Here is a 71261-nt window from a genome sequence, read left to right on the forward strand (position 1 = left end):
GAACCCCCAACTGGAATGGCACTGGGTGGCCGGTCCAGGACCGGGCTCCCTGCCCCTCGACGGCTCATGCCCGCTGGTCAAGCCGTGGATGTTCCACTACGGCTTAAAACTGCACGACGCCCATTAAAAGGTGAGGTCTTCCCCTGCCTTGGTGCGGCTCAGGAACCGCTTCCCCAGCGGTTCGGGAGGCCCCCGGGACCGCCCGCCGGCGCTGCGGATCACCCGGGCTGGAGCCGAACCTCCCCCGGCCGCCCCCGCGCCCGTCGGCTGGGACCTGGGTCACCCCATCTGCCTCTGGAAGGTCTGCTCCACCTGCCACACGCCTGGTAAATTGTTCAAAGAGTCGAGGAGATATTCATAGGGTTACAGAAATTAGGGCTTTTAATCCCGTATTTGCACGACTCAGCTCATTTGGTGGGAAAAGCAACGCACAAACTCTCCCACGGATCGGAGTTGGAAGTGCTGGGTTTTTAAAAGCCAGGAGTTTGAACGTGGAAAGGTTAGTGGGAGTGAATAGGATGCAGGCAACTGAAGAGCTCTCTCGAAAAGAGTACACTGGGTGAAGAATCTCCAACTCCACATATAGCCTCAACTAAAATTAATCTGAAACCTTTAATAGTTTCTTTTTAAAATTTAAGTTGAGCTGTGCCATTACCTGATTTTAGCAAAAACTCTTTCAGAGAGACCGTAGGAATGGAGAGTTCTCTCTCTTTTCTCCCTGAGCTTTGGTTCAGGGCTGCAGGGACTCACGCCATTCTGGGGTCCCCTCTCCGGATTTTCGGCGGCGAGTTTAGTTTGTAAGACCTTCTTAAAGAGTAAATTATTTCTGTGAGTCGAAGACTCAAACGTCGAGGCACTTCAGACGCACTAGAAGGAGGACTTCTCCTTTTTCTTCACCCAAGAGTACGACGCTGGCACTTGAGCAGATATTTGTAACTGTAAACGTGTAAGTGGTACAGATTTGGCTAATGGAGACTGGTGCATCACCATTACCCTAGGAAAGGCTGAATAAAAATTTTAAGGGATAAATAAACCGGAAAAAGGCAAAACACGTCAGGTTGACTTGCAGGATGAGACCAGGAAATATTAGCTGGTAGAGCTGAGCCCTTTTTACCACGTGCATATGGTTACACCTCTGGTTTCCTGCGGAACCATCAGCGCCTGTGCAGTGCCATTAAAAAAAAAAATATATATTTTTGGGACGTTCCAAAACTGAAAGCCGGAGCTTAATTTATTCTGGGGACATGAAAGGAACGAGGTCTTCCTTTGTGTCTGATGCTCCGGGGGAGGGTGAGTGTTGGCTTGGCGCTGAACGCTGCCCGCATCTACATATGTAAACCCAGCAGCGCTTCCCCCCCCCCCCCGCGCCGGTCGAATTGCAGCTCTCAACAATGCTACCACACAATGCGAAATGCGCGGAGCCTGCGCGGCTGCGGCTGAAAGCCAGTATTTAGCTCTTGATGTGGAAGGACCAAATTTGCGCGGAGCCCAGCGGAGCCCGCAGCTCGCCCCGAGGCCGTCCCGTCCTCCTGCACCGTTATTGTCCTTGGCTGCTGCGGTTAGAGGGGTGGGGACAGGCAGCAGCCAGACGACTCTAGCCCGCTTTGCAGAAGAAGGTGTAACGAGAGGCGCTGGCAGCAGCAAAGGCTGCAAATCGCTGTCGTGTGGTTGCTATTAGCAACAAATCAGCTGAACAGCCTGCAAACCCCGAGCACCTAGGGCGGAGGTGGCAGGGAAAGCGCCGGGGCTGGGAAGGCTGGGGTTGATGGGCGCTTTCCCGAGGGGACCTCCCGTGCGCCCCGAGCTGCCTCCCTGCGGGACGGCCGAGGAGGGCAGGGCGAGGGGAGATGCTGCCACCGCCGCACACTGCGCTCCAAGACAGGGGAAAGCCAACCCTCTTAAAAGAGACAAAATGGCAGCTCATGGCTTGTAGGCATCCTTGCCGGCGCTGAGCCCCTGTCTCCCTTCCGCCTGTCCCCCCTGCTGCCATCTCCTCCGTGCCTGGGGGCTCTCCCCGCCTGCTCGGCAGCGCAGCCCCGGCCCGGGGAGCAGCAGCGCCGTGTCCCCCGGGGCTCCAGCCGCAGCCCTTCGCCCTTCGCAGCCAGCCTAGAAACCGAAGTGCCATCCCTTCGGATGGGACATGTCCCGACCGGCTACATCCAAGCACCCGTCGGCCGGGCAGAACTGCGGCTCCGCGCACCGCGCACCCCAGCTCCGCTCCGCGCTGCCGGTGTCGCGAACCTACGGAGGGCGTGCGCAGATTCTGCAGCCCCCGCAGTGAGAGCTGCCTCGCAGGGGCATCCCTCGCTCAGTACCCCCGCATCTTGGCCATGCCAACACCTTACTTTCATCACCCTGTTAGCATAGGTTTTTGGGTATATTGGTTTCAGGTTTTTGGGCTTTCTTCTGGTTTTTATTTTGTTGTTTGTTTTGTTGGAAATGTTTTCCTCATTTCCCTCTCAAAGTTTTGGGACTGTGTATGTGGAGTTTTTTGGGGATTCTTTGGTGGAGTGTGGAGGTTTTTGTTACTTTGTTAGGGTTTTTTTCTGATTTTTGTGTTTGAGTTTTGGGGGAAATTTTTTTTGTTTGGTTTGCTTAGTTTGTTTTTGTTTTGGGGTTGTTTTTTTATTAATTTTTTGTAGACTCAGTTCACCTCGGAGGCCTCCATCAGCTGCACGATATTATGTCACAAATCAGAAAGTGCCTCGTTGGGAAGGCGATTCTCGAGCATCCCCAGCACATGGAGAAGGAGGAGTAAGAAATGCCACCGCTGGCAGCAGTGCCTGGAAGCTCTGCGTTCAGCGGGGGCCCCAGCATGCGAGGCGGCTCCTCCCGGCCTCGGCCTCCTCCACCGGGGATGTGGTGGCCGAGAGGCAGCGGGGACGCGGAGCCCGGTGGCGGGTGCTGAGGGGGAAGGGCTGCTGGCTGCTCTGCTATTAAAAAGTGCCTCCCTGCCACTGGGGAGTTCTCACCCGGCCGCTCCCGGGAAATGTACCCCCTCCATACCGGCGTTCGGAACGGGGAAGGGATCTGCCTGTCCCCGCGATAGGAACATGCAGCCCTTTGTCTCTCTAGACAAGGTGCGATATTCAGCTGCGGGCCATGAAAATAGATACGCCAAATGGCTACCGCGACCCCCTCCTATCCCTCGGGGAGGTGGGCTCGCCCCGAGGCCCCACCGTGCCCGGGAAGGGCTGGTGCCGACCGAGCTCAGCGGGAGGCCGTGTGCTTGCGGCGGGACGGACGGGGATACAGGACCGCGGCGCCCCGCGGCTGGAAAACCCGGAATGCTCCCGTCCCGCTGCGCACATCCCCAAATGTCCGGGCTGGCCGGAGCACCCTAAAGGCCAGGAGTCGGGGGAAGGCAGAGCGGACGCAGGACGGTGCGGAGTCTGCGGCGGCACCGCTACCCCCTCAGCGAAGGGCGGCTGCGGCCGGGGGTGCTGCCTGCCAGGCGTGCCCGCCGACCCCCGGCCGGACCCGGCACGGCCCGAGAGCTGCCAAAGGCGTTACGGTGCAGCCGCCGCGGCCGCCGGCGGAGGCCGCTGGGGCGGCGCTGGCGGGGCCCGGGCGCGGAGCGGAGCTGCCGGCGGTGCCCCCGCGGGTCCCGCTCCGCGCAGCCCCGTTCGAATCTAGCGGCGCGGGGGAAATTCCGCGGGCGCGAGAGGTGCGCAGGCGCAAGATGGCCTCTGCCCGGGCGCGGGGGGCGCGGAGCGGGGCGGCCCGCCCGTGGAGGGGCAGCCGGCGGGGGCCCGGCCGCGCCCGCGGCACCGGCAGCGCCGAGCGCCACGTTTCCACCCCGGCCCGAGAAGCCGAGTTCCCGCCGGCGGAGGCGACGCTGAGAGACATGCGGCAGAACGGCAGCTCCCGGCTGGGCTCCCGGGGCGGGCAGCGGCCGCCCGGCCGGCGGCGGGGAGGCCCACGGGCTCCTCGTACCCCTGGGCCAGCGCCCGCCTCCGGCACCGCCACTCGCGGCCTTTCCGTGACTGCCGCTGTCTTGCCCGACGCGGCCGCGGCTTCGCCGCAGCGAGCGGGGATGGAAGTCCCTCTCCCTGCCCAACCCCGGCAGGAAAATCTCCTTTGCCGTGGGTGTTACGTGTCCTTCATGCTCTACCCGTTACTGACATTGATGGTGCTCTTTTTTTTTTTTTTTTTTCCTTTAACCCACATCATCACTGTTAAATAAATACAAATATCCCGTCCCCAAAGACGGCGAGACCGAGAATTGCCTGGTCCACACCGTGCTTTACAAGTTTTTCTGTTCTCCTGGCCGGACTCCTCTGCTGGTCGCGGGGAAAGCGAGTGAAGGAGCGAGCTGGAAAAAATCCTCGCTGCCAGAATCCTTGCCATCCCTGAGTTAATAAAACACGAACCAGCCGTGGGTCGGAGTTCCCGGAACGGGGCAACGACACTGAGCTGCGGAAAGCGGAGATCCGCAGCCCTTGGGAAGTGAGGGCAGGTTCTTCTCCAGGCGTCCTCCGGGTAGGAGCCGGGCAGAAAAGATGAAAAATAAACTGTTTATAGTAAAATAAAGGAAATCCGTTTCAAGTACCCAGAGTAGGAGCAAGAACGTTAAAAATTAACAGCGGAAACAGGAAACACTTATCTGAGTAAACATTGTCTCAGAATTTCACCGTTTTAAAATTGGGAGGGTGCGAGGTGCTCGGCGGGGCCGCCGCAAGCCTCCTCCCGCTGCGGTGCCTGCGGCGGGGGCCGCCGCCGACCGCCCCGTTCCGGAGCCAGAAATCGGAGCCCGGCCCGACGAGACAACCCGATCGTCGTCAGCCAGTTTGGTGGCAAAGATCGGAACTGCAGGAGTTCCTGCGTGGTGAGAGATGAACAGTCCAGAAGTGATGTTTGGAAGGCAGGAGCACTCTGCCGCCGGGGCTAAGGAACCGGCGGTTCGGGGCCGCCGCGAAGAAGAAAAGAGGCGCAGGGTTGGCGGAGGCGGAAGGAAAGAGAGCTCGCCCCTGTACCGGCCATGGCAAGACTTGCTTTGGCCGCGCTTTGAAAATCCCCAGCGAAATGAGCGACTCCTGGGGCAGCGGTGCGGCGGCGGAGGTGACGGCGGTGGCCCGGCGGCCGCGGCCAGAGGACCAAAGGCATCGCCTCTTCGGGAAGGGCGCCCGCCGCTGCCGCTGCCTCCGCCGTCGGGTTTCTGTGCGCCGCATCATTCAAAAATCGAGGAGCTTCGTTTTCTCACGGCTGGAGCTTTCCTGGAGCTCCCCCGGTGCCGCCCGGGTCCCCGGCGCCGCGGTGGTGCCGCCCGCCGCTTCCCTCTCCTGCTCACGGGACGCTGCCGGTGTCGGAAATTTGCCGGCGGTACCCGCCCGCCGCAGTCGGTTTTCTGGAAGTCAGGGGCGCAGGTTGTTGAGAGAAGTGGTCAGTGCTGGGGGACAGCCATCTCGGTTCAGCAAGCTCGTCATGCTCCTTTTTCTCTCCCTTCCTATTTCTGCATTACGTCTCTCTGTTTCTGTCCGTCTTCTCCAGAAGCGTGTGGAGCTTTTCTTGCTCCCTCTCTCTTGCTTTCCCCGGGGCTGGGTCCCCATTCTTGCCGGACACAAAAGCGCTGCTTGGAGCCGCAGGGAGCTGAACCAGGGCAGAAAATTTGGTCAGACGAAGGCAGAAAAACATCCTTTTCCAGCCCGCACAGACCACTCCTGCCACTGTCCTTGACCAGACTGCTTGTTGAAGAAGCTCAGGAAAACGCAGCGGACTTCGCCTTTATCCCTCCATCTATATAAACGCAACGTCAGATAATGAAAAGGTTCCCCTTACTTGCACCGAGCGGAGATTTCTTTCCTATCAGGGAGAATTTAGGTACATGTGAAAGGAAAACCTGTCACTATGTATATGCAAAGGAAAATATTGTGAAACCGGGAAGGCTGACATAGCAGCTTCACAAGTAGAACACCAAGATGCTATCTTTGATCGTCCTCCCAGTTGTGCTTAGCAGTATATACGCATCGCAGTGCCATCTGCACAGGGCCAGCAACAAACCAAAAGTTTCACATGGCAGCACAAACATCCTCGGCGGCTTTTGCAGCTCGGCAAGAGAGCTACTAGAGCGTTTGTTCTTGTTCACACAGGAGATGTCAAATTGGGAGATGTCGAAAATACTTTAAGAGCTCAGTAAATCTCGAAGGGATATAACCAACTCATGTTTCACTGCAGAGTGCTTCACGGGCACTCCACAAAGACCGAGAATAGCTCCGTATTGATGCTAGCAGCAGTGATTAACTGCTATTTCGAGTAAAATTAAGCACATTTTGATCAGTGTGCTAACGTACAAGCCTCTGCTGCAGGTTCAGCGCTGGTTTTGGGGCTAAATAATTCAACCACTACAGTGTGATTCACTCATGTAGCTGAGGCTATCGTGTCAAGATAGACATTCGGTCACATTGAGAGATATCTTTATATTAAAACGTATTTAGTTCTACTGAGGCTTTAAAAAGTAATCCAGGGCAGCACAGGTAGAACACGGCACTCGCCATCACCAAAAAAAAAAAAAAAAAAAAAAAAAAAAAAAAAAGTTCTTCCCTTCCCAGACAGTGCAGTTTAACAGGGGCTAAGTTTGAGCAGATAGGAGGTAAAACCTGTGGCTGACTGGGATGTGACGATGCACCATTTGCTTATTTTCAAGAATAAATCGGGGTCAAATAAAGAACAGCAAATGTTTTCAAGACAGGCTACCAAAGCATTTTCTAGAGGGTTTTTTTTCCCCCTTTGTTATTTTAGTATGCTATACTGTCCTGTTCACAAAAATCTTTGGTACACCCAGAAATACTTCCCATGAGAACAATATGTTTGTCCTTTAACACCACATTATCAACAGAGGTAATTTGCTACTTTTCAATGAATTATCCCTTTTATTTATTTCTTTGATCAGCTATAAATGAACGTTATTTGTGTATATAAAACTGAAGCTTTTACTGTTGAAATTGAACTGTACATGTTTACTACAGGAAAAAATATCAACTCTTGTTTAACAAGACATTTACATCAATAAGCAATAACCTTGTGGAGGATTTGCAATCACCTGGTCTATAAAAACAAGCAGGACAAGTAACAGCAATTTATATGCAAAAGTAATGATTTAATGACTATAAGCAAGACAAAGCAATAAGAATTGTGCTTCTTTTGCAGACTGGAGACAATGAAATGTTTAACTACAATTTTTCCGTACAAACATGAAACAATATCCATATAGAATAAACACCCTCACAAATGTATAACTGATGGGTGATGAACACACACAAAGTTCGACCAAAGCAAAGCACAAACTGAAAAGTGTTCTGGGCTGTTCATATTTTATGGTGGAAAAGTTCCTCCTACTGAAAAAACCCCACCCTTAGAAGCCTCTAATGAAATGCACCTACTTGCAGGCCATTAAAGAGAAGGCATTCTCCACAATTTATTGGAAATATTAAAGTACCAGTTAAATTTTAATGAAGTTAGTACTGTACCACATACATATATATTAAAACAAATTTAGATAAAATGCCTTCATCCAGCCACTTGCTGGTTCCTTAAAATTTATATCAAATAGTTTATGGCTTCTATAATGATTCCATGTGCTTTTAAAAACACAGTCCCACCACACCAAATAATAAAAAGGTAATCAAACAGGTCAAAAACTTCCACCTCCCTTGATTTCTTTTTTTTCACTGTATCACTTCAACATTTGGTAAAGTAAAAATATTCCACTTGGAAGAAAAAAGAAAAAAAAAAAAGACAAAGCAAGTAAAATCCTTTTAAGATTGCCAATTGCCTCCAGGTTATCAGAGACTTGAATGTGCTTTCCCAATACTGTAGCTCTCACACGCAACGTGTTTCTTGCAGTATGAGCAAAGCTCAAACAGGCGGCATCTGCAAGGGTCGAACCAGTTTAGAAATTTAACAACCATATCATGAGTGCATGAAACACAATATTTTCTTTATAGTATTTATAAATATATCATACAATACTGTTTCCTGTTATGTCATATACCAATATGGCATTGTACAATAAGCATAATGCCATCTGATTCTTACAAAAGCGAATCATTTAAACAAGTCAGTAAATAAAACGGTAATACCCGCTTTTAGGCATACAGATTGTAAAACTGAAGTTTACTTTTCTTTTGATCGGTTCTGCGCAGCAACAGAGAAGTAAAAGATGCAACATAAGAATCAAAATGGCTAATACGCAAAAATTGTTATTCACAGTGACATGGCTACATATATGCATTTTTCTATGCATATTCTTTCAATTTTGTTGGATTTCAAGATGAAAAAGCACTTGCTTTCTACAGGTTCACAAAACAGTATAAGAACAATAACAATCAAAGAGAACGCAATGGAGGAGTTAGTCTGGATTAACAAACTACTTCCCAGGATTTGTACTGACTTCTGGAGTCTCCTGGCTCCAGATGATGGGGACAGAAACAACTCCACATCATTCAGAACAGGTGAAGGTGTAACTTTTGTTTGCTTCCCAGTCCTCTGAAAACAATTTACATTTCAAACTTGCGTTTCCATTAACGTCCATCCTGAATGTCACCTAGTCCGACTTTTATAGCCAAGTTCAGTGTTACTACAAAAGAAAGCAATTTGGATGATAGTCACATGGATTAGCATCTATAAAGCTGTAATGGCATGGAGAGATCTATATAAAGGAGGGGCAAGGGTGGTAGCCTGGTTGGCACATCAACCAGATGAAGTGGCTGAGGAGCCATTTATTGATGTTTTCCGAGCTCTGTTGGTAAAGGAGGACTGGTGGTTACTGCTGGGGCTGCTGCTGGTGCCATTCATGGTGCTGGAGATGTGGGGGAACTGGGGGTGAGGAGACTGGACTGGTGTGCTGGGGCTGGGCAAACAGGAGGAGGTGGAGGGGATGCCTCCCGCTGGGCTGCTCGCCTTGTCGCTCCCAGAGTCACTTTCCAGCTCCCCACTGTTGTTCAACCCTTCCCTCTGGTGACTGATCTTCATCCTCTTGCAAGTAGGTCGGACACGGTATTTCAAGGGCAGAGGCCCATTCTGCAAAGCAAAAGGGAGACCCTGGTAAGTGCCCTGCCCAGGCCGTGACCTGCACCCTCCTGGGAGCATGCTGGAAATACTCACCCGCCTCCAGGTGTAGATGTAGGCAATATCCATTAGGGTGTAGTAGTCCTTCAGAGGCTCCTCTTCATACATCACATCGATCTGTGCAAGATACAAACCCTTGCATTAAGGAGCATCCAGGCATTTACCCCTAGCACATGACTGCTCTGAGGTAAAAATAGCCCCACTGTCACAGATATCACAAATACATCAAGGAGCAATTTTTTAATACTTTGGTATTTACAGCACTAAAAAAATTACAGTGTCACTGAAGTCTACAGACAGATATTTTAAAAATAAACCAAATAACGTATGGCACACACCAGAAATACTTGGCTGCTACCACTTGCTGCAACTGGCTGTAATGAGAAAATGAGTCATACCAAAAGAAACCCCAAAGAATGCAAACAAACAAACAAAAATCACTCTTTCCCCACGGGTACCTGGAAAGTGTTAGGTATATCCATCTTACTCCGCAAGAACTTTCTTAGATGCATCACTGTCATTGCTGCTGGGCAGCGCAAGTATCTTTTGTCATTCACCTAGTGGCATGGTAAAGAAAATCAGTCTACTGAGAATGAGCAATTACTCCCACCAAAGATGTATTCTAACGTTTCATGTTGAAAAAAGTGCACCTTACTAAATTATGAACTGTAATACAACAATGCCTGCTGTCTTTGGAGGGCAAATCAGAAATAAGCGACAATTACAGTTCTAGAGAAAGTAATTTAAAATTGTAACTAAATATGTATGCAAATATTTGTATTATATTTAGTATCTTTTAGGGTACCTATGCAATGCATATTATTTTTTTATAAATTATTACATATTTTTCCCAAACTTTGACAGAAAAACAGATTCTACTTTAGAAATAATACTGTGGGCGTTTTTAATTTAAAAAAAAAAAAAATTAAAAAGTTGGCTGCATATGCAGCTGTATGAAAATGTTTCACCTCTTCTGTACCTAGTACCATAACAGGAGGTGTGCTTCCTTTGTTCTAGATACACATAACTACATATTTTTCTCACCTACAGACCTGCCCCAAAGTTGTGTGTGTCTGTGATATGTTTCCTCTAGAGTAAAGGAAAGTTATTTACCTCTTCTTTTGATTTTTCTTTCTCCTTATTTCCTTTTCGCTCCAGTCTGTGAGAAGAAATTAACAATTACAACAAATAATAAATACAGGTGCTATCAAACAGGTAAACATAAAATTTTGCCATTCTGGAACTTGCCTATTCTGGTCAAAGAATTCAATGGATAAGCTTATTATCTCGTCGTCTGTTATAATTCTTTTGTCTTCATCAGCCACTTCTCCCCTGTCTTCATTAGAGCCATTGGCAGCTGCACAGAAATTTCCACAATAATTTACATTTTGAAATTCAAATCAGGAAGAATTGCAATTCTCAGTAACAAGAAAAAAAATCTTCACAGTAAGATAATGAATGAAAGCTACCTGACTGTTAAAACAATAAACTTTTATTATGCTGACTTCTTAAAATTCTGTGACGGTAATACATCACTTGTAAATTAAGAAGGAAACAGTAAAACATCTAGCTCAATGCTACACATATTAAAGTTGCGAACGAGAAGCTTTTACCATCAGCCGACGGATGAGCAGCATAAAAATCCCTTCTTCTTTTCATTTCATCTAGATGGAAAAGCATAGATTTTCCTTTTAGTAGTTACTCTGTAACTCACGGTATTGATACAGGATAGCGGCTCTGATTTTGTTTTTCTACTCTTAATAAAATACCTGATTTAACTACTTACTTTTGAAAAGGCCTGGTACTAGCTTGTATACAATATCTTGGAGAGTTTTATCTGACCTGAAAGAAGAATAACCGCACAACATAAAATTAAGCAGATGAAGCAATATTTTAATCCAAATGGCAGCTCCTCACTTATAAACTTTCACAACAACAAGGCATCTTCTACAAAGTGGGAAGCCAGTCATAAAAAGTTAACTTACAGGACCTTGTAATCAAACTAACCCTGCTCTAAATACCGCCCTGAACCAGAACTCATCCATGTTACCACAATTGAAAAAGAACTCTCTCACACTGAAGGAAGGCCTTAAAAACTACATGTCCTCCCTAGAAAGTTCAGAGAGCAAAATTCAGTGCTGACAACAAAAAAGTTTCTGAATGGCGGATGATATTTTAAAGGCTTTTGCCTCTTAGTTTGGGAAGTTGCAGCAGGAGTACTCATGACTAAGACGTGTGGTTGGAGTGATGCATGTCTTGGAGATACAGAAATCAGAGGCAAGAACTGTCGGGGTGGTACAGGGAAATGGGGGAGAGGGAAGAGGCATCAGTGACTGGTGCATGCTAAAACAGACCAACAAAAACTTTCTGTCTCACATCTAGAGGCATCTTCAGTTTCAGCCAGTGAAGGAACTCCAAAGAGAGCACATAAACACGAGGTAGCTTGTAAATTGACAAGTCCTTTCAGATTTAAATTGCAGACCTAGAGATAACATTGACACCGACTACTGCTGGTCTTCCCATATAAAGCAAAACGAGAGATGCAGCGTGCAACTTTCTCCTACCTTATATTCAAAAGCGGTCGAGTTTTGTGAACTTGGACATCACAGATAGGACAATACTTGCTGGTCTCCAAGTAACGCACGATACAGGTCTTACAGACTGTAAGTCAAACACCACAGGCTTTTAGTGATGCTCCTAGGTGCCGCTCAGATATGCATAGATAAAGGTGCGATTTTCTAAACTATGCAAGCTAGAGCAAATCGTCCATTGTCAGCAACACGCTGCTTAAGCTAAACAACTACCCAAATAAGCTTCAATTACCATGAAAAGGAGACGCTTATAGTACATATATTATTACTTTAACAAAGACCGTAGGGCCGTCCTCAGAAAATCTGCACCGCGGCTGGAACACCTACTTCCCCTCCCGTCGGGGAGGAGGACGGCGTCGGTCCCGAGCCCCTCGGGGGATTTGGGCTCGGGGGATTTGTTTTTTTTCGTGTGTGTTCCCGGGATGCCGGGAAAGGAGGGAAGCGGCGGGGGGTGAAAAACGCGGAGCGCCCGGTCGTACTTACAGGAGTGGAGGCACTCTATGATGGTCGTTGCATCAATGAAGTACCCGCCGCAGAGCACACACATGAGATGGGGGTTTAGCTCGGTTATTTTGATTCTGGTTGTTCGGTGCATTTTGGCGTGGCGAGGAGCGGCTCTGAAATACACACACACACACAGAGGACCGGTCAGCGGGGACGAGCGCGGCGGCGTCCCAGGTGCCGCGGTCCGGCGCATCCCCTTCCCCCGTGCATCGCATCGCATCCCCCGGCGCAGAGGAAGACCAAGCGCGGAAGACGAAGGCGGCGGCGGCGCGGGGCCGGGCGAGGGCCGGTCCCGAGGCCGGCGGGGCGTCCCCGCACCGCACCGCCCCGGGCCGGCCTGGGCGCAGCCCCGCGGAGGGGCGGTCGTTCCGCGGCACCCACCGCGCCGTTCCCCGGCGGGCACGGGCCGTTCCCGCGGCGCGGCGGCACCGGCCGGCTCGGGCTGCGCGGGCGGCTCGGCGGCGATGCGGCGGGGAGCTCCGGGGGCGACACGGCGGGCACCGGGCTGCCGGCGAGCAGCACAAAGGGGAACCAGCGCCTCCCGGTGCGGCTGCCCTGGCATTTCCGGAGCGCGGGGAGGGGCGGCGGGGGGAGGGACGGAGCGGGGGGGACACACGCACCTCGGAGCGGGGCCGGGCACCGGGGCGGCGGGGCCGGCCCGCCGGGGGGGTCCGGGCGGCTGCTGCTGCGGCTCGGTGCCGATCCGGATCTGCTCCGCTCTCCGAGGGGGTTGCTATAGCAACTTACACTTACACTTGGCATCCTGCCACCGCTGGGAACACACGAGAGCCGGGCGGGGGGCGGCCGGGGGGGCGGGCCGGGCCGGGCCGGGCCGGGCCAGGGGGTGGGACGCGAGGCCCGGGGGCTGGCGGAGGGGCTGGAGGAGCCAAGGAGCCCGCGGGGGTCTGGGAGCCCGGCTGCGAAGGGAGGGGAGGGGGAGGGCGGGAGCGGCCCGGGCGGGGTCCGGTGCCACAGCCCGGAGGGTGCCCGGGCGCGGTGCGGGGCAGCCCGGGCGGCGGGGGCGGCACCGGGCTTTGGGGTCTCAGCCTGGCGGAGGCGAGTGCCAGAGGCTCCTCCCGAGCCTCGGCCATTTCGGATCCTCTCAGGGGCCTCTCTCCACGTCGACTCGGTGCGAGGAGCTGGTCTGAGATAGCTCCTCTCCCCCTCCGCGCCCTCCCTCCGGCGAGCAGAACCGCGCCGCGCTCCCGGGGACCGAGCCCCCTGCACCACCAGTGGGGTGCCGAGCCCCAGCTCCCGCGCCGGCATACCCGCTTCCTCCTTCTCTGCTTTCCTCACTTTTCTCCGTCCTACCTTTCTCTCACCCCCAACTCATTTTCTTTCTCTTTCTTTCCTTCTCCCACCTTTTGACGCTTGTTTGAAAATCATCCCGCGGACGAGGCAAGCGCGGTGCAAAGTTTTGCGAAAGGTGTAAGGAGATTTGCATCACCAGAGTAAGGTGCTTGGACGGGAGAAAACAAGTCTCCGGATGCTCAAGTAACCCCCCTTTTCAGCAATAAAGCACACCGAGAAGGGGGAAAAAGCCCAAACCGACTTTAAACGGTACATTAGTGACAACATGCGAAGGACCATGTGACCAGATCATTCCTAAAGCTAAATCAACACCTTGTCAACACAATGCAGAGACAAGAGTGAAAAACAAATGTCATTTTCATAGTCTGAAACCCATAAAACCCCATCGGATGCACTGGCACCAACGCTACATGCATACACGCTGTTTAAAATGAGAGGGAATACCAGATAAAGGGAAAAGCACACACGGGGAAAAAACCCTGTCAGCCACGTCAATTGTAGAGTAAATTATTTTCTGTCAACCAGATCCTGAAAAATGTAAAGTAACAACGTTGCTCCAGTACAAGCTATTAATTTCCCCAGGTCAGTGCTCCCAGCACACCAGCTCCTGTCCTTGGTTCCCTCTCCTCCCGAGGCAGAGCTTGAGAGCCACCTCTCACCGCAGCACCGTATGCTCAAGATGCGAGCAGCCTACTCGCAAACTTCAATGTTAGGCAGGGAAAAAAAAAAAAAAAAAAAAAAAAAAAAAAAGGGCTAAGCTAAGCTTTCTAAAAGCTTTGAACGTCAGCCAAACTGACCAGGACAGGGGTACAATATTCGTCAGAAGTGTGCACAGCGCCAACGAGCGACCCCGACCAGGAAACTTCTCTTGTTGCTGCAGGAGAACCCTCGAGTGAACAGCAGATAAAACCCCCCAACATCAAACCATAGCCGGCCAGCACAAAGAAAATCAAAGTTCCAGAAGCACCAAGCCAGACCAGGTCCCCAAAGCTGTTCCCAGCACCGTGCGGGAAAGCAAGACCCCCGCTGCATTGTACTGCGGTTTAAATGTCGCTTCCAGGGTCCCTGACCCTCTGCTTCTTCCTTTTAAACTGATACCGAGGTTTTGCTTTTCCCAGAAAAGGCAGAGACGGAGTTTCTGCGTGCCTCTCTGAAGTGTCCAGCGCCCTGAAGCCAGCGGCTCTGGACTCCCTTTAGGTACTTACACATGGACAGGCTGCTTTCACGGTTCTGTGTTTTATTTGTTCAAGTCACTACCTTATAATTCATAAATATCTAAACCAAAAAAAATACCCCAGCAGTGACCGAGGTCACACAAGTCGGCTGACCGAGAATTCCTTCCCAGCCCTGACAGACTGGGACAAACCTTTCAAGACATTAACGCGTTTATTTCACGCAGGCGTAGCCCCTTCCTAAATGGAGGGGGATTAAATTCAACCGTGAAACCTGTTTTGTCGAAGCAACCCCTAAATGCGGATTATTTATTGCCCAAAGTTAAAACATTTTCAACGTGCTATGAGCTATCTTGAAAATCAGTGATTTTCCCCAGTGAGCTGAACTAGGAACCTAATTTCTCCCCAAAAGCGACCCGCACAGGCACACGCGTGTCTGTGCCTGCGGGGATGTAACATGAACGCAGCACATTTTACTACGGCAGCCTGGGTTCAATATCTTGGTACGAGGGAAACCCTTTCAGATGTTTTTTCTGCTCCTGCTGATCGCACGGTGAATGCCAACACTTCACAGAAATACAAACAGCCTCTTAGCCGGGACAATATATATTTACACATTGACACATGGAGCAACTAAACATAAAATATATGTGGATAATACCTGCTAGAAGTAAACACTGCCAGCCAACCGATTATACAGAGGCCTTAAACAAGTTATACCAAAATGAAGAAAAACAGAAGTGCATTCTCCTGCTAAGAATCAGCTACATTATTAAAAATCCCATAAAGGCAATAAGCTATCAAACCTTGCTCGACAGGTCTCTATCAGAAAATACATACATAAAAAATAGAAGCATCGCTCGGGTAGATTTGTGTACTTTGTACCCATCTCTTCTCAGAAAACTCTCATCAGGAATAAAGCAGCCTTCATTCTACATCTTCACCCATTATCAGCTAGAGCCACTTGTACTATCGAGCCTGTTATTACTCTTTCGCTTAAGAATGGCCGCATATGCTTTAAAGGAGAGGACAGTAGTTCTTTCAGATGAGGCACACGAACCTCAAGTATCTTTGCTCAACTCGCAGCAGTGAGAAAAGACCTGAATATTGGCAACAGAGTGCAAAAGGACCCCGGTCTCTTAAATCACCTCCCTGGGACTAGGCGTAAGACACAATCCATCTACTTTTAAAAATACACTAAAATGCTAATTTTGTAATATCTAAGCGATCAGGTAGGTCAAGACATCACCAGTGTCCCTGGTAAAGTGCAACACAAGTCTCAGTTTCCAGGACGGGCTGCACAGAGTCACTCAAAGTAGTTTTACTGGACTGTACTGGACGTCCCTGCTCTTAGGGACAGTCCCATTACTGAAGCTGCTCTCTCCACTACAGACTACGCAAAAAAATTCTTTTAGCGCCAAGCTTGCAAAGGGGCACACATGCCCGGGATCTCTTCGACTTTTCTGGAGAGTGGAGGAGTGAATCAAAGTTTTTGGAGGCTGAAAAGCTACTGCTTCACTTTTATGGAAATGCGATTTTTTTTCCTGCTTATTTTTACCTGATTATTTACAAATGCTTACATCAAACACACAGAAACATCCCGCTTTATAAACTGCCAAGGCCATTCAATTATAAAAAGAAAACACAAGCAACTTTCAAGTGCTGCCCATAAGCAGCACGAGGAGCCCACTCGTGACATCTTTAAGATCTGACAAAAGATTTCATGTAAATTTACCCTTCCCGGGCTCAGGGGAAAAAAAAATACCAACCAGAGAAAAGAAATTCACACACACCACCCCCCCTCCGCGTCCCGCAGACACATCACCTTTGCTCCAAAGGCTCCAGCAAACCGCCCGCCCCAGCTCCCCAAGAACGCATTAAAAGTGCTATCCTTACCCCCCAAAAAAGTTCTTTCTCGGCGTTGACCACCCCTTGCCTCTCCCAGTAGGCACAAACCCCTAAAGTTCAGCATTTAGAGCAGAAATGTAAGAGGAGACATTGGAAACAACTGGGAACCGCCATCTTACAACCCATCCAATTTCACAGAAGTACTTGTCCAACTTAAGTTAATAACATTTTCTGCTGGGTGCCCCGGCGCCTAACAACCCCCCCAGGAGGATCGCTACCCCCCGCTGGCTCCGTCTCTATAAAATGGGTGCGTTATCTGACATTTTAACCCCCCCCAGACACATTTCTTTCGAGGAGGACTGAAATCACTTGACCCAGGCAGCTCCAGATTTCTCGAACGTCCCTGTTTAATCAAAATCTGCCTTTAAACAAAGGGCGCTCGGGCCGGGCTGGCAGCAGGGTCGGGAAATATAAATATTCTCCTCGGGGGCCATGTGCACAGAAAGGTTTTAGGGGGCGTCTGGAGAAAGAAAGGAACTAAAATTTGCAAATGTGGGTGCGTAACGCGAGCGAGTGCACAGGCTGCTGCTGCTGCGTGTCTGTATGTGTGTGTGTGGCTAGAGCAGCCTGTCAGCGCTTTTCCCATACGGAGAGCTCGGGGGACACCTAGGCGCCCCTTTGCAGCCCCCAAACCGGCCGAAAACCGCCGCCGAGCCCCCTTCGCCCCCCGCCCTTGGTAAGGCGACACCTCGCTTCATACGTACCCGGAAAACGGAGCCGGTGGGTGATGATCGGAGCGGCCAAAAAAGACAATGAAAGTTAAAAGTCGTTCAGCAGAAAATGAATGTGAGCCAAGCGGCCATCTTGAAATGAACTGCAGACGCTGTCAATTGCAATAAGCTTATTGCCGCCGCCGCCGCTGCGCTCCGCTCATTTTAGTTACAGAACGCCCGGGTCTCCTCCGCTCCTCGCGGGCCCTTCTCGCTCGCTCCCTCGCTCTCTCGCTCCCTCCGAGTTGGCCGCCCGGGCGGCTCAGGCGCTGGGAGCGCACAGTCTCCCCGGTCCGGATGAGTCCGCTCTCCACCAGCCCATTGTCTCTCCCTCTGCCCCCCGCTCCGCCTCGCGGCCTCTCTCGCGTTCCTTCTTTTATTATTATTGTTATTATTACGAGTATTATTGTTGTTGTTATTTCATAGTTGGTGGCGGGGACCCGGGGAGGGAAGGAGGGCGGGCGGGCGGGCGGGCGGGAGGAGGGCGGAGGAGGGAAGAATGCAACGCTGAAGGCACACAGTGGAAACTGACACCGTCCCCAAAATGGCTCGGAGTTCGCCCGCCCCGCCAGCGTCACGTGGGGCGCCTCATTCCTTAAGGGCGGCCTGGGAATTAGCGGCGCTGCCGCCGGGGCCCGGCAGCCTCCCCGTGACCCAATCCCGCAACCCGGCCGCCTCCTCCCCCTCCGCCTCCCCCCTCGCTCGCTCCCTCCCTCCCCTCCCCCGCCCGCCACCCCCTCCCTCCCTCCCCTCCCCCCGGCCCTGCACGCGCTCGCCCGCGCGCCGCCGATGCCTCCTTTTCCTCCTTTTCCTCACCGCCCGCCCCGACCCCCGGCCCCGCTCCGCGGCTCCCGCCCGCCTCCCCCCGCCCGCCGCAGCCCCAGTGCCTCCCGCCCTCCTTCTCCGCGCTCCCTCCGCCCGCGCCGCGGCTCCCCTTCAGCCGCTGCGCTCCCCGCTCTCGCCCCGCGGCCCCCGCCCTGCCCGGCGCTGCCCTCTCCATCCTCCCCGCGCCGCAGCCCCACAGCCCGCACGCCCGCCGGCCCCACACGCCGCCCGTCACCCTGGCCCCGCGGCCCTCGCCACCCTCCGCGCACTTGTTGCGCGCTCCCGCCCCCGGCCGCCCCGTCCCGCCGCGGAGGGACCCCCGGGGGGCTCCGCGGCCTCGCGCCTCCGCCACCGCGTGCGCGCTGCCGCGCGCCTCTCGCCCCGCCGCGCCCGCCCGGGGCCGCCGGCGTCGAGGCGACGCGTCCCCTCGAGGGCCGCGGGAAGCTTTTCCGCCCCGAGCGGCGGCGGGAGCCGGTGGCGCGGGGACCCGCGGTGTCCCCACACCCCGCGGGCGGGACGGACGGCCGCCGGAGCGGGAGGGAGGGAACCGGGGAAACCCTCGCGGTGCTCGCCTCCGGCGAGGATAAGACGCCGCCCGCCGCTGGGGCGCGGAGGAGCGGAGAGGAGAAAGCCCTGCTCCGCGGCGAGAGACCGGCCGCCGCCGCGCATCCTCCGCGGGGCCGCTCTCCCTCGCCGGCAGGTGCGGACGGACCGCGCCTCGTAGCCCCTCCGCACCTGCCGGAGGAGCGAGCGGCCCCGCGGAGAACAGCGGAGCCGGGCGCGGCCCGAGGCGAGCGGGAGATGCTGGCAGCAGCCGCGCCGTCGAGCCGGAGCCGCCACCCGGCTCCGCTCCGTTCCGCGGAACCTGCCGGCTTTTCGTGAGGCGCCTCGGGTCCGCAAGATTAAACCGAATCCTTTCTTGCTCCCCCGCGCCGGGGTCCAACTTTTCACGGTAGGAGAGATGTTAAGATCGGCTGGAAATGACAAAGCGCGGCGGGCGATTTAGCAAACGCGCCGTAGCCGCGGCACGGGAAGAAGGCGCTTTTGCCTCACCAAGCTGATCTAACGTTTAGCATCTTACTTTTAGGTACAGCTAATTCATCCACAGAAAGAGTACAACAGGCGCAAATAAACTTTTATTAGATCAGAGAGAAAAATTAGCAGTGACAGTTGTAAAAATATACAAAATAAGATAGAAGGTACACTTTGATGACGTGACAGTTCAACAGATATTTAACGGGAGTTAATAAAAAAAAGATTACATGAGCAAGGAATACCCAGTGCAGACGTAAAAAAGTTGCTTTGCTTAATTTACATCCAAGGACTTAAAAAAACCCCAGTTTGCATCAAGAGATGAAAGACATTTGTCGTTTAGGAGACACTTAGGAAGGAGAGTGCTTCAGCAGGCTGACACCTTCCTTCAATCACATCTGAGTCGCTCGTTCTAGACTTTTTGCAGCATCTTTTAGCTTTCCCACTAAATCCTATGAGATGAAATAGAGTCTTAGAATAAGATTATTTTTAAAAGGTCAGTTAGAAGAACTGTGTTTTTTTTAGACAGAGGTGCAAGTGAAACTAGCACCTTGTAGCACAAAGAAGTGTTGCTACTGATGAACAACGCAAGCAAATAATTAAATACCTCTGTATTTTACAATGTAGTCAGAAAACTTGGAACTGAAGGAAAATGTATTTTCTCCTAAAATAGATCCTTACTATTAACACGTAGATTTTATTGGTATTGCCACAATGGCTAATGCTGACATTTGCTTCAGGCTTTGAAGTACAAGATGGACTTCTAAAACACTGAAAATATTTTGAGTGCAATTTTGTAGTAGGACCATTCTTCAGCCAAAGTACATCAGATTTCACAATGCCAGCAAACTGACTAGGAACACTCATTACTGACAAAAGGACAAGTTTTGAGACACATTTAACAAGAGTAGGTGTAAAACTTAAGTTTTAATATCTTGCTTTTCCTCTCCCACCAAGCCCTCTTCCCGATCCTCCACAGTTTGGACACTTCCAAGCATTACAATACCTCTATTGTTCAGTTACACATTTAAATCGCTAAACAAAGATTAACGTTTGTTTCAGGACATTTCTTACATGTCATTAACACCACTGAAGAGCCTTCAGTTCCTTCTCTATTTTTAATCATGACACATTTAAATCACTGAACCAGCTTCTTTAATCATTTCTCTAAAGCACGGGAAATCGGAGTTTCAGAAAATGAAGAGTTTCCTCCCACATATACATATGGATTACAGTTATGAAAACAGACAAAATATTTATGCACGTATGTAAAACACTCCCCACGCAACTAAATTCAGTTACTTTGCAACTTTATTTGAAAAGACAGTAAAAATACACTTGGAAAACTTTCATGGAAAATTTTCTTACCCTCCCCCCCCCCCCAGTACTGGATTTTTTTTTTTTTTTAAGTAACAGTGTATATGATTTCATTTTGTTTGGCAAGACATTATCCACAATTGGGGCTAAGCATAGAATGATGAAGGAAACAAGTACCTGTAATTGCTCCATCGTACAACTAAAACTAACATCTGGGTGTGATCCTGAATCACTGTTCTGAAGGGGGAAAAAAAGCAAAGAAACAGCAATGTCTATTTTATTTTAAAAAATCTAATGAAACTGCATTTTTTCCTTTGAGGGTGCTGGGAATACAGTACCTCTACGTTTAAGGTCACCAAATAGGAAGGCTGATAAGTTTTATGAAGTTGATTGTTCTAAATTAAAAACAAAGAACATATAAAAATGCCAGGTCTCAGCATTAAAACAGACTACAGAAACACCATGATCTGTTAAAATTACCTTGATCTGATATTCCAAGCGCCAAGACACATCAGTTATATGGAGAGGAGATCTGCCTATGCTGAAAGACACAACTATGTTAAGAGAAAAGGTCATTTTCTCAAGCTGTCCATCAATAAAGAACTTTTTCATGATCTTGGTAATGCTTCTTGGGAAGCTCTAACAGGTTATTTCAGAGTAGAATTCCAAATGAAGAAAAGTTACAACAGCTGTTTTCTAGAGTTAGTTAAAAATGCACTTTATTTTTTAAGGGAACAATATTACTTACTTTAATCATCTAAAATATGCAGAAGTGTTTTCCAGGACACTTTCAAACTAATTGTAAGAGAAACTATGTCTCCGCTAAGTGATTGACCTACCTTCCCAATAGGATTTCCAATGCATCCTTGTTTTTCTGGAGTGAGAGAAAGAAATATATATAGAAATATATAGATATATATATTACAAATATATATAAAAATATATATAAAGAAATATAGGTTCAATAAATTCCTATGAAATGAGAAAAACTGATATGTTAAAAATTAGTTTAAAAACCTGATATTCGGTGCAAAATTGTTCTATTCTCTCTTTATCCAGTTTGCAGTCTTCCAGGCATGTGCTATGGGAAAAAAGAATTTATTAGTTTTCTGTTAACATTAACTCAGCAGTACACTTTTAAGTAACAGCCGCTAGAAAAATGGTGTAGCTTCCAAGTACGAGTACCTTATAGCAGATATGTCAGCTTTCTGCTTCCCTGCCTCCAGAATACACGTTGCAGCCGCAGCATGGCAATGCTTTAATACCGTAGGGTCAATATCTTTCAGGTCTGGATCGTCTAAAATAAATGAATTACTGATGACACACTTATTTGCCAAACCCAAGCACACAGTACTAAAGACTGCTGCTCGCCCTTTGAACGCTACCTTTCCCACAAAAACTTCAAAATGAAACACATTTGGTGTTTCAGAGTGAAAGGGCAGAGCAAGTAGGCAAGGTATGAGGAGGCGGAGGAGAAGGCGAGGGGCTGAAACACTGGCTGGGGCAAGCCGTACCAGGCGGGGCTGTGCGGCGCTGAGCGCCCGCCGCCTTTACATCTCCTTCCCATTAAAAAGAAAAAAAGGAAAAAAAAAAAAAAGAAAAAAAAGAAAGAAAGAAAGGGAAAACAAAACAAAAAAAAATTAGTAAGAAAGAAGGAAAACCTCAATTTCCTCTGCGAGCCCCGTCCGCGATCCTCGGCAGCCTAATGGCGAGAAGCGCGACTGGGGCCACCGGCCGGGAGGGGCACCGGGACCGCCCGCCACCCCCGCCCGGCACCGGCGGCTCCCTCCGTCCGCGGAGGCGGCGGCGGAGTCATTAACACCGCAAAATTAATTGCACGGCCGCGCACCCTCGTGCCGGGGTGGCCGCAGAACGTGCCCACGCGGGAAGGCCCCCGCAGGGTCACAGAGGAGCGGGCACACCGCCTGCTCAGCGCGCCGCACCCCGCGGACGCGAACGCGCGGGGGGACCCCTCCCGCCCCCGCTATTCGGGACAGGTCGGAGCTTCAATGAAGCGGTCGCGCATTAGCGATGACACCCGCGCAGCGGCACCCTGGAGCCGTCCGCTGGCAGGAGCCGCCCCGCCCGTGTGCGCGGGCAGCGGCCGCGGCAGCGCGGACACGCGGGAACGTCCGCGGGGGCGGACGGAGCCCCGCGCCCGCCTGCGCGCTCCGCGGAGCGGCGCGGCCCGCACCTCCCCCCCCAGCGCCACGCCTTACCCAACCCGGCCTGCGGGTGATCCAGGAGGCTGCGGAAGGCGGCGCGGAGGAGGGCGGCGAAGGGGCGGCGGGGGAAGCGGCGGGGGTCGCCCAGCAGCCGCCACCCGCCCTGCGCGTACGGCGACAGCTCCATTGTGGGCGCCGTGACCTTCGACACGCGCCCACGTGACGCGCGCGCAGCTGATCGCGGGCGCGAGGCGGGGCCGGCGGCGCGGGGCGGGCGCGGCGGGCGGGGCGGGAGGCGCCGGAGCGCGGCCGCGGAGCCCCGCGCGGAGCCGCGCGCCTCCCGCCGCTCTCCCGCCGCTCTCCCGCCCCGCTCCGCCGCCGTGCTCTCCACGCGTGTCCAGGGTGTCGCCCCTCGCTCCTCGGGGTTTGGGGTGGGAGGTGATGCTGTTTTCGTGGGAGATGAGCCGCAAGGGCGTGTTTGAGGGTGTAATTAGCTCTTAATGAATCCTAAAACTGCTCGTATCTCATGAAATCCCTAAAGCGCTTGTATCTCAATACAACACATGTTGTAACGTGTGTTGGTGTGAAGCTTTACAGCCCAAAAATGTGTTGCCGGCAATCTCAAATCCTCAGGAACAGAGCCTTAGCCCTTACAAGGAATCGTAGGACCGCTGAGGTTGGACAAGACGTTCAAAGCAATCAGCTCCAACCCTCGTCTGGATACCACCATGCCCACTCAACCATACCACAAAGTGCCACAATCTACTCGGGTTTTTTGACATTTCCAGGGATGGTGACTCCATCACCTCCCTGGGGAGCCTGTTCAAATGCTTAACTACTCTTCCAGTAAAGAATGTTATTTTGCTTCTGAAACGTCTATGTGTATCATCAGATATTCTCCCCATCTCCCCATGGTTATAGATTTGCGTATCAAACCACGTTTTTTACCTGTGGTTATGGCCAGCTGAAATGTGAACGTGCTACTAAGCTAATTTATTTTTTCCTAAAGTAATTGTCTAACCAGGATTGCTGTTGTCTTTTGGCAAAAGGCTTTGTACATTTTGACGTACAAAAAATAGTTACAGATAGACAAAGAAGCCTCTAGTGATGATTGAGGAGGGGTGTACAACTGATGTCTGAAAACATATCCATGAAAATCTAATAAATCCTTCACGAGGTATTAACCTCTTATGTTAGGATTTTATTCTTTAAGTATTGAAACATTGCCATAATCCTCAAGAATACTAAAGTTTACTTAAGTAACTTAAAAGTAAACAATGAAATATTGTGTGGTTATATCTCAGCGAAGGACCAAATTAGGACTGATGTAATAAAAATAGGTAAAGGCCTTAGTGTGTTACATGAGTCATGATGTATACGACCTTTGGAGTTCATGTACAGAAAATATTTTAGATATCAGTTTTTTCTTTGTGTGTGTCTATTCTGAATGGTCAAGAATGTTACTGTGTTACTTGGCATTCTTTATTGAACAAACATTTCTGCTGAACATTTCTTAAAGGGAAGTGCAATGCTGAAAACTACTCAGCCTAAAAAATATGAGTGAAACCTAAAGGCCTTTGCCAGGTTCATTATTTTAAAATAATGTCTATACAATGTCAAAAAGAACAAAAAATTTAATTTCTTCTGAACTTTCGTGGTAATTGACTGGAAGCTGATTTAATCAAAAAGCTGTTTGGAATTTTGTATCCATCACTCTCGCTAATTACAATCCGCCATCTAAAAGCTTGGCCCAGCTTTAGAGGCCATTCCAGCTTCATTCTAGTACAGATGGTAAGATTCGACTTTATCACATCTCACCACAACAGCTTTTATATTTATTTAAATCATGCTACATTTGAGATCATCCCTCAACTTATTTTCTTTTTTATTTTTTGTGATTTTAATATTTTTGTGATATTAATTAATTAATATTTTCTGCAAGCTCAGCCAGTGCATGCATCTCCTTCAGTATGGATGCAGGCTGTCAAAAGATTCGGCTTTCAGTTTCCTGCCTCATGTGGGCTGTCTGGCTACTGTGTTATAAAAAACCACATTTGTATACCTAGGTCTTAATTGTGCCCATATTAAAGTAAAGAGAAAAATCATACTGGCTGCAGGATCAGGCTCTCAGTTCTAACTCTTGTGTACAATATTAGGCCTCATAATACTATGAAGAACGAACATGGAATGTTTTGGAATATGATCTGAAATACTACCTCTGGCATGATACATAAAAATTAATACCACTGAACTCCAAGCTTCAGAGTCTGGCAGACAGAAATCCCAGGCTGGTTTTGGGTTGGTTTTTTTTGTTTTTTTTTTTTTTTTTTTTTTTTTTTTTGTTTGTTTGTTTTTTGTTGTTTGTTTGGGGTTTTTGGGGTTTTTTGTTTTTGTTTTTTGTTTTTTGGGTTTTTTTGTTTGTTTGTTTTTTTTCAGAAACAAGAAAAGGGTGGTGACAGGCAGGTGGGCTGACAAAATAAGGCTTTCTCTCTTTTTTTGGTATGGTTGTCAAATATATATGATACCTAAGAAAAGCCAGCATAAAATGGAGGAGAAGAAAAAACATAACATGGAGGAGAGGACAGAGTTCTGAGCTGTAGAATTGCAAAGGTAAAGAGATCAGGACTATTAAAAAGTGTTGTCATCTAAAATATATTAAAATGTACACACAGGGTATGATTGCACATTATAGAAATTTCTTCTTCAACATCCCCTTATCATTTATAGCACATTGAAATCTATAAATTAACATATAGCTTTAAAGGCAAAATAACTGCTAAAGATTCATTCCAAGATTATGTAGTACATGTAACTGCCACCACAATTTCATCACAAAATTTATATTATCAAGTCCTCTACTTAGTCACTCATCTTGACTTTTTTTTCTTTCTTTTTCCCTGCAAGAAGGTAATGAGATAGATTCCATATGGAGAGATTGCTATGAGGTTTTACTGCTTTTTTAGAGCATATACCCATTTTAAAGAGCTGTTCATTAAAATTTCCTAGAGAAATCTAACCTGTATATTGAATAAAGAAATTATGAAGGAAATACATAAATATTTGAATAATAATTAATCAGGGAAACAGACTCCCTCTGTCCATGCCCTATAATAATTTTTACAGCTTGAGCTTTGTTACTGAAAGCAAAATAGTTCAACTGTTCAAGATGATGAGAAATCATTAACATCTTCAGAGGACTAATTCACAAAATTTAAACACTGGCATAAGTGTTTCTGAAAAGTCTCAGATTAACATTTTTTCATCTGTGTATTGCTCTTCATAGAGTTAAGAGACAGTAACATAAGATGATATTCTAACACCAATTTCCTGCAGAATTATTCCTGAATTCCAAGAGTTTCTTACACACATTAATGAAATGTCCCTTGAACTTTTCTTTTTAGTCAGTATCAAGCCTTCTTTATTATAAAATATATTTTTCTGAATAAAATATTTTAAGCAGATCAAAACAGTAAAAGTAAGTATTTTCTACAAAATTTATTTCTTCCTGGATTAATATCTTTAGAGACAGCATGATATACATATACCAGTAACTGACATGATCATAGAAAAAAAGAAGTCTGCATATGCCAGAAAGCCCAGGAAAATTTCTCTCATAATCACAGGCACAAAAGTGCAATATATTAAATAAAATACAGCCTTGAACCAGGCAATTATGTGCATTATTTAATTGTTATTACTATTGTAGGCAGTCCTCATATCTGCTGAAAGTGCAGTACTTGTCACATATTAAAAAGACAATATTTGCTTTCAGAAATGTTTGGTATGTATTAATATCGATAAATGCATTGTTTGTAGACTCAAGGATTATTCAATAAAACATGCTTTGTTTGCTTATAAATAGTTCTGATTAACAGTTAAAGAACTTAACTTTTTATTTAAATATGTGAAAGAACTTGATTTATTTCAGTAAGGTAAAACCTATAGTAGTTGAATACATTTTTTACCAGGTATTTAATATTTTTTTTTGTCTATTTAACCTGAAAACTGTTTTTTCTACTACATAGTATTTTTTGAGTTAAATGAGATTAATTTATTAAAAAAGAAGTAGGTCTTATCTTTTTACCTTTTGATTTGCTTTATTCAACTTGCTTTTATCTTCTATTTGTCAGAACTTAAAGTCTTCTGATTTTCCCTTTATACATGAAAAAAGCCAGATATTCCTAAGCTGTAAAACAAAATTTAAAAAAAAAAAAAAAAAAAGGAAAAATATAGAGCCTTCACATTTTTATTTTACTTTTAAGCTATTGATATTTCAGTCCTTATTTAAATACTCAGGAACAGAGGCAACCAGAGAAGTACCACTGCTTAAAACATAGTTCCTCTGATTTCTAACAATCCAGGAAAATCTTACATGTTATAAAAGTTCCATTACCCCCTTATTTTATGAAAACACAAATAAAAACTGTAAAAAAATATTTGAATTGGTATTTTATAATTTTTTGCCAAAGGAAAAAATATCACAGGGCTAATTTGCATACTTTATGTCTAAGATCATGCAAAAAACTGAGTAATAAAAGAATGTAAAGATCTGTGGATTTGAGCCAGAGTCACTGTGATGTACTAGACAGGACATCTTCCAGGATAGTGGCTTTGTTGTTTTATGTGTTTTGACTTATTTTGAAGTCCTTCTAATTAAATGAAAGTCTTGTATTTACTGATTTTTCTGTCGTTCTCTTTCCTTCTTTTTCCTTCACGGAGGAATAAAGCTATGTAATTCATAATGTGTTTGCTCTTCCTTTGGATAAAACTCTGGTGTCTTTGATTAAATTCATGGAGATTTACAAATGAGGCCTACATAAAGCATGCTGCTTTTAATGTCAGATGGAGAAATACAAACATTCCTGCTGCTTTGCTGGAATTACTATTGTAATTCCATGTCGAGTCCTGTGTCACAGATGAACAGTTTATTATATTCACAAAAATACTATACACTGCTTTTTAGTTACTACATTGGTATTCTGTCTTTGTAAGCAACACTTATTGGAAGCAGGTCTTAAATGGAAATTTTTGTTACTTTTCAAATGATCTGATATAATTTACAGATTCTTCGAAATTGAGGCAGCTCTCAGATACAGATGTCACACATTGTATCCCAAGTTTTTTACATCTAGCTATATTTTGCAGATTTATTGAGAAAAGTCTAATCTGTATGTGATTTTTAACAGTAAGCCAAATACATTTGAAATTTGTTAATGTTGAAAGTAAGGCTTTTTACATGTTTATACACGTGATGGTAAGATTGTAGCCTTGCTGGTGGAAACCTGTGAGGAGGATATTATGTTCTATTGTCAAGAAGCATTCACAGTCTGTCACATTAGTGCTCGAGATGTGTGTAGAAGAGTAATTATTATAAGCTGACATCCAGGAAATGTAAGTAAAAATAGATAAACCTCAAAGGAAAATTCAGCTGTGTGGCTTAGGTACTATTTGTCTCCAGATGTTTAATGTCATGACACTAAAATGTTATTTAGCATAGCACCTAATTTTGCTATGTAAAATAATTTTGTATCTATATAACAAGCAGAAATGTGATTTTTCTTAGCTCTGCACTTAGTTTTATATCAAATTAGATAAAAACAGAAATACTGACAGTGAATTATCATTAATCCAGTATTTAGAGGTACGTGACATAACAGTTTTAATTCTCTTTATACAGTTCCACAGTATCAATCAGCAAAAGTATCTAATTCTGCTAATATAATAAGCAGTTTTTATAAAAAAACTTGTTGAAATGGATGTTGTTTCAATATTGCAGCAAGAACAAGCACTTTGTGGCACTTTTTGCTAGAACGAGACCTGCATTCTCATGAAAATGTTTGACTCTAGTCATAAAGCAAGGCTTGCACGCCAAAATGATAGATTCCTTAAAAGAAGCTTTGATAAATAAAGTCCTGCAAACCTTGGCATTCACAGTTCCCTTTTGGCAACAGTGAGGAATAGCTGCAGAATAGTTAGGAAACTGATTTAGGATGGTTTATTGCATCTAAATATATTAGGGCTAGATCTGTAGCTAGTGTGAATCAGCATATCTGCCTTCAAATTACTTATATTGCATTGTGTCAGCAGAGAATCTGGCCCATATCCATTATCTAGAGGGAATATCAACTACTACAAAGCATACTTATCTAACCAAAAGCAAACGTAGTGTACGTAACGCATTGATGTTTCTTGTAACACTTATGTTAACCTTTATAGTGTGATAAAAATCTGGCACAGTTATGTATGGTTGCAAAGGATCTTTCTTTGATAATATCAACAATTATAAATTAGCACTTATTGCTTTTAATGCTGCTTCAAATTACATTGATAAAAGCTTAACTTGATATTGATGAGAGGACTAGTAATTTAGGACCTTGCTGTTGCTCTAATTAACTTTACTGGGAGTAGAATGAGGCCTCTCCTCTGAAACAGATCTGCCTATCAAAGTAGTATGATATGGTTTGGGTTTTCTTCTTTTTTAAAATTATTTTTATTTCTGTAGCGTATTTTTTGTATTCTTCTGCTGCACATATCTTGTATCTTGTAACAGTCACATTTTACAGAACCACTAAGTAAAAGCTGAGTAAAAAACTCAGTAAAATCACTGAGAGTGAATTCAGATACAGAGGCATCTGCAGAGTTCCAGGTTAAAAGTTCTAGCTGAAATGACGACCTTGTGAGACCCAGAGTAACATTACAAACCCTGGTTCAGTCTTCATTTATTTGGCTCAATTAATGAAAATTTACTAGTTATCAGAATTTTGAGCAGTAAACAGTGGGACTAAGTACCTCTATTAGTAGATGTGATGCTGCAACCATTAAACCTGTTCAGCAGATGCTCCAGCAATAACTTACGGGCAAATCGAAGCACTGAAGTACATGGAATTTTACACATGCTGAAATGTCTGCATCATTTATGTGACATCAAGTTTACTTCAGGCTGTGGAAATAGTTTTGCTATTAAAAATACAGTTGTGGTTTCTGCTCATTTTCAATAGCAAATGACATTATGATCACTGAAAAAACAAAGAGGAATGCTTTGGTGACTCTAAATTTGTTATACTGACAACACCACTGAAAACTACGAGTGTCCATGTACTCTGTGTTTCATGCAAGATTTATTTGTTGTGAGAGAAAACCCTGATGGTTGGTTAGTGAATTAGGTCAATAAGCAGTAGGATAGTGATAGGGGAGATTCTATTGCTCTTGGGGATTTAGGCTTCCTAGCACGACATTTAAATCAATAGGAATCATCAGCTACCCTAATCTGCCCATACCAAATAGCACTGGGCCTAAGGTGGTGGAGAAAAATTGGTAGAGATCTTGGGAAATTGCTTTCTTTTCCTTGAAAAAATTAATGAAATGTATTGTATAGGTACTTTAAAAGGTTTTTATCATCTTTTCTGTATCTGCAATTTTATTAAAAATACAATGTAATTTCTAAAGATAACACTAATTATGATAATAATCACTTGTTATTTATGCAATAATAGAATTCAACTATTTTTGCAAATGCATCAGTAACCTGTCAATGTAGAGAGGAAAGCGGTACAAGGCAAGAAATTCCGATTACAGTATAAACAAAATGTAATGCAGCTGCCGGTATTAGTTAATACAGGGCTGATACAGTTAAAATGACAACAGAAAGACAGGATTAAAATTACATAGCTATGTACAAGCAATCTGAAGAAATTTAAGAAGACTCTATTTCATAGGTTAAATAACAATCAGTAATAATTCAAATTGCTGATGATACAAACAAGAACCATGTAAGTCTATCAGTGAGATCAATGATAAATCTGTATTCAGATTCAGTTTTCATAGCCTATGTTTGCACTGAGTACGGAGGAATTTGAGGTGAATGTATACTGCCGTAGCAGCTCTTAGAAATCTGGGAAACAATGTTTCTCTAAAGGCAAATTTATTTTCTTCATTTATTAGTAACAATCAAATATAATTTAATTTTGGTCAATTTTCTATATAAAATCCTGAATTTCATTTGTTATACAGGTGATAACAATTTTAGGTGGTGTATTATAAACAGTGTATCACTGAATAAAACTCTCCCTTTGCCTTATGCTTATTATAAAACCCAAGTAAACCCTTTCTTTGTTTATATGGCTATATTTATTAAAAGGATCTTTGCAGACAAAAGACTGTATCTTAGACCACCTTTCAAAATAAGCATTAGAATCTCCCTTCAACTGCGCTGTGTGCTCACCCAGGAGCGTGCTAACCTTCGAGAGCTACGTCAGCTTGCAGCAGATATTCGCTGACGGCGTCATCCTGACTGTCAGCCAGGACGTCTGCCCGCAGCACCTACATGGGATGTGTGTTTGTTCAGTCAAACGTTGTAGCCATTATACCGTTTTTACAGCAATAAAGTTCCATTGAGGCCAATTAGGAACTACTAGAGTGGAGACTGAGCAACAAATTTCAAAATTTGATCCATCATTTCTTGGCTGTCAAACCCTGTGCCCATCTGCTCACATGGCAAGCAGCCCACTTGCAAGTGAGCTGGACCTTTCCTCTAAGAAATGAGTGACAGGGAAGAACAGTTTAGTTGGTCTGTAACAATGTGAACAGTTTTTTTTCCTGCAGGATGTGTGGTCCAGTATCTAGGAGAGCTGGACAGCATTTGCTTTCTTTCATTTAATTACATTTTTTAACATGTACGTTGTTAGAAATGATTAAGCAATGGAGAAAAGAAAATCAGGGGTTTACTGGTACTGGTTGCTGCCAAAAAGACAGGTTGTATTGGAACAGGTGCTTTGAAAATCTGTGAAAGCCAGCTGAAAGGTGTCAAAATGTGCATAACATGAACCAACAGTTCACAGACATTTTGTGTGAATTCGGTGTTGTATCAGGAAAGTTTAGAAGGAGCCCTCAGCAGAGATTATCTGCCTTAGGAACAGCCAGCCAGTTTAACAGGCAGACCCTTGTCTGCTCAATCACAGCGTGCATGATGCTCTCATGCAGGAGGGAAGACAAAGAAAGGAAAAAGATTTCCTTCTGTTACATTTATACACTTCATTATCTTGGAATCATCAAATCAGGAAAAAAGGCATAATAATCTCTTCCTAAAATATGTTAAACTGACCATCTAGCTTAAAAAGAAAAGTAGATCAGTTGAGACTCCGTAAGATGTATTTGAGTGAGTGATAAACTGCAGAGTGTGTGCAGGTAAAAGAAAGCAGAATGTGTGATCCTTTTTTATCATACCGGTCAAACTAATGCCTGTGAGCCACACTTGTCCCTTGACCTTGTTAAATGTGGCCCACGTGTTGGAGGAAGTACAAGAAACTTTTCTGACACATTCCCTTCCCACATGTTTTTCCTGCAGTGTGCTACTGTAGATAATTCTAAAACACATGGGACTACAAGTGGGTTCCCCATGTGCATTTAAAACCTAACAGAGCTACAACAGTCAAAACCACATGGGGATAGAAAAGGAAAATAAAAGCTTTTCAGCTGTTTGTGCTCATGTTCTTCATGTGCTCAGAGAACACATGGGAGAGCAAGAGCAAGACAAAAAAGACAAGGGAGAGCAAGAGAAGAAAGGAAGAGGAAGAAAGAAGCAGACAGAAGCAAAGAAAAAGGAACAAAGGAAGATGGCATTGAAAAGGAAAAGGAGCGAAGACAAGTGAGAAGGGAGAAGGCATTGCAAGGAAATGACAGGAATTGACAGGGAAAAAAATCATAGAGAAAATCATTTCACTGCTTGAAAGGATTAAACCAAATAAGCTTGCCTGTGCTTTTCATTTCAGCTTTATAGTTCGTGTGTGTGTTTAGTTTTAACAAATGTAAGAAGAGGCATCTTGTGCACATTCCCCCATGTCATCCCTCCTTTCATTTTGTCTCCCAATGCTGCATCTTTGTTTCTGCCTCTGCTTTCTGTCTTATTCCGTCTCTTGCTTACCCCTCCCCTTTTTCTCTTCTCTGCCTCTCACAGGCAAAGAATGAGATGTAGCATATCATTGTATTAGCAGGGCCAGGTTTTTCCTCAACTTGCCTTAAAAATGGAATGCCAGTATGCTGTTATTCTTTAAGCCTTCCCCCCTGCCAAGACTCAGTGGAGACAGCCTGAAATCCTCTACAGAAACCTAAGTGAGCATATGAGTGAAATGTGACTTTTGCTCCATGTCAGTCATGGGATATGGTCACAGTCTTGATTTTGAGGAGCTTTACAAGAAGTCAGCGCTGAGAAATTTTTCTCCCGCTTGGTGAAGTCAAAGAGGAACAAATACACGATCTCCCATCTTCTTCTCTCATGCTCATGGACACACATCTGCATGTGCAGCCTCTTCTCTGGACTTCCTGAGGTGTACTACCCTCTGTATACTGACCCTGTAAGCTGTCATTGGGAAAGACAGTTTTCTGTGCTACATAGCAAATCTAAGTACTCTCACAGAAATATACAAATATTATGTTATCTAATATGATACATTTGGTTTCATTTGAATTGGAATAAAAATTTAATAGCTTTGAAACAATTTTTTATGCTCATTGGGCAGCCTTTTGTGTCATCTCAGAATTTTTTCTTTGATTTGGGGATGAAGATGATGCTGAGATTTGTCATTGCATTTAGATTTATGATTTTTATCTTTAAAAACAAAGGAAGAGTCTTCAAATATGTATGTACTCTGTTTTTTTTACCCCTCTTTCTTTGGATCTTACACTCTATTTTTCTTGTTGTTGACCCTTTTTAGCTATATGCCAGGATCTCAAGGTTTCCAAACTAAAGCCAGGAACTCAGGAGGATGAACAGCTTTCAGGAAACGGTCAACAGCTCTCAGGGTGCAATTCTAAAGGTCATTTGTTATCACATCTGTTCCTGTCAAGGCGTCCTCTCTGAGGCAAAGCTCATCTGAGAGGCTGGAAACCCTGGGAGGTTCTGTGGTAGGATTTTCTCTCTCATGCTGTATGATGAGACTGAAAAGAGTGCATTCATCTGTGGAGTTCCCCCAGCATCAGGGAAAGCTGTCAGAAACCTTTTCCCCCTGCCCTGCTTCACTGTGACCTTCATTTCCCAGCCAGTGGCCTGAGTTTAAGTGCAACCCACCCCCCAGTTAATATTAGGATTTGTCTGATTTCCCTGGGTTCTCTTAAGGCAGAGTAAAACTGGAGACCACCATTTGGGAGAAAGTCCAAGATTTTTTGAATGTGGCTGTGATGAATGAGAGTCAGAGGAGAAGGGAAGAATGCTGGGGTTGAATGACTAGCCCAGAATGAATGCTGGGGATAGATTTGCTAGTGTTGGAACTTCTCAGTGCTAAAAGTTGTTCACTCCATGGAAGTGACATAGCTGCTTAGGCTGGGCAAGTCATGATGCTCAGGCTTGGAGGTAAAGTCCTGCTTTGTACTTTCCACCATCCACTCACATCACTAGGATCACTGTGCCACATCGTACTAGAAAAATGCCATAAGTATTTTTTACACAGAAGTGGGAACAAGCATGCATTTTATGGCAGCAATCTAATTATTTAAGCTGAGATATTATTGTGATATTGTAGTATTAAAAAAAAATAGAGGCAGAAATTAGAATATCCTGCACTAGGCTGTTATCGAGTCCAGTTTTAAAATAATATGTGAATATAGTAAAATACCTTGTTAACTTAAGAACTGTTCTAATATCAGGTAGATACTATGTGTTTTAAAATGTAAGTGCATTCTAGAGTACTTGTTCACTTATTCTGTTATTTACAGGACTGTATTAGATTAATATTATCAGCCAAAGCATCTCCTAGCACAATCTGATAACGCCCTGTTGGAATCTATGTAAGTGTACCATTTATTGGCTAGATTGCTTTAAATAACTAAACTATTATATGTCTCTGTTCATATTTTGGAAAATAATTTGTTTCTGTTATTTAAAGAAAGTGAAGATATAGTAGCTTAGAGCATAGCCCATTTTTAAGCATAAATAAATTCGGACAGATTCTTTACACATTCTGAAATTTCAGTAAATTTTTTATGTCTCTATTGCTCTATGAAGGTAAAAAGTTAGGTGAAAGCGGTACTTTGTGGAAGAGGCTTCTGCCCTTGTTTACAATTAAGAGGTATTCCAGAACTGTTTGACATTGAATCTGACATAGCAGGCAGAGGGTAAAAACTGGTGCATTCTGCATCTGTCACTATTCTGCCTCTGTCACTCAAAGAAAATTCCCCTTTTCCCTTTTGGGAAAGTTGCCTAAGGACGATGGGATATGGCTGATAGCAATAATCCATATTTAGGCAACTAGAAGATTGTGACAACATTAGCTAGAGTAAGGGAATGCAGATAAAGTCAAAACATCTGTTATGGTAACTTTAACTTGCCCTATTATTTCTAGTTGTTGCGGTGTCATAGCTTACATTCCTACATCATCTTGCCATGAAAATATACATCTAGCTTTGAAATTCAGCTCTAACTTTAAATTATTTGCTTTACACTTCATATAATAAAATTAATATTCTGAAACACAGCAGATGAACTTTGTGTTGGGTTGTCTGGATAGGTTTTTGTAGTGTAAGGGCTATAGGGGGGTTTATTTGAGAAGACGCCAGAAGCTTTTTCCAAGTCCAACAGAACCAATGCCAGCCAGCTCCAAGACAGACATGCCACTGGCCAGGGCCAAGCCCATCAGTGATGGTGGTAGAGCCTCTGGGATAACAGCCTTAAGAAGGGGCGAGAAATCCTGTGCAACTTCACTTGGAGAGGGGAGTGGGAATATGTGAGAGAACCAGCTCTGCAGACACCAAGGTCAGCAAAGAAAGAAGGTGGAGAAGAAGCTCCAAATGTGGGAGCAGAGATTCCCTTGGAGTCTGTGGTGAAGACTACGGTGGTCCAAGGTGGAACAAAGATCCACCTGCAGCCCACAGAAGACCCCACATGAGAGCACACACAGAGTGAGTGTCCAAAGGACACTGTGACCGTATCAGCTGTCCACCCTGGAGCAGGCTCCTGGCAGGACCTGTGACCCTGTGAGAGAGAAGTCTACCCTGGAGCAGGTTTGCTGGCAGGACTTGTGAGCCCATGGGGATCCACACTGAAGCAGCCTGCTCCTGGAGGACTGTGCCCTGTGAAAGGGACCCATGCTGTAGGTGCTTGGGAAGAACTGCAGCCCATGGGAAAGACTCACATTGGAGAAATTGGTAAAGGACTGTCTCCCACAGGAGGGACCTCATGGTGGAGCAGGGGAAGAGTGTGAGGAGTTCTCCTGAGGAGAAAGGAGCAGCAAGGAAAACACAATGAACTGACCACAGCCTCCATTCTCTATGCCCCTGTGCAGGAGGAGGAGATAGAGAAAATGGGGAGTGAAGTTGAACCTGGGAAGAAGGGAAGGGTGGGGAGAAGGTATTCTAAGATTTAGGTTTTATTTTCTCATTATCCTACTCTGCCTTGCTTGGCAATAAATTAAACTAATTTCCCCAAGCCAAGTCTGTTTTGCCCATGACGGTAACTGGTGAGTGGTCTCTCCTTGTCCTTATCTCAATCCATGAACCTTTTTGCTATATTCCCCCTCCCCTGTCCAGCTGAGGAGGAGAGTGATGGAGTGGGTGGGCACCTGGCATCCAGCCAGCATCAATCCACTACAATCTTTAGACACTAGTTTACACAAGTAAGAGATCTACTTGATAGATTGCAAAGTGTATTGGATTTTATCCCTGATTATGATAATAATTTGATTTGCCTCAACATAGCTATTAAATGGTTACAGTGAGATTGATTGTAGTGTTATGAAGTATTTCACATTTATTGGTTTTATGAGAGAGATTCAGAATATAAACGGGTTTCATGACTATTCTTAACTGGAATATTTGACTATATACCCTTCCATCTCTGCCACACTCAGCTTGCTGTGGAAATTTTTGGCAGAATAGAGATTTCTTTGATTTTCCAGCCCTCCTTATCACAACACGTTGCTGTATTGCCAGGACTATAACAATGAGGACATGGTTGCATAAAGTACAGGAGACAAATGCCCAGAATAAGGCACTATAATAAATGAAAAAAGGTGTAGCGTGTTATGAGCCTGACCTGTTACTGATAGATCTCAGTCAGAAAATTTCACTCTGTAAATTTCAGAGAGGGTCAGTCCCATGACATCTAGGAAATGTGGATATTAATTCTGATTCTGCCTCTTACCTCTACTAATTAGAAGCAAGACATGGTGCTGGTAACTTATGGCTGCTGTGTAGCTTGAATAAAGGAGTGTCTGCAGTGTCTGTGCCTGGGCTGCCAAATCCCATTGCAGGTCCTCTGCTCATTCACTGTGCCTGCTAGAATAACATGTTATGATACTGGACTTCCAAAGAATATATTAACTTCCTGACTCTCTATAGTAATACCGTACAGCTGGTTCAAATAAACATTCCAAGCCAGTGCATTTTTCATCTTGAAAAAATAGCAATCCCAAAGAAGTTTTGTATTTATTCAATGCTTACTGTCATTGCCTTTGACACCAAGAGCAAAATTAATAGTTAAAAAAAATGGAGTTACTCTCTAGGCCTTTGCATTGATTCTCTTTTGTTGTTCTTCATTTATTTTGTTGACCATTGCCGTCAAATAGAGAGGAAAAACTGCTCATGGCATTAATTTTCTTGAGTTATTGCACTGTTCTGTCTCACTAAAACTTTATTGTGTTTTTTTAATACTTTGAATAAAATGTAACTATTTTTATCTGAACCAGAATCCGTTTAAAGAATTTAGATTGTTCTTGACTTTACCTAGCTATTGTGAAATTTCACTGGCATTGATACAGAAACCAGGTAATTGATATATCTACATTAAACTTCTGCATACTATTAAAAATATATTCATCTGTTTCTTTAATGATTCCATTGTCAGTTCATCTATTAAGGCTTTTATCAAAAAAGCTGTTGAAACATGCCTGAGAACCATAGGCAAAGTCATCATGTAAATAATGGATATTTTGGCTGGACAAGGACTGTAGTTTTGGTCATAATAGATGACATAATTTTTGTAGTTATATTGTTGTAGATACACTGGCTTTTGGCTTCTGAAAGAGTACACATGATTAAATAAAGAATGATTTTATTCCAAATATTGTTCATCCACAACAAACTAATTCCCACCAGAGAAAATGAAATATATCACAGCCTACAGAGCTTCTATTTCTATTTCATGTTGCCATTTATTAAGTAATTTTCTCAAGAAAATGCTTAGATGAGCCAAATGCTTAGATGAGCCAGGTTTCTTAGTTGGTTTATTGTAATCTAAGCTGTAATTATGGAAAAATGTATGGATAGAATTATGGAAAATATTGTGCATGTCCATCCTTTTTTTTAATATTTCTTTTTAAAAGAATTTTGCTCTAATTCTTTTGCTAATTATGAATAAAAAAATATAACTTTTCAGTAAGTTGTGGAACTATCAGAGTTATTCAAATACATGTGATACCAAATCTTAAGGAGTTTTCAAAAGCTGGGCATTAGTTTTGATCTCTCATCCAAATGGCAAATATGTAAATGAGAATGTGTCCCTGATTTCGGTGGGAGCAGGAGTAGGTGTTAGTTTTTCATTATTATACAATACATGAAGAAGGCAATTGTGTATGCAAGACTTACAGTGATGTCAGATCTACATTTTTATATGGTTTGTTATAGTCTGTGACTAACTGGACTCTATGGATATAAATCTGTCTCTGATTAAGATAGATTATTCTGGTGTCCTCTTATAAGATTATTTCACATTAACGGAGTTATCATTGACAAGAACAGAATCATTCTGATTTATAGTACTATCTGAAAAATGTACACATCTGTGAAAAACGCCAGCTTACGTCTGGAATTAAGGGTTAGATGCATGTTCTTTTTATTCTGCCTTTGCATAAAGAAAAACTATTTGCCTGTAACTGGTCCACATAGTCAACGTAAATTTGCTTTTCTCAGACATCTTTACAAAATTTACAGATAAGGTTTTATGACTGGAAGCAAGGGAGCATTGTAAAACTGCAGTATTAGACAAAGTACATAAGAACATTCTGAGCCCCCAAATGCTATATTAAGGTCACACACGTTTTAAATTAGGACCCTCTGTTCTCACTCATAAATGTCTCAAACTTTCAACTTCTGATTTGAAACTTTTGGTGGTTGAATATTGTAACAGTAGCCACTGGAATTAGTAGATACTGACCCTTGTGCCATATGACAGGCTGTATGTAGCAGCTCATGACCCTGGCCAGGTTCATGTGACTGAGGCGAAAAAATTAAGGTTAGCCTGTCACTAGAGCTCCTGCAGGCTGGAACGTTATAATGCAGGTAAAGGTGACTGCGTTTTGATACAGTCTATCAATACAAAATACTCTTACATAAAGAATATAGTCAGATTTAAATAAACTTCTTCCCATTCACATGTCATCAATCATATTCGTAAGCATGAGGAAAGCAAAACATAGCTCAGTCTCACTGGTTTCAAATGTGTGGTTGCTACCAGTGAGTGCCTGAGCATTTCTCTTTTATGTTTTCGGCTCAGATTTTTAAAATTTTTTTTTGCATTGTTTCTTTGTTGTTTTTCTTTTGTTCTTACTATCTGCAAGACATGTTACATGACAAGCACTGAGCATCTATTTACATGGAGCATTGTAGGAAATGGAGAGTTATAAATATGTATGTCTGATGATAATATGGAATTCTGACAAAGATATTCCTGCCTGTTTTTTTTTTGGAATTGACAATACAAAGCTATGATTTATTGAAATAATGATAAAAATAACATTCTAAAAATGTACTAGTTACCGAAATATTCAAAAATACAAAAATGTTTTTAGTCTCAAGTAGAAAAGCTTCTCTTTGAAATATTTGCAGAAAAATAGTCTGCATCTTCCTATCCCTCAAGATCCATTTTCTGCAAAGCTCTTTAAGTGTGAGAGAGGATAGAGTTTCACAACAGTTTATTGCTAGATTTACAGTGCTAGCAACAAAGTCATTCTTAAAAAATGGGATAGACTTTTCCCAGGAATTGATCTCTAGTTAGGATAAGGGATTATATGGGTCAGACTATGCCTGTGACTACTCCTTACCCTGTAACACTGCTGAAAATGGATGTGAGATCCTGTCTGGTCAGAGAGACCTTCTGGGAACCCAGCACCCCAACCCTCTGGATAACCTCTCCAGTGGAGCAAGAACACACCAGGGTCATGTTTATGCCTGTCCAGTGACACAAAAGCATCAAGAACAGCCTTCCTAAAGGTGCCATAAGCCAACAATGTCCCTACATTGGTCTGATTATAGAAAGATTGACCCTTTTGAAAGTACTCCTAACTTGTGTAGTTTGAAACAACCATTGTCAAGACTGCTGGTCAGCTCGTGGAAGGCCAATTGTTCAGCTGCATGCTTTGATTTTATTGATTAGATTTTATGAGGTTATCCATTGTCCCTTACATGCTACTTTAGCTGAAATTGGCAGGTTGTAAAACCAGCATTTTGGAACTTATATATTACTTTAAATAATTTTCAGAAGACAACTGTCATGACAAAAGGTAAAAATAGGCTGAAATGGTTTGGGGCATTAAATTGGGTGGGAATTTTTGTCTCTACTGACTACAATAAGATCATTGTGTCCCAGAGTCTTTATCAAACCACATAACTGATTTATGGAATCTTGCTTCTGTGAGCAGCTGGATCTCACTGCCATTGATATTGTCCCAAAATCCCCTTTTTGTTGTCTTTGTCAGAATCAGGATTTGGCTTCCTAATGCCTGCAGCAGAGAAATTGGGTGGCTCCTCCGAGTCACTGTGGGTGTACAGTGGTTTCTCACTCTTCTTTGTCTCAAAGAGCTTCATCGAGGGCTGCACCGCAGCAGTGAAACTAACAGAGCTCAAAGTGTGAGAAGAGCACACCAAAACTATACAAATTCACTTCTGAAATTTAAATCCCTTATAAAAGGTGGCAAGATTACAGCTCTCATTCTGGCATGTCTCTTGGGTTGGTCATTGCCTTTGAAGTGACCCTGGCCTTAGATGAGGTTTGCATTGCTCAGTGGTGGCCAGGCGAGATGAGTGGTGCCAGATGGAGAAGGATGAGAAGGAGCCCTGGTGCTGTGGCATCCATGTGGGGGTGCTGAAGGCCAAGCTCTCAGGGTGGCCATGGTGGCCTGGTGGGTGGGTGCTGGTGGGCACTGCAGGCTGGCCAGGGTGCAGCTCACCCAGGGCGTCCTGTGCTGGTGGCTCTCAGGGCGTGCTCCCAGCAGGGACCAGCGGCTCCGTGTTCAGGGCTCGGCCGTGCAGGTGGCTCATCTGCACCTTCCTTACTAGCAAAGCACAAAATGTGTGAAATCCAAACCCTTCACTGTCCCTCCAGCTTAGCGGTTCTGTTTGAAAAACAATTACACAAGATGCCACCTAAGGCAAATCGTATAAAATTAAAAGAAAGGGTACAGTGATATATCATCAAATTTCATGTTGGTAGGAAGTTTTAAAATCCTCAGCCTTCCAGAATTCCTGTGGTTCAGTGCTTGGTCACAAGGGGAGAAAGTACAGTAATCCCGCACAGAAATAAATGTGACGGAATCCTGTGTGCTTTCAAATAATTGCATTTATTTACATCAGTTTAACCTCCATTTAAAATGTCATGTATATCTCAGCTAGATTAATGCATGTGAAAAAAATAGCCTCTGTGGGAAGTGTTTTGAGTAAGCAATTTGTTTTGCTTGTAATTAATGGATTCTTACCTAAAGTACAAGTTATAAATAAAAATAAACTAACAGTGAGTGGTAGTTTGCTGCTGTCATTCAAATAGTGGACAGTTGGGTAATTACAGACCATCAAAGAACTGCTGCACTGCTGATTATTATCTTTTAAGAATTTGCCAGCCTTTCATCGTTCAAAAGAAACTTGCATTGAAGTCTTTAAATATATGCTATTAATAAAATAAACCTATTAAGTGGTGTGATGGCTGGTATTTACAGCTCACACAGGGGAACAAGTCACCTTTCCTTTGTTGCTTTGTCTGATACAGAATACCACATTGTGAAATTGGCAGCCAAATCTTATTTAGCCACGTGTATCCCTGTCAATACCGGGGGCTTCATTCAGCAAACGTGTAAGCAGCTTGGCTCAGATGAGAAGCTTTGGAGCACAGTTGGACTGCATCTCTGCAGAAAGTTACTCGAGTGTTTGTAAGGCCAGGTCCTGAAAATGTCAGAAAATCCATGTGCATGAAACTCACATGCAAGCCTTTGAACCAAAACAAAAAATCATCAGTGAGGAAGAGGAAGATGTAGCCATAGTTGCATCTGCTCTGAACTAGAAATTCATAGAACTTCTATCACATTTTATACATACACTTATGCCATGTGTTGCTAAGATTTGTAATTAAAAAATCTGTATGAGTAATATCTTAATATGTATTTACACAATTTAATTTTCAAAACTAAGCTAGATGCTAGGCACAGAATTATTTTTCACAGTTGTGACTCTCCTTCTATCTAATATCAAAATTACCAAAACATACATTTCCACAGTTAAAAGCTGGACTTAGGATGGAAATGATGTTACAGATATCCCTTTCCCTCATAGAGATAAACCCATATTTAATACATCCAAGACTGTGATCCTTGTATTGACTAGAAGCAACATCTGAAGCATAATATTGAAAAACGTGTTGATGCACACAGTAGTGCTGGGGACGATGAACTTTCTGTCTTGGGGGAGGAGGGGACCCACAGTGCAGGGCTGGCTGTGATAGGTCTCCATCACAAGTGCTGCAGAGCTCTCAGAGCATGTCAGCATTCAGCACTGCTGTGCTCATCTGCCTGTGAGCCCGTACAGGCAGCAGACTCGTTGTCTCCAGCAAGGAGGCATCCCCCACCTAAGCTGATCTATATGGTGCGTCTGCCCGTTCATCTCGTGTTTATATCAGAATAAAAGAGTCACTCCTGCATCTTCCATTCAGAATACTTGAGTGCTCATCCTCCATTCAGTAACAGAATCGAGAGATTGGATTACTCATCTCAGTAACATTGCCAGGCTGGGGATTGTAAACATCTCTAAACAGAACACTGAAATTATAAATAATATGAAACAAATGCTTAATATTGTACTCTTTGGTTGCTTTCATTGAGCCGGACTCTAATAATCATTAAGGCATGTAAAAAAATATAGAGATATATGGTTTATATGAAAGGTCAGTTGCAGTCCACAGTTATTTTTAATTCACTGAATTGTTTTTAGCAGGCATATCTCTATGTAGCATAATCTCTTGCCCATTTTCAGCAAAACATGCCTAAATTCATCATACATGAAAACAGAGCTGGAGGAAGAGGAAATGAACAATTTTCTAATTTATGCAATGTAAGAGAAACATGGGGGGGGTCTTTAATGACCATTAGCTGATGAAATATAAATTATCTGTACCTACCAAGCTGCAAAAGCCTGTTGAAGATGGCAGAAATGCTGCTTTTAAAGGCTTCTGTAGTCTTGTGAGATTAGTTTTGTTATAAATCTGCTTGTGTGTCATTGAACTGGATAGTGTGATCTGTAAAAAAGCATAAATACAATTCTTATCATTAATATCATCACTCTTTTTGATGTGTTTTAGCTTGATGGCTTTGGCATAATGTTTTAACATGCTTTAAAAATCCTGAGTTAAAAAATTAAAGAATTTCAGAAAATAATCTGTCTTAAGGTTGCTTGAGAATTTAATTGAGAGTGATTTTAACAGTACAATATGTTTTTATTATCCTAATTAAAAAAAAATTAAAAATTGAAAGTTTCCAGGTGCATTGACAGACTCATGCACACCCGTGGGAGTTTTTTGAGGGTGGATGTTGGTTTGGGGTTTTTTATTGTTTTTTTTTTTAATAAACTGCAAGAAAGGAAAAAGGTTAAACCTCTGAGAATCTGGAAATGCCAATCACATGAATACATGAGGAAAGCAACTGTTAAAGTGCTCTGAGTGTTAGCAGAATTTTCGAAAGCTAGTTAATGTGGTAATGACAAGAGTCAATGACAAGGAAAGGCTATAAGACTTAGAAATATGCTGTACACGATCAGGTGATTTTTATTTACACTTAGGTAGTTAGATGTAGAAGCTGAACAAACGTACAGTGTATTAGCAGAGAGTGTGGAAATACAGGAAAAGCTAATGGTCCTACAGTTACAGCTTGGCTGTGTGGAAAACTGAAAATACTGAGTTGTTTTCTTCTGAAAAACTGTAACAAGTTGTAATGCTGGATCAGTAGCAGTTCAGTAGCAATTGGGATGTGTTGCAGTGGATGTTTATTTATATACCATTTTTTCATGAAGTAGAATTTAAAATACTTGCAATAATAATTTTGAGATAGCAAATAACTGCAAAACAAACCTGTGGAAATCTAAAAGGGCTTTTATATAAGGAAAGAAAAGTAAGAAAGGAGAAGGGGAAAGGAATAATTTTACACCTTTCAAGCCTAGAGGGTTCCTGGGCAGGTGAAATGGTGAGATGTAACATGTTGTCTGACTATTCTTGGGCTTATTATTAGGACCTTACATCACAGCCTCGAGGAGAAGGAGGAGGACTTTGGTACTGTCAGAATGTGCTGCTGTGCACATCCTGTATTTCCTTTTCCTGGGAGGATTTGCTGTGTGTGGGGGACCATGTTCTGCATAGCAGGAGAATGTCTGAATGGAAGATCCCTTCCCCCACAGGTGACACATCTCTCTAAGTGTTCTGGTCACTTGAACCAGGAGTATTTTGACCTAAATGTATTAAACTTTGGAGATGTGGCCTCTTCTGTTCTTCTTTTAATAAATAAAGCATGTGATTCTATATTTAGGGGAAAATTTTCATCTTATTCACACTTAGAGAATTGAATGCACAAGAGAGAATTAGCTTATATATGCTTCTGAAATAATTGTTAGTATAGTCTAATACTAGTTATATTGAAGTCCTTCTGAAGTTGCTCATGCCAAGGACAATGGCAAAAAAGAAAAGTGGTTCCTCATAACATTCTTGCTCTGTCTTACTTCTATGGACCACCTTAGCTATATTAAATGTCTAAACAACAATCTTTGTGCACTGTATTCATACTTTTAGACATCTATCATGCTTTTATTTTACCTTTCATTTCCTTGGCAGATGATGCTATAGGGAATTAAGATAAAATGTAATCATCTGTCCAGTTTCTTTCCTATAGATGTATTGTATATTATACTCTTAGACCCCACAGTGTTCTGCAGGAGATTATCCAAGAGATGATAAATCCTCAGTAGGAGCCATCAAAGCATCATTGCCAGTTTGTAGCAGCCAAGAAGACCCTCACATCTCTTTCACTGTCACTGCATTATTGATTAGCCTGTAAAATACTGAAGCTCTATTGATTGCAAATATTTAGGGATGAAAAGGGGAATATTGTCCTAGAATGTATTTGCAGTCTTCTCTCCTCTGTTAGAGATCTTTCTTCCCTTGTATTTCTCTGTCTGTCCTCTTACCTTTAAGTCCAGGAGGCTGATGTGTTCATCTGAGGGCGCTGGGAAGGTGGGCAAACAGCTGCCTCACCCTGCTGGGGCCAGCAGCCACCAAAAACCTGAAAGAGGAAAATGAAGGACAGTGCTTACATAAATACTGCTTGATTGCTTTTCACACACATACATTTTGACAAAAATTATAGGAAGCAAAACCCAATTCCTGTTTGTCTATCTTTCCATGAATTTGTATTTAAAAATTATCTTGATGTTCAGGCCATGAGGTCTGTAGCAGTCCTGCCTAAGACAGCACATAACTGGCTGATACTGTAGTCCCATCAGAGAACAGAGCTGTTGAAATCCCAGCGAATTCTGTCTGGAGACTCATGGTTTCTCCTAATCCAGTTACAGGAACCCTGTGCAGACAAGCTAAAATACAAGACCTAAGAAAAAATCTTAGCTTGTTGATCCATTCGAGTGAAACTGGAAAAGCCCTGAAAAAGGGCTTTGCAAAGGCAGAGCAGTAAAAGACACAACAAAACAATTCCCTGCAAATTCAGCAAGTTGGTTCTTGCTGTCCCTTCCCCAGGAAGTCCCTGCTCAGGAGGGACATAGGCACATGCAGGTGGTTTCTGCCTGGTTAGTGTACAGTTAGTTCTCTGCCTGGTACTTAAACTGAAATCATTAACATGTGTCTCGCGTGTTACCTGAATGAAAGGCGAGTTCATGGGTTATTACTGCCCATTTTTTCTCTTTGCTCCTGCACTTCCCTGTTTCGATTACAAATCCCCCTCCAGGCACAAAGCAAGCTGGACACCTACAGTGCAGCTAAAGAGTTATTTGCTCCCTAGGTGGACACTAATGAATGACTGCAGCGCTGCCCTGAGTGAGAGGGTCCCCACTATTAAAGTTTAATAGAAAGATCTGAGAAACTGGGGGCCAAGAAGAGGAAGAGGGGACAGGAGGCTGTGAGTAACTCTCCAAGTGCCTTCTCTCTTCCTTTGCTGTAGTGGAGACTACACCATCCTTTAGGACAGGAGCAACAGGAGACAGGTCAGTTCCCTCTGTGTTCTCCTTTTGCCTTCAGTTTCACTGCAAGCTATTGAGGCTGCAAAAATATGGTGGTTCCTTTCCACTGTAAAATATCTGAGAACAGACGGAGTATGTCCTGACTCAAAAATTATCTAATTCAAAGTTACTTTCATTTTTCTGATTTTTTTATCCTTTCATTTCCTTCATGCTCCATGTTGTCCTCTTTTGTTTCTTCCTAATCTGTCTCTTTTCTTTACTCTTCCTACTAATCTTACTCTACTTCATACTTTCCAGGACTTGGGATTAGGATAAGTATATTTAATTTGAGGCCTTAAAGGTGATTGATTTGGTGTTTTAAAAAACGATTCTTTAAATATTCCAGCACCCCTGAATTCCCATCCATCTATGATAAATGATCATATAACAGTAGACATACATCGTCCATTATTTCAACCAATGTAAATATAAACCTCCTCAGTTTTTCTCTCTCCCACTGAATTGGAGGAGACTAATGTCTAGTTTCAGTTTTGCTTTTGGTTGCTATCATGAAACTTGTCCATGTCTGAGACCACATAAAGAAAAGGGATTTGTTATAATGTATATAGAGAGATGTATCCCTTAATTTCTCTCTGCTGTTAATCGCTAAGAATATTCTGAGTATCTCTCACATAGTATTTCTAAGGAACAAGACAAATTTCTTGTATACCATTCTTATTATAACTTCAAGGAGGAGGTTTTTTACTGCAGGTTCAGACTTCCAACAGGTTTGGTATCCTGAGGTCCTACAGAATGTTTCTCACATTGCAAGGGACAGCCAGGGGACAGCAATGGAAAAAACTTCCTTGCACCAGACGTGTTTGAGAGTTAGAATTCTGCTGGAGATGACGATAACCATAGGAATTCAAGTTTGGTTTCAGGATGGGGTATCATAACCTCTCTGCCTTTTGGCAACAGAGTAACAGGATTAGAAACCTTTGTTGATATTTTGCTAGCTGAAAATAAATGTAGCTGGAGAAATGAAAATCTATTGGTTTTTCCATGGTTCTTTGCACCCTCTGTGCCATCTGTCACACAGAGCTCTTCTAGAAGTCAATGCAAGAATACTTTGAGCCTGTAAACACATCCTGAAAAGAGCACTGATGCCAGAATTTGATTTATTATTTACTCTTTGAAAAGTGGTGTTGCCAATACAACCTGTCAGCACAGGTTTCTTAAGACTGCAGCCTGGCCAAATGTTGGATTCCTGTTTGGAAATATCTGGACTGGATCCACAAAACTTACCCATGTTTTCCTTTCTCACTGCCTTTCCTTCAGACATTCTGGCTGAATTATAGCACTTAGGCAGATGTAAACCTGACTAGTGTGATGACCTGCAAAATAACTTAGAACTGGTATTTGCTGTTGAGACTATCAAGGAGATGTGTTTTCCTCAGCAAACCAAGGATACAAAATTTGTGCTCTTTTCATTTCTTAATAAGCTATGTGTCTGCATCTACTTTAAAATTTGCCCCTTATTTTTTTTCCCTGAAATTTTACCTGTTTAGGGAAGCACTTTTATACCGTGCTGGTAATCTTACTTACTTGAAAGTAGCACATGTTTTCATATTACTCTGAATACAGCTGCTTTCCTGCGCTGAGGACTGTGCTGAGAACTTAAATGTGAATTCTGGACTTCAGAAAATGGTAAAACAGGTTGGTGCTTCTGAAAACACCGGCTGGAAATTCCTGTGCTTTCATGTGTGTTATGTAGAGACAACATTAAAGTTCAGTTGCATAAGACTCATTCTTATTTTCATAATATTCACTATTGTTTTAAGAACTCTTAGGCATTCCTAGTATGTGTAGTTCAAAAAGCCTGTAAGGACAGGAAAGTTCTTCCTTTCTTACCATGATAATAAGAAACGCTTGAAATAAATAAGTGCTATGTGGGAAGCATCATTATTACTCTTCCAATTTCTTATGCCAGTAAAATTTTCTTTTTTTCACTTCAGATTTTATATGAGGGGGTAGTTTGTTTTTTTGTTTTTTGGTTTTTTTTTTGGTTATGTTTGTGTGTGTGTATGTAAACTATTGAACTGCCTACCACAATGATTGCACTCTTCTCAGTAGTCACTCAGAACAGATAGATTGCAGGGAATGGCAAAATAAAATTCCCCTTACAATATGTCAGTTGAGATCTGTAAATCAGTTCTGAATGCAGCCCTCCCTATTTGGTTTGGGGTTTGTTTTTGTTTTGTTTGTTTTTGTCATTGTTGCGGGGTTTTGGGTTTTGGTGGCTTTTTTCCACAATCGCAGACTGTATTTCAAATTACTGATAATAATAATTTTGTCACAAGTCACACTGAAACAACTGTTTTTCTCTCCTGAACATAAGTGCAACTACATGTGCTGTGATCCAGAACCAGGCAGCCTGTGCCATTTCCTATTGGTAATCAGGGAGGTTGGGAGTATGGTTGACTTAGTTTACCCAACAGTCTGCAGCTGACAATAACCCAAGATTTCTGCATTTTCTCACCTAGTCATTTTTTATGTGACTTGTATCAGAAGAGAAGCCAGAGCTAAGCAAACTAGATAGCTCAATAAAATATATTGTTTGATATTATTCTTTGCTTTTAGGGTACGTTGATCAGATTTGGAGTATGTCCTTTCAGTTGTGACACTTTTCTGATTTTATTAACAGACCCAAGAATAGAAGTGCTTAGTTGATAAAGTCCTTTAAGAAATAAATATAAGCTATCTTTGTATCTGGAAAGCAGCAAATTTGTATACAAACAACTGAAAAAAAACATACATACAGAAGTCTTGCAATTGATCAAAAAAAACCTGTCAATACCTGCTTCTTCCAACCTTTTGAATCCTTCTTTAGGAATAATGTTTTCATGGCTTGATGTTTGCAGTTACATAAAGAAAAATATTTTGTCATGGAAATCTTATTCTCTGACCATAATAACTCTAATAGCAACGTTGACTTGCATTATCTGTCCATTTATCTTAATGTCCCAGTTCTTGTAAGGATTAGAATCGCATGTTCCTGAGAAAAACACAAAAAAATCTTTGGATGGTAACCTAGAGACTTCTGTTACAAAGTAAGGAATCAGAATTGCATTTGGGCAGAAACTGAGTAGCTGTTACACAATTTTTTTGTTACTATGAATTTTTGTAATTTGGGCTGCGTTGTAACTTGAGAGTTGACAAATAGCTGACCAAAAATTACACAGGATAATAAATAAAGTAGGTGCATGTGCTTGTTGAGGAAAAATGGTCCTTTCCCATGTAGAAATTGTAGAAACAGGGCAATTCTGTGATATAAGTAAAAAGATTCTTTTGTTTCTGCTATATACTGTTGAATTGATTTTAGGAATTGTTCTGGGTGAAAAACTAGATTTCTTTTTTCTGAACAGCAGATGAATATATGGTGCATTTATAAATCTTGTAAACAATATCAGTTTCACCCTCTGTCCTGCATAACTTTCTCTGACATTTAAAAACCAAAGACTGTATCTGAAAAAGGCCACAGATGTCATAGCAATAAACATGTGAGATTTAAGAAGTTTTAAAAAAATATATAGAAAAACTTAATTACTTCAAATTATATAGTATTATATTTTTAAATATTAACATTCAATATATTGTTATACCTTTGTTTGTATAAAAATCTAAACCATAATATGTTTCATAATTAGTGAATGCAATAGTAATATTTAAATTATATGCACTAGATATTGCAAATAACTAAGCACATCCAGATAAAATTCACAAGGAGCAGCATATCAAGGAACAGAAATCAACAGAAGAAAATAGAAATAAAGAACAAAACCCTGATAGGAAGGGTAATTATTCTGAAGTAACAGTTCTTTCTGGTTTCTGAACGCCTTAAACAGAACTTGGGCTCTTCCTTTCTATTAAAGGTCCAGTGAGACACCTTCTCCTAAGAGTAGGTAGCACATCTTCTCCATTTGCAGAGCAGTGATAATGTTGCCCTCCGGTATGATGTCTCACTGGTTAGTGCTTCCACAGTCAAGCTGTCCATGTTTAGATCTTTTATTGATCTGTGGGTTTTAAACTTGAAGGGGTAATATTCACAGCTGTGTATGTTCTTCTTTTTTTCTTTTTAACCTTTTAAGACTTTTAGTGACAGCCTCTGAGATTTGGTGAGGAGGACTGCTGAGAAGAAAGGTGCTGAGTGACTGTGCAGCCTCACCCAGAGCACTCTTGTCACTGTCCCAGTGCACTGAGTAGGCAGCCTTGGATGTCCAACACCAGGTCAGACAGCTCAGAGTTAGAGCTTGTGTTCCGTATCAGCACAGCAAATATCCTTTTAAGATCTGGCCTCTAGACACAGAGTTTGAAAATAGCCTATGTTCATTAAAACTCATGTGAATATCCATGTTAATAAAGTAAAACATTTCAGAGCCCAAAATCCACACCCAATCTAAAAGTCTGTGGATCTATGGGTTAGGCCTTTAGTCAGGCTGAAATCTTGCTCATTCTACTAAATATCCATTGGCTTGTGCATCAAATCACAGGAGTGTTTGCTTGTCCTCCTGTACAGAGCAGACAGAAATGGTCCAGCCTGTGAACTGATTCTTCTGATGCTGAGAACGGCAGATATCTGGGTAGGAAAATATGCAGCAGAAGGCATGGTGTCCCAAAAAACAATCTTTAAATTAATCATTTCAATTACTCTTCAGTAATTGAAATACTATTCGGGCTTGCATACCTTGTCTTTCTCTTCCAGGTTTTAAAATGGGTCAGTCAGTAAGGTACCAAAAATACACAATAAAAGAAAACCATCCTGAGATAATGCTAACATTTACGTAGGTCTTTTCAAAGTATAGGAAAAACTGGAAAGCTTGAACTGTGATCAGTAAATGATCAGTCTAAAGTTACTCACTGAGATGAGAAATTAAGTCAGTGTTGATGAGTAAGGTATTGTGCAAAATATGAGACTCCCTGGTCTCAGGAATCAGCTGGGACTTCTTGGTCATGGATGGGTGGATGCCAGGAATAACCAGCACTGCTTGGAAATCAGTCAGTGCCTGTCCCCGTGTTGTGAGTGCCATGTGCCTGCTCGACTCCAAGGGCTTTTAACGGGCAAATGAGCCATCAGGCAGAGCTTCAGGGAGATGCAGGGACAACGTGAAGCCAACGGTATTGAAAGAGTTCAAAAAGATTCCAACAGTATCAGTCTGTGAAAGCAAAGGGAAACAGTTGCTCAGGTTCAGATGTGAAACTTTGTCCTTGCAGAGCTGTAAGTATAGATTTACTGTAAGATACTCTGGGAAGAAGATTATGATAAAATAATAAATAAGAACGTTAGCTTTTCTTCACGGCTGTTTCCAGTACTTAGAACAGTAAATACACTTAACCTACACACACGGCGGACTGCTGCCTGTTTTAGGCAGTCTGTTTCCCGCAGTCACTTAAAATTACCTTCTAAATATGTTAATAGGAAAATTCTGCCATGATATTTGGAAATTAGATTTTGGTTTGCATATGTAACTCATCACTAAGCAGCATCCAAGAAGAAGCGGTTTTAAGTCTGATTCATGAATTTATTCCCTAAAATAAAGAGCATTGCTGCGAGCAATGATTTTGAGAATGAGCGTCTATTGGGTAGAAGAAAAGCCGCCGTTTTCGCTGTTTCCTCGGTGTTTTTTTGGCGTGTCGCGAGGCTCGCGGTTTAGGTTCCCGGGTTCGGTGGGTCCGTGGTGGCCGCCGCTGGCGGAGGAGGCGGCGGGGGCGCGGCGGGCGCGGTGCCGCAGCACTTGGGTAGCGGGGCGGAGGCGGGTGCCGCGGAGTCTCTGTGGCGCAATCGGTTAGCGCGTTCGGCTGTTAACCGAAAGGTTGGTGGTTCGAGCCCACCCAGGGACGGATCCCCCTTTTGGGCTCGGCGCCGCCCCCGCCGCCGGCCGTCGTTTTGTGCGTGTGCGCCGGGGGAGGATGTGAGATTAGCGCCGGCGGCCCTGCAGGCGCCGCGTGTTGCCGGGCAGGGGGGCCCCCGGCGGGGAGCGCGGCGCGGCGGCCCCAGCTGCGGCGGGGCCCGCCCCGAGCGCCGCCGCGGAGCCGCTGCCCTGCCCACGGCGCCCCGGCTCCTGCGGGGCCGCACGGCCGTGCCCCGCCGCTCTCGGGCGAGGCGTGCGGGACACCGAGACCTGCTCCTGCGTGGATGCGGTTCCTGTGAGCGGCCCCCGAGCGCCGCCGGCTGCAGCGGCCGGCTCTGTCCTGAGGCCGGCGGGGACCCGAGTGCCCGGGAGTTTCTGCATCCCCCGCTCCCGCGGCGGGAGGTGCGAAGGAAAACACGGTCTTGGAGCAGCTCTGGGATAACGGGCGATGTTGCCGGGGGATTGGGGTTTGCTCCGGGAGGCTCTCACGGCGCTCCAGCACTCGAGCGATCGCCGGCGGACAGCCCGGGTGGGAGCCGAGGCTCGGGGACGGCCGCCGCTGGCGAGGAGGATTGTTGTGATCGCGGCTCCGCGGCGCGGGGCTAACGCGCACAGCCGCGGGCCCGTCTCTCCGCAGCGGACGGAGCCCGCGCAGCCGGGCCAAGCGAGGCGGGGGCACGGGCGGCAGAGCCGGCTCCGGCGCTCCCGGCCGGGCCCGCCGGGCAGGACCGGGACACCGCCGTGCCCTGCGGGTCCCTCCCGGCCCGAGGCGGGACGTGTTCCAGGCCCGTTCCCTGCTGGCAGGCGGCGCGGCCGCTCCGGGCTCGCCCTGCCCGCGCGAAGCCGCTTTGCATAAATGAATGTTAAAAGCAATTACTCTGGGAGCTTCGCCTAAACGTGTCAATTAGAAGTTGGCACCTTCGCCGTATCCGAGCCCGAGAGCCGATTCCAACGAGTGCTCTGGTCGCGTGAAATCCGGCTGCCTTCCAGCCCGACCTCTGCCAGCTCTGAGAAGATCTATTTACAGTTTAGAGAAAACAGGATCCGTATTAAAAATGCCCCTTCCCCAGCGAAGCTGTATTTCACTGATCTTTCCGTACAGCCCGCCTGGTTTGAATGAGGGATACAACCCTCTTAAAGGTCAGGCTGTGCCATTGATTTACTATCGATGACAAGATACGGCCCTCGCTAGCCAAGATAGCAGAGAAAAGACATGTATTTAGAAACACCGAAAAATCTTTTGAAAGTAGTAAACCTTAAATCGTTGATGTGACGGTATTTTTTTTTTTTTTTCCCTCTATCATCCACATATATTTCATTTCGGTAAAACATTTTGGAAAACTGGCAGCCCTGATGCTGAGCATCAAGGGAGGTGTAGCTCTCTGCAGGATCCCCCTATCACCGTTAACCACTCTTAACCCGTAAATATTTCCTGCTGATAGGGAGAATTTTATTTTAACTAAAGCGGTTCCCTCCTCGATATTTCCACGCTGTTTGCAGTGCAGGATGGATTCAGTCAGGTAGCGCTGCATTCACTGCAGCCAGCAAAGCCTCGCAGGGGATGAAATCTAAAAATCTGCATTTGCCAGTGCTTGGACGGTCGCTCAAGCAGGCTCGCATCAAGAGCTTACAGGAACCACTACCAGCAAAAAATTGATCACGTCAGTGTGGAGCAGCAGTGTCTGGAAAACCAGTAACAATTTAGAAGCTAAAATTAGCTGATAGTTCATGAGGAAGGACAGGCGTCTCTGCTCCCATAAAGCAAGTCTTGGTCTCCTTAGCAAGTCACAGATGCGTTTTATAGGGGTGGTTATTGCTGACCACGGGGTTTGTTAAGGCTCGTTCCAGTTGCTACACGTCGCTGTGCAAACGTGCGCCGTCAAACCTGTTAAAATAGGTGTGGGGTGTGAGCATCCACACGGCGATCCTGCGACACGTGTGCAAGAGGAGGCTCATCATGGGCTCGGTAATACAAAGCGACGTTTAGGCAGTGCTTGATAAACTCATTTTGTAGAAGTGGAAAGCTCGTGCATGGGAAGTGCCTCATCCCATCTGCTCACTAACTAATTACAATTAAGGTTGTGGAGAACGGGAAACCTGATACATTTTTGGGACTAGACAGGGAATCGAAGCTTTCTTTGTATGAAGTAAAATTTTTTCAGAGGTCAGTGAAGCTTTCAGTTCTTAGCCTGGAAAAAGCTTCTCCTAGCTGTGTAATGTACCCAGACAAACCAGCCGGTTCTTGCCTTAATCCATTTATCTTTATTCAGTCTAGGATAAACGCCGTTCTAAGTGTAATGGGGGACTGCACCGTCTGATGCTTTTAGGAAAAAGACTTGACAAATTCGAAGTGACCTCTTAACCAGCACCGAGATAAATTCCAGAGCAAGTATTTCCAACAGATATTCCTGGCAATTTCTAAGGCAGCTGGGGATGACTCGTCGTCGAGACGTTCGAAGAACCCAGAACCCGCGGACCGCCGGTTGTATCAACCTGGCATCACCAGCGCCTGGATAAACCCCGGCAACCCGCAACGCGCCGCGGCTCTTTGTTCGCTCGGCGATGGGACGGGGACGCGGGGTTCGGGCGGCCGCTGGCTCAGGCCGGGGATAGAGAGGACAGCTCTGCCGGGTTCCCCCGCTTCGGGCAGCGCTCAGGGGTTCCGCACTCGGCAGAGGAGGAGCCGCCGCCAGCCGCCCGTGGCCCGGTGCTGCGCGACGGAGCATTCGGGGAGCCGGCGCTCCCCGCGGGTGCCGGTCCCGGTCCCCTCCCGCCGCGTCCAGCGGAGCCCTGGGGGATGGAGAGGACACGGCTGCTGGAGCCCCCGGCCCGAGCCGACCCCCGCCGCCTCTCGGGACACTCGCAAACACGGGGACACGCGGGGACAAAAGAATACTCTTCCTCCGCCACGGGAAGCCCCAGGGGAGGGATGGGCTGTGCGTGGGAGCGGGGGGGGATCCGCGCCTCCCCCGCCCCTCGCCGGGGCTTCCCGCTGCCTCCCGCCGGCGGGCGGGGCCGCGCGGAGCCGGGACCCCCCCGCAGCCGCCGCCGGCAGCGGCCCCGCCGCCCCCCGGCCCCCGCTGCCGCCCCGCCCCGCAGCTGCTCGGCCGCCCCGGGAGGGGACGCGGGCTCGCCGAGGTCCAGGTGCGGGGCGCGGGCCCCGCCGCCCCCGCGGAGCCGCCGCGCTCCGGGCGCTGCCCCGGCCCTGCCTCCCGGCGCGGGGGCGAGCGGGGCCCGGCCTGGCCGGGGCTCGGGCGGCCGTGTCCCGGTGCGGGGGCGCATCCGCGGCGGCGAGCGGCGGTGCGGGAGCGGCGTCCAGCTGGAGCGGCGGGCGGAGGGCTGCGAGGGTCCGGGCTGGGAGCGAGGCCGCGGTGAAGCAACTCCCTTTGAACTTTGGCCAATATTTAATGGCTTGGGAGGCAGATAAGATGGGGAATAAAATATTCATGGTCTCAATAAAGACGGGGACCCGGAGCATTGGAAAGACGAAAAACTGTACAGCTCGCAGAAAGGGTGCAGAAAACAGCCATCTTGAATATTTTAATCTCTGGCAAGTGTTTCTTTGGAACAAAATGGATGTTGGAGGGAAACAGCATAGTTAACATTACTGTAGCCTTCCATTTCTAACACCATCCCTCTCGCAGAATTCAGCTGGCACGAAGCAGGGGAACTGGAAGGAACCCCACAGCCTTTCATCTACCTACAATGGCAATAAATAATCATAACCTGAATACTGCGGTCGGGAAATTTAGTACCTCTCTAAGTGATGGTGCTTTTTTTACCCACGATTTATATCGATTTGTTTTCATCGACATAAGTCACATGTAATGCTGCAAAAACACTCTCAGAGCTCATGCAACATAAAGAAACAATTGGTCCGTGTTCAGCCAGAACACATCGGTAAAGATTTTTAATTTTTTATGATATTGTACGTTGTTACCATCACCAAAATCAAAGGAGATATTCCTACTGATTACCCTGGAAATTGAATCAGGGCCTTGGTTCAGAGTTTGTTGTGTATTCATGATATGAACCAATTATTTTAAGGATTCATTGTTTGGCCATAAAAATCACTCTAGGCTGAAATTGGGCTTAAAAAGTCCCCAGGATTTTTTCCACTTCCACTAAAATGGGTTAACAGCTGTCTTTATTTTTTCTTTCTTTTCCCCTCACCTCAAACTGATGGTGAAAACAAATACAACATGCTGATTTCAGATGCTTTTTGTTTTCATATGACTTGGAAAAAGCTTTTCCATGTTTATGTTGCTGATTTATTTTTTCCTCCCTAAGAATTGCAAGGCTGCTACTATGGTTAGGCCTTCACATATTTTTAAATTTTTGTTCTTGGTTTTCTGGTTTGGTTTGGGGTTTTTTTGGTTTTTTTTTTTTTTTGGTTTTTTTTTTTTTTTTTTTTAGAGGAACAACCGACTGAAGGGGGTGTGGTGAGAGCAGAGACAATAAGTCAGTGGTTCAGCTACACAGGCTCAGAAAGGCTCCTTCTCCGGGATCATTTATTTATTTATTTTCTCGTAGCTATTTGCTTACTTTGGACCTACTCCTTCAAAGATAAGCACAGCAGAAACAATGCAGTTTAAAAAAAAACCAAAAAAATCAAAGACAGCTAAAAAAATATAATGCAGGGATTGCTGGAGAGCATTGTCTGAAGATTAAAGAATAAGATTTTGAGACAGAACTGCTAGATTTTATTCACTTGCTGGTTTCTTTAAAGTCAATTTGGGCAGAAGTTCTAATCCTAATTGTTAAGGATAATGTCCCTGTTGAAAACTGTATTTTTCTTATTAAAGTTTTTTGTTTTTCAAGGAAATTCTGAGATACTGCATATTCAGTTCCTGATTATTTCAGCATCCTACTTTCTGTATCTGAACATTTTTGCTTTAATTTCTCAGTTCCATACTCTCGCCCATGGACTGATACATAAAAATATATTTAGCACCTCTTTGCTACACATCCTGATGTTGGCACAGCATTTTTTGAGACTATTTGAACCAAAGGTTCTGTGAAACCAAGCAGCTTCCTTTTTTTTTTTTTTTTTTTTTTTTTTTAATAATTGTAGCACACAGGAATCTCCAAAGAATAGCATTTGTGAAAAGCAGAGTGAGCAAAATTACTAAAATGCAAATGACAAGCTCCATCAAAGACTAAAATTACAAACTTGTGCTTGTGAGAAAAAAATGCATAGACTAGAAACAATAACCTAGAAAAGCAGGCACTGGCTTTTTAATGGGTAAGTCTTGCTCTGAAAATGAAAGTGACACTCAGCTCGAGTTTTTAATATTATCTAAGAAACAGGAAGATTACAACCAGATTGAGTAATACTGGGGACTGCTGTAGGGCCCAGAGAGGAAAGCTGTGTCACGTTTGCTGAAAGCTTAAGGAACTGCATTTAAATGTCATGGAAATCCGATTTATGTGTGAAAGGTATGTAGGGTTCCAGGGAGGAAGCAGGGTGTGAAAAAGGACCAAGGAGATATAACACTGTATTTTGTCACACAGATATGAAAGACAGAGAAATTTTGTAGAAATAAATAGAAGAAATAAATTTATTTCTAAATTATATCTCAATAAAATATAAATTACTGTTAAAATTATTTTTATGATTATTCAAAATATATATTTGAATAATATGAAATGCATTCACAAGAAGAGAAATGCCAGTATAATGTCTTTTCTGTAAAGAATATGACTGATTCATGAAGTTAATTTGCCCCAATGTACTTAAAACATTGTTGCATGAGATAGGCTTAGATTATTTTTTCTGCTAATTATTATATTCCTTTGTCATCGTCATAGCATTATTGGCAAAATCTGAGAGCTAAATTGCACCTTCATAGTTAAACAGACAGAGAAAATTGTGGGAATACTTCTATATGCACCTTCCAGAAGAGGAAGGAGTATCTGGAAATTTCCAAATATCTGAGGCCAAGGGGCTGATGATTTTATATTTTATTCCAAACAGACAGGATATTCTGGTTATTTTATTTTCTTGTTGTGTCATTATCATATCAGGCTCTGCAAGCAACTATTAAGTGCTCGCTAGAGTAGCATATATATTGATAAGGAATAATTGGTTTAACAAGCTGAGAGTTGTTTGTAAATATTCTGCTTAAAAGTTGGTGCTGCTAAATCCCTTGTACTGTTTAAAAGATGATTGTAAAGCAGTGAAGTAAAATGGCTGGATTAGAGTGATAATTTTGACCTCCTTTTCACTTCATAGATTCCCTGCAAACATTTCTGGTTTTGTAAGACAGATGTGTTCTTCACATCATGTCTCTAAATATTTCCTCTTCTATGGTTCGATTGAAAATAGGCAGTGATAAGTGGTTACTACTCAAAATTAAGATCTTCACTTTAATGTGAGGGCATTATCTGATTGTTTTTCTTGGGTGACATAAATATTCTGAAACTCAAAACTTAGCTTTGCAGATGTTCTCCATAATTTGCTTAGCCTCAGCAGGGTGAAAGCGACACAGCAAAGGTCTGTGCTGTGACGGGCACTGTGCTCGGTGCTCTTAGGCCTCACCGGGTTGCCAGCCCTGATGTACTTCCAGTATAAATGAGAGATAAAACTTGTAATTAATGATGTGCAAAGTTTTCTGTTTAGACAAATATTTGCAAAAATGTTTTATTCGTTTTCTCTTAATATTTAGGAGTGGATTCTAGGTTTGACAGGGTCTAACTTAAAATGAGAAAAAGAGGAAGGACTTTTCCTCTTTCGTTTTCCTTTGGGCAGCACAGGTCTGGACAAACTGAAGGTGGAGTTTCCCCACAGCTGGCTGGGCCGTGGCTGTCCTTGACTTCTCTTGTATGAATAGTTCACTCCCAGCTTGTAACTTGTTCTTTATATCATGTTGTCCAGATCTTGAAAAACAAGGTTCTTCTGCATGCCTAACCTAACTATTCCCTTTTTTTCAGTCCTAAGATCCAGCACTTGCTTTTACTGCTGTCACATACTTTTAAAATCCCAGATATGCTGGCTGGAAAGGTAATAATTAGGAGTTTATTGTGGAAGGAAGATAAGATTATCTGCAGTAAAGATTTATTATTAGAAAATGAATAGCCTCATTTTCAAGATTTAAGAGACTTGTACAAATTACCATTGCAGGATGTTTTTTTTTTAGTTTCCAGTTCATATTAATACTGAAAGAACTGTTTGGGGCCTACTACTCAGCTTTTGGAAAATATTCTTGTGGTGGAAAAATTTGTAAGGGATTTGGAAATGAGGACTCATCTGGCTAGTAGATGTTCATAAAAATCTTAATGACTTCAGCAGCCTGAGGCTGTTGAGGCTGGGCTTGGCTGGAAACTACGGGGCTTACTGGAGGATCCCCTCCCTACATGTGTGGTGGTGATAAGGGAAGAGCTGAAAAAGGCTTTGAAATCTTTGAGTGTATCTGTGGCTGGACTGACACCACCTCTTTTAAAAATGATTCTGTATTACAAGAGCCATTAAAAAAATATAGTAGCTCTAATGTATAGGACAGTTTGGAAACTTGTGCATAAAACTGTTCAGGTTTTCCTACAAAGGCACTTTGCAGTTTTATACATGTAATTTTCTTGCTTTACTTTGCAGCTTTATGTAAAGAGTATATTCATTGGAATAGAAAGTGTTTTCAATTTAGTTTGTGTTGCTTTGGAGGGCTTTTTAAGCTAAAATCACAATGTATTTGACTTAAATGGTGACACTGTTATATATGGAAAAGCTGCTTTCCAACATTTCCAGAAGCTTTTACATACTTCAGTAATTTTACTGTTACTCAGACATCTGTGTGCTTTTAACTCAAAGACAATGCTGTTGATCTTGGGGGTAACTTGACATTGGTGTTAATATGCAAGGGAGAAATCTACTTGATGGTCAGTTTGGCAGCTGGCTTGAAAAGTGGAGTCATACAAACCCAGTATTGGTCCATTAAAAAGCAAATCAACCCACCTTCACATTCAGTCCTAGGATGGTCTGTGTGTACTGAGCACATGATACAGCTGGGCCAATTGATGCTATTGGCAGTTGGGGATTGTCTCTGAAATCCATGCTAAATTTTCACTGAACATATTTAAATCTGTTTCTCTGTAAGAAAATGTAGGGGATGTCATCTTGTTCTCACAGGGCTGAGTAGGACGGTCCTCAAGGTGAGGAATATTGTGGTGCTCCTGCTAAGAAAAAAAAAGGTGTATTTTAGAAAAACTCAGCAGATGGTCATTCTCCCCAGGAAAAAATTCTGCTGTCGCTCAGCCATGGGGCTGCAGTAGGCTGCAGCAGTCTGCTGCTCTGCCAACCTCTGGGGCATTCCTCTGGCAGCAAATTGAAATCCCAGCTGAGTACCAGCACGAGGCTGTGAGGTGTCCTGGGGACTGCAAGGTGAGTTGCTGGAGCATGATGGCATCAATGAGGCCACCAAAGCAAGACATTTTTTGTTATCCCTACCTTCTGGGAGGTACAGGGCTGAGGAACGTGCCACCAAATAAGACATTTTTCTTCAGCTGTTACTGGTTATGTTTTAAATCTCTTTCTCTGTCTCTGACTTTGCTAAGACTCCTCTTGGCAGACAAGTATATTTGCCTCTGACATACTAACTTGCAGAGGAACAACAGATTTTTGCAACAATACACTCCACTTATTTATTACAGTGGCCACTGTCATCCCTAAGAGATTATTTCCCAAATTTGGTGTTTGGGACACTCTGCTGATTTAGTTAGTGATTCAAACTGCTCTTCTCAGTCTTTCTGGAGTAGGGATTTAGCAGGAGGCAACTGGGAATGAGGAAGCTGCTGTGGTCCTCATGGAGACCCCAGAGTATTTGCTGAAGCTCCAGCCCCACCAGACCAGGCAGTCACAGCTTTCAGAGGCAAAAGCTGTCCTGCCCTGAGCCCTCAGTGCCCTTCATTGAGGAGTACAAAGAAGAAAGAAACAAACTCGTTTGCTTTTGTGATACTGGTGCAGTTGGCAGTAGCTTCAGGATGTTCACATGTGGGCATATAGAAATAAACCCTCCTCTCCTCTCTGTTACTCAGTCTCCTTCCTCTGCTCTGTGTTTGGAGCAGTTTTTCTGGTGTGGGTCAGGTGCTGCATCCATCCATCCATCCATCCATCCATCCATCCATCCATCCATCCATCCATCCCTCTCTCTATCCCTGCTGCTCCTGCATCTGCCCACACCACTGGCTTAGCTCCTCTGGAGCAGCAGTTCCTGTCAGGCAGCAACACGAGTGTTGTCTGCACAAGATGAATTTTCTCACTCGTGTTTTCTCTCCTTCTCTCTTCATTTTCCCTCGGCCTTTTTGCTGGAATTTTTTTCTTCTGAGAACCCTCACTCCCTTTGGTCACTTTCCCATCTTCCCCTTCCCCCTTTTCCTTTCTTTCTTTCATTTTTCTCATTTCTTGTATTCTCCCTTCACTTATTTTTCTCTCTATTATCTTTCCTGTCCTCCTCTGCATTCTTTCAATCCCAGCAGGGCTCGCGCATACAAATTGACCCCCTCCCAGCCAGTAATGTGATCGAAGCTCTTTGTGGCTCCTACTATCTCTATGGTAACTATCAGGGGGGTCTCCAGAGTGGTGGTAGACCCAAAGCATCAGCCCACGTACTGTTGTACTGCTGTTCTTGCCAGCGTTATGTGCTGACCACATGGGCCTGACTGCTCATTTACAACTACTTCTTATTTTTTAAAAAATAAATAAATAAAATTGATACCCCAAAGTGCTTAAATGGGAAAGACAGACCTCATGCTTGAGCACTAATTGTTGTGGGGTTCTCAGGGTTTTGGAATACGGTTTCTGGTTTCACACTCGCTTTACTTGGTGGATCTGTTGTTTTCTGGTGGTTGTGGAGTGGCACACTGGCTGTTTGGTGGACTCTGGAAACCGTGGCTGTGCTGCAGAAATGAGTGTCTGCATTGCATGGGCGGCCAGTGGCGCTGCAGTGCTGGTGGTTGTAAGCGCCAGTGCAGACTGAGAAAATGTTTACAAGGGTTTTGCATGTCATAAATGTGAGCTCTTGCTTTTCCCCATGCCAACCAGCTTACCACCACGTATCCCCAGTTTCTGGGATTTGTGCAAGCATGGAGCAGCCATGGGATTTGATGGAAGGAATGACTGAAAAACCTATGATATGACAGAAGAAGTGAATGTGGTCCCTTTTGGTGCTAAGATTTTCTGCAAATAGCCAGGGATGCCAGTGAAGGACCAGGGAGACAATGAAACCTAAGGATTTAGTAATTATTATTTTTGCACTACATACTATATTAAAAATACAATTCCTGTCATGACTGTACTCCAAATATTGTTCTGTTAAATTCTTCAAAACCACTGTGATTGTGGCGGCCCTTCCAAATGTGTGTATATTTTTGCCCAAAAAATTTATTCCATTTGTCATACCTGTTAATTTTGTTAATTGCATCAGCTTTACAGGCAGCAATATATAAAATCTATAGCTTTTTTTTCTTTTTAAGGTTTTCCTGGCTTTTTAAAATAAATAGTTTCATATTTTATATGGCTTTATAAAAATTTCTGAAATTAAAGAAAAGTCAGCTAGCCTTATCACATCCTGGCATGTCATATTGCTGCAGCACTTAGGATGTGCAAAGTCAATCAGTTAACTACATCTTACGAGCCCTTGGAAATTCACTGCATGAAAATTCACTACAAACCCAACACCATCCTATTTGAAACTCTTCAACCCTCAAACCCTCAATTAGCCAGCAGTGTCGTCTCTGGAAGCAGCACCCTGCTCTAATCTTTGACAGGAATAAACTTCAGAAGAAGGTTATTAGATTTTTCATCTGGCTTCATAATCCATATTCATAACTTTATTAATCGTTTAGTTCACTTGACAGTGCATTGACGGAGAGTTTTACATCTACTTGCTTGTGTATAAATCAACATCTATAAACTGCCTTTTTGGGTGAAATGCAGCCAGCGGTGACAGGGTTAACACTGTGGGCATTTAAGTGGTCATAATTAACAGTCCATTAAGATGAATGGAGCAAGTCCGCACTTATCGATGCTGTTGTTTAATTCTGCCTGTTTACAGACTCAAGAGGACAACAACAAGGGGCTTCAGATTGCCCAGGGTTTGCAGTAGGAAAGCTAGGAATCACATTTTAAAATAAATTATAACTAGATTAAAAAAAAAATCATTTGGGAAACAGACTTCCCGGTTTGGGGGATTTCTGTTGTCCCAGTTCACTTCCTCAAGTAAATGAGTCGATACTAACTACAATTTTGCTTTCCACCGAACAAGTCCACCAAAACAAAGCCCTTGCAATGCTTAATCCCCTCCCCGTTTCACAATTATTTATATAAGCATGGATTTCGTAGCTGGTTATTAATAGGGATGCAGGAGGAACTTGGCTCTTCTAACCTGTAAATGTCCTCTGTCTCTGATGGGTGGCTGCTCTTCTGCAGTGTTTAACATTTGATATAAAACCCCACTGTTAATGTTGTCAATCCTGAGCATTAAAAATGTTAAATAGAACATAAACCCAACATGCCACCTAGAAAATATCTACTGTAGAAAAACCCCTTGGCTTTATTTGCCTTCCACATCCCCAAGTTTTAACAAAAAGATTTTTCATCTTATTCTCCAGTGAAGTTAAAAATTAGTTTTGTTTAAAGGAAGCTAATTTTTTCGTGTAATCTGTTAATCCCAAAATGTGAAGCTTTAAAAAAAAATTTTAAAAAAAATCACAAGATCGCAAATACTATACCAAGACTTGCAATAGATTCTTTGGGGTTGCTAACTTTGCTGCTGAAGAATGCAGCTTTTGCTGCCAGTCTGGAGTCAGAGCTCTTGACAGAGCTGGGCCCGGCCCGGGCGGAGAATTCACTCTTTGAACAAGAACGATTTTACCCAAAAAAGCAGTAGTGAAACTGCTAGAGAAGCCTGTCATTTCGAAGTAATATGCAGTTCTTTTTATAAGGTCTCCATTTTATTGGTACAATTTTTTCCTTGTAAAGGATTGTGAGTGTAATTAATTATAGGCAATAAATTGTAAGTGCATTTCATAGCTCCTGTATGTCTGGCTATATGACAGCGCCCAGCAATGTGGTTGTTAAAAATGCTGAAGAGCAATAGAATAAGCAGTCATTTTCTCTAGATTTTTGTTGGGATTTTTGGGGTATCAGGAAATCAAAACAGGATGACAAAAATTAAAAAGTAACAATCTCATGAAATGTTTTAACTACTAATGTCAACATAAATTACTGATACATTTTTCCAGACACAGGTTTGATCTTAAGAGCAGGGATGCTGCTAAAAGATAACCTTAAAATGCAATTATATAAATATCTTACCCATCCTTGTTAGCAATAACATATTCATGGATGAATAGAGTTTTGCTTTTGTCTACAGTTTGGATTTCTTGTGCTTTTAAATGCAACTTCGAAATTTAAAATTGCAATGCTTTTTAAAAAATTAATTTTGAAGTTTTGATGACAACTCTTAATGTTAATTTTAACAAGTATGTGTTTGGTTAAATTAAAATTAGGCCATCGTATCTCAAATTTATTAAAGAGAAAAATGTAACTGAATGAGCCAGAGTGATTACAGGCAATCCTTTGGAGAAAATCTCCTTTTATCAGATTTTCCTGGAAAATCATGTTTATAGAAATGTAAATTGATTTGCTTTAAAATAAATTATTTAAAATTAGTTTAGCATCTTGAATTCTGCAAATCTCTGATTGATAGGAATTGTTAATATTTCAAAAACAATGAAACTGAAAAAAATAGTCTGAATTAACAAGAAACAGTACTTCATGCAGTATGCCCCATAAAACCGGTAGTTATTTTTCAAAATTTAATAGTTTCTTCATTGATTAAAAATAGAGTCCAAAATAGAGGAGAAAGACATATTTGAAAAATGGTAGAATTCTTATTTATTAAGCAGGAATTAAAACAGGTTACAGTAATATATAATCCATTGTACAGAGGAATCTTGGTTAGCAGCTTGAAGGCAATATGAATACTTTTTTCTCAAAAACAAACAAAAAAAAAGGCATATTTTACCTCTTCTTTTATCTGATACTCCATTCTTTGGTAGTTCTTGATCTGTGTCCCTCCTTTAATTGCAATCACTGACAATTTCAGCAATAATCCCTATATGTTTTTTCCTTCTGATTTGTACAGTAACTAGCCACAAATCCTTTGACTTCCCCAGAGCATAAACCATTGGTTTCCACAGATTAGGAATAGACTGGTTGCAGGATGTTCAGTAAATGTTCTTCCCAAGAAGTAAAACCACACTGTTTCTTTGTTCCAGCTGTAAAGAACCTGCCATGATAACAACAGCCTTTAAATGATGATGTCAAAATGTCAAAGAGGAAAGTGGCCATGTGTGAGGTCAGGAGTCTCACTGATGCAGAAAGCAACTGGAAGAAAACCTGGCATGAGTTCTGGTGACTTTTGGAATGGGTTCAAAAAGTGAATATTTATGAGAGTGGCATAATTTTTTTTAAATATTTTTTTTTTGTTAGCTAAGGTTTAACATCCCTCTATATGACTCTCGTACTTCTAGCCCTGCACACTTCCTCAAATAAGAGGAAGAAGGAGAATTTGCGACCTTAATCCTTATACAGAACTTCAATTTATTTAAACTAGAGTCTTGGATTTTGAGTTGTGGATATTGATCTATATCAAGATTGTGGTGATATTTTTGATTGATGTGGATTTTGTATATCCTGCACATTTTACATAAGCTGCTGTGTATGTGGTCAGATTTCACACATGCACTCACAGAATGTTCTGAATTGAGATGGACCCACAAGGACCCTCGAGTCCAAGTATTAAGGGAATGGTCTGTACTTACACAGACTGATGGTATCTGACTCATACTGCTGGTCTATTAGAGTGTGGTGCAGGTTTGCCTAAAATACACAGAGTGTTCTTTGCAAAATAAAGACAACTGTCTAAAAATCAAATGGTTGTGAGGATGTGCAATTGAAGACAGGAAGGTGCTAGGATTCAGCACTGCTTTCAGAGAGTAGGGGTTGTCTCCAATGTGGGTAATGACTGACAAGTGATCTCTGATCCCCAGTGCTTGGATGTGGTCTGGGAAATCTCACCCTGCTTGTTGTTGCAGGCAGGATTGAAGGGGTGGTGCTCTGGCCTTGAGTCAGACTCTCACTGGCATCTGTGCTCCCTCCCTGTGGTCCTCTACCAGCAGCAGGAGATGATGGTAAGTGGCACCAACATAATTTTTAAAGGAATTTCACAGTGTTTATATATTTTTAAAGTTCTTTTAAAAATAACTATAATAATATCTAGTATTAATTTGGAGGTAATAGACACCAGAGGGTTTTGGGTTTTTTTGTATGTCAGAAATGAAATTTCCAGCAGTTCACTTTACTGGCTGCTACATGGGAAAGCTTTTCTGAATGTTTGTTTAAGGCATTGAGATAATTCTAATGCACAAATGGGCTTTGCTTGTAGGAATAAAAAAATTACTTGCTTTCAAAACCAAGCAGATAGTTAATCTGGGTTCACATGACAGGTTTTGATTTTACTGGACATCAGCTCACATTTTCCAGGTTGATATAGGAAGCATTTAAGCTCTCATTTTCAGTAAATCAATCATTATTTTCTGCAAAGGACAGCCTATAGCTCTCATAGCACCTGTTGCCTGTCTCTGGGACATACCAGCATGTTATGTACTTGGTTACCTCAGATTTTGTGGGATGAATTCCTTTGTTCCTTAGCTAAGTATAGGTGCCTACAGCTGCCAAGGACGTCTGTAATTCCAGTTGTTCTTCAAGGCACAGGGGTGTTTCTGTGACCTTATTCAGTGAATATGGATCACTCACTTCTCAAAAAAAAAATTATAGCACTAACCAGAAATGGAGGCAAGACATGGGGTTTTTGTTAATATTTACAAATCTCTGCAGATGTTTTTAAATAGGTATTTTTTTTTCCCCAAAGGTCTTAAAAATATTTTAAATTTTTTTCTGTTCTATTCATTGAGTAAAGAGAGGAAGAAAATAAAGAAAAACCAAGAAAATTGGTCTCTGGTGAGTAGGAGCTTAATTTTAACTGGTATTTCCTCATTTACATACCCAAGGTAAGAGTCATGAGAGATTCTGTTTTGGAGCTAGAGAAAGGCACATTGCTGGGGAAACTGCTTGCCAGTTAGGAGAAGCCTGCCTTTAAACTCAAGCCAGTCTTTCTTGCAACAACTTACTTCTCTTTCTTGGTAGAAATACTGATTTTAAAAGAAAAACATGAATAATTATTTTTTGCCTTGTTGAGAAAAAGTAAGTGATTTTGTATCATGCAGTTTTCCTAAATTTGCTCTGAGCAGAGGGGAGAGGAGAGCTTCAAAATTTGTGGCATATCTAGTTTGTGTAAGCTTTGGATCTGTAGACTGCAACCACATGTGACAGAAAGCTCTCTTGAAATACATGGCAACTGCAAAGGCTTTACCTGCTCTGTGAGATTTACTGATGGAATATTTGGATCTTTTCCTAAAACTCTTGCTATGGAAATTTTTGAGGAATTGATGCCATACAATTTACTAGCTGTATGATTTGGCATGGGAGTCTCTGCTGGCAGCGCCACGGGACTGGTCCCACCTTGAAATGCTGTGATCCACGTTAGTCCAGGATGTTTAAAAACTGTTTGTCTTTACTGGCAGAAGCTGGAGGAAGATCAGAGCTGCAATTAACCTATTTACAGCAAAAGCTTGCACATGACTTAAAAAAACCCCTAACTTTAAACCAAAAAAGATTTTAAAGTTAAAGAACAAATGACTGAATAGAGCAAATCTGGGTTTAATTAACTGTAAAATTGGTTACAAATGTTTTCAAAAGCTTCTAGCTCTATGGGCTGGGAAGTTACTATTTTGGAAGCTCTCAGCAAGTGGCACAGCTCTCCAGGGAGTATGTGGGTGGTGGAAATGCCGCGCTGGTGTGGGTGATGGAGCCAGGTTCCCCCAAGGAATGATGAAGCCTCTCCCAGGAAGCAGCTGAGCCTGGGGCTGTGAGTGGTGCTTGCTTGCACAGAGGACTCCAGCCTGATCGTGTGAGTGTGTTTTAGGTCCTATTGCTGTTTCTGCTGCTGAGAAAACTCAAATCACTTGGAATTTCTTGCTTAGAAACACTTCCTTGCACAGTTGCCTTGGGGCCCAAAGCAGCGTTACTGACCTTGGTGTGGAACATCACTGAGCAAAGCACCGCTGATCAGCAACCTATTGGGATTGTTCCAGATGATGAATCAGGTCCCTTCCTGGGGATGCCCAGCGCACATGGAGGCCATGAGAAGGCAGGGAAGGGTGAGGGGTTTAAGGAAAGTTTGTGCTTTAAAGGAAAGTTGCAGAAGTTGGAACTGCAAATGTTTGGCGAAACATTTTTCAAGGGGCTGGAACAAGGGGCTAATTGTAACAATTGATCGTTTTATTATTGTGACTGAGAGGGGTGACATAGCAGAAGAAAAGGTATTTCCAGAGCAGTCAGTATTTGTGGCAGAGAAGCATCCAAAACTCTCAGCCAAACCTCAGTGCCTAAATAGCAGAGATTGGCATAGAATGAATCAAAATACAGTGTGCATTTGTCAATTAAGATTGCAAATGTAACTTCTGATCCTTTCCAAATTATCAATGGCCATTATATAAACTGGTTTTGTGGCAGAAGCCTTGCAAACTGAAGTATTTCTTGCAGAGTGATGGGAGTTGAATCTCAAAAAAATTTGTGTTTACTATCTGAGGACCATTATGAAGAACTATTTAATTTCTCTAAAAAATTCAGCATTTGTCTAGAAAAGAGTGAACTCTGAAAAAACCCCAACAAAATCCCCCCCGCAAAAACCAAAAAACCTCAAACTTTGAAAGATATCTTAATAATGAAGCTGAGCAAATAATTTAAAACACAATTTATTCATCATATGTAAATAATGTAATAGATCACCAAAGTAATAACTTTTTCAAATCCTTTAACTGACATATCTCTATTTTAATTATTACCTGATGGATTAATGTATTTGATACTTGTCTGGAGTAGCTCTTGGTCAGAGTTTTAGTAGCAATAATAGGCTCTGTTCCAGTTCTGTGGTCAGATCAGCATACAGCCTTATCATGAGAGATTTTTACATGTGTGTATTTAAAATCTTCCTCAGATATGGATGTTTGTACACTACGTGGTTGTGAAAACAACTGTCACAGTTTGTTTGCTGCTTCTTTCATCAAGCTTTTCTTACCAGCTCTGATTAATACTTTTCTTCCTTCATTCCCACTAGTGACACCTCACTGAGTTTCTGTGATCTTGACCCTGCAGTACTGAGGCTGCTGAAGCTCTTTTGCTTGTCCTTAGTCCATGTTGGGAACTCACCTCTTGCAGTCATGAGGGTCTTCAAGCAGATCCCATTCTTGAAGATGACCTTGTATCCTCTTCAAATTACCAGTTTATGCTGAACACTCCAGATCAGTGTGCAAACCGGGGGACAGTGCTGCTCCCCAGGCCCTGCTGCTGCTCATGGGGCTCTGCCATCTGTCCATGGGGCAGGGATGAAACCCCAGCAGACACAGCCTGTGACATTCATGGCTGTCATCGTTTTTCACAGCCTTCTGGAGAGGTGGCAAAGTCATTTTGGTTTTACAAGTGACAGCAGAGGCACAGAACTACCGCAGTCCAAATTCTCAAAGGTATTTAAACAGCTACTTTCTGTTTTGGTGCTGGCCTCAAGCAGGTATCACCTGTCTGATGCAGGTTCTACAGGTCCTTCCTGCCAGCATGAGCTTCATTTTCTTTCATTTATGAGAGGAGGAGAATATTTGTTTCAGGGTGGAAGAGTCCAGTCTTAGAGGCTACATGGGTGTTGTTAGGACTTGGTAATTTTACTGTTATGGGATAAGGGGGAATTTTCCTTGTAAGGCCAGGAGTTGTGGTTCAGAAAACTTTCACTGGCCTAACTGTAATAAATTATGGTTGTATTAAAAATTCGGAGTATATAAGAAAGATATGTTTTGTAGAAACAAAACAAAATATAAAGCATGGAAAAGCCTCTCCCCCCAAGTGGGATGAGGCTTTCTGCCGAGGGGTTGCTGATTACCAGCAACGCCCAAGATAACTAACCAAAACCGGCCCATCAACCCAAACAAACACACAGGACACGGACCATCAGGAAAACAATGACACTGGCTCGGGAAATTATCTACCTCCGGATCCAAGCAACGCCCTGCGGATTCCAGTGGGTAGAGAAACTGATCAATCGAAAAAGACAAGTTCCAAAAGAAAAGCTTCGCCAGACTCAAACATCTCTGTGTCGAAGAAGCAATCAGGGAAAACAAAGGAGGAAACCCGGCCAAGATATTCATCGGCACCAACCCGGATTCCACCACCCTGTCATGAAAAACTTAACTTTGCAACACACAGAGTCTCCTTTGCATAAGAGGAGACTCTGGCCGGACACAAAAATAATATCATCATTCTAGGGCAGGAAATCCATTCACTGGACAATCAAGGACACTTGGTGAATGGAACTTGCCTGGAATTTTGGCCTGAGGACTTAAAAATCCTATAAAACCCCAATCCTGAGGATGCTCAGAGGTGGATTTGGGAAACCTATACCTCCGGTGTAGACCCCTGTCCACCCAGCGCTGCGCTGTTCTTTTTATTGTGGGTTTTTATCGCTGTTTCTACTTATTATTGTTTATTAATAAATTTTTCTTTGATTTTATCCCAAAATTGCCTTTGCATTTATAACAGATTGGTGCCGTGACTCGGATCGGAAAAACTGTGGGAGAACCTCGCTATCCAGGGGGGTACCCCCGCTGATTTCAGCGGCCTGGGAAGCAGAGAACCTCCGCAGTTCACTCCGATATCCGAACCAAATTTAGGCTAAGGTAAAAACCACAATAAAAGAGGATACGGATCCAAGAAGAGCTCGGGAAAAAGCCATGGCTTGGTAGCTCATAAAAAGTCAGTCGTGCACGAAGACATCCTCGCAAGAAAATTGCTGTAAGTACTGCGAGGTTGAGCTGGTGATTGGGCAAGCGTGTGTGAGACGTGATCTGATCACGGAGCGAGAGCGGACTCCAAAGCCGCGGTTCCATCCTCCCGCGAGGGAATTGGCCGGCCACGGAGGAAGCGAATCGGTGTGAGAGGGCTCTCTCTACGCGTTTGTAAAGCCTGGGGCCAAAGGGGTGCTCTGGGGGACCGATCACAAAGGGCTGGAAGAGGAAGAGGACGTCCAGTAGAGCTCGGGAATGAGTAAACTCTTCTAGCAATCAGGGCCCAAGGAGAGGTCCGGAGGAGAGATCAAAGCGCTAAGAAAGACCCCGGTACAGCAAACCGCGAAGGTGAGTATTAGCAGACTTTTGTCTCTCAAAACACAAACACAACGCAGAGAAACAGGTAAGA

General features: G+C 43.7%; 2 protein-coding genes and 1 non-coding gene across 3 annotated transcripts; 1 reads left to right on the forward strand and 2 right to left on the reverse strand.

Moving 5' to 3' along the window:
- Positions 1-6857: 6857 nt before the first annotated feature.
- Positions 6858-17724, reverse strand: BMI1 (BMI1 proto-oncogene, polycomb ring finger). The gene is made up of 10 exons (XM_058832294.1): positions 17257-17724; positions 12141-12274; positions 11631-11727; positions 10853-10908; positions 10680-10730; positions 10315-10423; positions 10180-10225; positions 9525-9623; positions 9103-9183; positions 6858-9018 (listed from the first exon to the last, which is right to left on the reverse strand). Exons 2-10 carry the CDS (start codon positions 12250-12252, stop codon positions 8689-8691), a joined length of 981 nt encoding a protein of 326 aa, XP_058688277.1. The 5' UTR covers positions 12253-12274; positions 17257-17724; the 3' UTR covers positions 6858-8688.
- A 1486-nt stretch (positions 17725-19210) lies between these two features.
- Positions 19211-22813, reverse strand: COMMD3 (COMM domain containing 3). The gene is made up of 8 exons (XM_058832295.1): positions 22656-22813; positions 21622-21733; positions 21454-21517; positions 21276-21310; positions 20917-20977; positions 20775-20831; positions 20614-20673; positions 19211-19571 (listed from the first exon to the last, which is right to left on the reverse strand). The coding sequence occupies exons 1-8, from the start codon at positions 22786-22788 to the stop codon at positions 19512-19514; spliced, it is 582 nt and encodes a 193-aa protein (XP_058688278.1). The 5' UTR covers positions 22789-22813; the 3' UTR covers positions 19211-19511.
- A 29006-nt stretch (positions 22814-51819) lies between these two features.
- On the forward strand, positions 51820-51893 carry TRNAN-GUU (transfer RNA asparagine (anticodon GUU)). The gene has a single exon. It is a non-coding gene; the product is annotated as a tRNA-Asn (tRNA).
- The last annotated feature ends 19368 nt before the right edge of the window (positions 51894-71261 follow it).

Source organism: Poecile atricapillus, chromosome 2, assembly GCF_030490865.1.
Source record: "Poecile atricapillus isolate bPoeAtr1 chromosome 2, bPoeAtr1.hap1, whole genome shotgun sequence".
NCBI lineage: Eukaryota > Metazoa > Chordata > Aves > Passeriformes > Paridae > Poecile > Poecile atricapillus.

Excerpts from the sequence above, each read along its gene's own strand:
- BMI1 (XM_058832294.1), bottom strand. The coding sequence starts at position 12,252 with ATGCACCGAACAACCAGAATCAAAATAACCGAGCTAAACCCCCATCTC. Across the intron at positions 10,226-10,314 it reads GAATTCTTTGACCAGAATAG|ACTGGAGCGAAAAGGAAATA; the intron begins GCAAGTTCCAGA and ends TTCTTCTCACAG. Across the intron at positions 9,019-9,102 it reads ACATCTACACCTGGAGGCGG|AATGGGCCTCTGCCCTTGAA; the intron begins GTGAGTATTTCC and ends TTTGCTTTGCAG.
- COMMD3 (XM_058832295.1), bottom strand. The coding sequence starts at position 22,788 with ATGGAGCTGTCGCCGTACGCGCAGGGCGGGTGGCGGCTGCTGGGCGAC. Across the intron at positions 20,832-20,916 it reads GCTTGGAATATCAGATCAAG|AACAATCAACTTCATAAAAC; the intron begins GTAATTTTAACA and ends TTTTTAATTTAG. Across the intron at positions 19,572-20,613 it reads GTACGATGGAGCAATTACAG|GATTTAGTGGGAAAGCTAAA; the intron begins GTACTTGTTTCC and ends TTCATCTCATAG.